Source organism: Oreochromis aureus, linkage group 5 (genome assembly GCF_013358895.1).
Source record: "Oreochromis aureus strain Israel breed Guangdong linkage group 5, ZZ_aureus, whole genome shotgun sequence".
Lineage (NCBI taxonomy): Eukaryota > Metazoa > Chordata > Actinopteri > Cichliformes > Cichlidae > Oreochromis > Oreochromis aureus.
Window position 1 is genome coordinate 7,343,610 of NC_052946.1, and position 59,296 is coordinate 7,402,905.

Sequence of the window (59,296 nt, forward strand, 5' to 3'; positions counted from 1 at the left end):
CAGTCCTTATTATCTCCTATCCTAAATGTTGGTTTTTCCAGCTACTTTTGATCCTCTGGAAATGGGGGTGCATAATTCCTGCTGTTGGCTGGGAACTGATTTTTATAGACCAGTCCCCATTCCGAATTGGAAAAAGAACCACACCTTTCCAACGCATCTAACATTTCAGGCGATGGCTTTCTCTGGGTGTTTCTTTGCTAATCTTAAAATGTAGTTTTGTCCCAGCATCATAAAAAACATGTCGGAAACCAGTCATGTCTTTAATATTTCTGGTATTAAATTTTGTTCTATTTGTACGAACATTTTACACATTTTTTAAAGACTGAAATTCAGCAAGCTTTTAAAATCTAAGGTTTGAAATTCATAAAAGGTGCAAGACTCAGATCTCTAGAAGCGTTTCCACCAGTGATATTAATTTATTTTTGTATTAATTTTACATTAATGAATTGTAAACCGGTTTGGTCCCAACCACACAGCAGATTTCATGCTGTCTGTATAGAAGTTTTACTTTGAAAGGTCTCCCCGGAACCCGCCCTTCTTCTGAAACGTGTCGCTTATTTGGCGACCACTGGGTCGTTGAGTGGCTGGACCCTTTCTGTGTCCGTGTCCGTGGGGAGAAAGGGGTTAAGCGGACATTTGGAAAGACCCTGTCGTGGCGTATAAAGCGCCCGTTACCCACACAGTCCGGCGGCCTGTGCTGGCACTACAGCGGCAGTGATGCAGCCTTCTCCGTCGTCTCTACAAAGGCACACAGAAACGCGTCGGTAACCGAGAGAGACACGGCAGACCCGCGGAGTCTGCCGCCCGGGGCCCCCTTGTCCTCCCTCACCGCTGCCTCTTCCTGACCCGGCATGCGAGGATGTCCAGGAAGATAAGGAGCGGCAAAGGTCGAGCAGCGAGCCGGATCGATGCTCCCACGGCCGGTGAAGTAGACTCGACAAAAAGCGTGTAGTTCGCCTGAACCCTGGCAGAATTGGGCTCGGCTTCTCGGTGGCTTCCAGAGGCTCTCAGGATGAGGAAACCCAGAGTGATCCGGATGGTTTTTGCCTTGTCCCTGGGATGTTTCGTCATGGTCATATTCTACTTTAACAGCAGCCTGAAGCCAGGTGAGCATAAATCCCATAAATACACAATATATCCCCGTCTGCTCTGTTTAAACTTGCTTCCACACCCTGCCATCGGAGCGCTCATTCTCCTGTATCCCCGCTCTGTCTGTCCGCTGCTAGGCTAAGAATAAAACTAAAGCTAAAACATTAAACATAAGAAATTAAGTGCCCCATGAATAGTTTACACAGAGGTCCCAACCTGACTCCTTTCAAGCAAAGCAAATATTTCATCTCTTTTATCAGTTCATCTCCATCCATCTGCAAATGACTCAAGTATTTAAATATGAGGGTTTTTTTATAAGTCTTTCTAAATTTAAAATCTCATGTGATGTATAGTCCTATAAAGGGTTGTGTGTTTGTGAGGATTTCTTGTGTGGAAACAAAAGTGTCTGATGTATGGGCTCTTGTTATTCACTAGTTTAAAGTGTGCAGTAGACCAGCTGGTCCTTTTCTGTTGGCATATGGGTTTGCCCATGCCTTCATAATAAAACCCATTCATAACCCGCTGTGTTAATGGGTTGTGGCATACTTGTAATCCAATACACATATCAGTGAAGTGCATGAAAGCAGGCTATTGAGACATTCTCAGCCCAGCTATAAAGGATTTTTTTGTGCGACTTGTTGGTCCTTGTCATTCCAATACTAAAGCGTGGCCTCCAGCCCATCGTCTTTTCACCCCGTTGTGCTCCATCCCGATGTCTTTATTTTCCCATGAAGCTCAGATCTAAATTGAGGAACAGGAGGAAAACTTCCATTAGCAGAGTGCTTAGCGCAGTGTTTCCTCAGCTACAGGGAGGAAGGCTGGGAGCAGACGCAGCTGGCTGGCAGTGGGGTTGTCCCTTCGGTGGGATCTGCTTCCCTCTGCCACATACAAAGGCCTCTTTCACACGTGCTCAGCTATTTTAGGGGCCTAAAAATTGTAGGTATAGCCCATATTGTGAGGTGGATTCACATTTAATGGAGATTCCAGGAAGTTTAGGTGTGTGACATGTCCATAAGTAACTTGTGAAAGACCCACTTCCATACTGTCAGTGACTGATATGCTTTTCTGTCAGTAGGATAACGTGTCAGTGCGGTAGGTGTGATTGTGTAAGATACAGTCACAAACCGTTACAGGTGTGTGGTTGAAATCAAAATCAAGGGTGTGGTTCTTCAGAAATGAAGTGATAGTGCTGCAAGATGGTCTCAACATGCAGTTGTAATAGATACTTAGGATAAAAGAATAAAGTAACAGTCTGTGCTGTTTAATGTATTTCAGTGATTTTTGCATTTACAGTAGGATAACTTGCACTTGCATTTCTTTTGATTTGATAGTCATACTCTAAAAATGGAACACTAAAAGCTTGAGGAATTCTTAATCATCCAGGTAGAAAATCCCAGAAAGTTTTTCTTAACCAAGTTTCTTCTTCAGCCTCACCTGCATTAACAATAAAGTTGAATAATAATTGAAACAAGCACCACAGCCAAACAAAGAGCCAGAAGATCAGTTTCATGGTCGTTATTATGCAAAGAGCCATGACCATTGGTCAGTGGCCATGTGTACTTCTCATCACAGCAATGTAAGATGGTGAAAAATGTACTCTTAGCCCCCCTCACAATGAACGTAAATAAAATGACCACCTCTAAACCGATGAGGGGGTTTCCTCATCATCTTACAAATCTGTGTTCATCTAAAAGCTGACTTCTACTGCTGATCATAACAGCTTAAAAATGCCTCCCCCACCAAAAAACTTGCAACATTAGACCTCCCCAAATGTATTATTATCATTATTATTGTTATTATTATTATTATTGTACCTTTTCTGTGGTACATCCCTGTATACAGAAAACGGTTGCCTTTGACAAAGCACTTGGCAACGGTGGGGATGAAAAATTCACTTTTAACAGGAAGAAGCTTCCAGGATTCATGCAAAAACTCAAAATCTTACCAAGAGTATTTGTCTTATTTCTAGTCAAAATTATCTCATTACACTTAAAATAAGACAGAATCAGCTAAAGGGCAACATTTCAGTAAGCTAAAGGAACTTGTTTCAAGACAGTAAATCTTAAAACTAGAAAAAACTAGACAATTTTCACTTGTTTCAGTGGCAGATTTTTTTTACTTAATACAAGATATTTTAGCTTGAAATAAGTGAAAAAATCTGCCAATGAAACAAGTAAAAATTTGACTTTTACATTTGTGACTTTTAGATAAAAAATTGGTTCATCTGTGTGCACGTTCTCATGTAGCTATACTGGACAAATTGCTTTTGCTTCATTGTAACTAATAAAAAAGGGAGACATGTCCTAGCAGGAAGAGCAGGGGTGTGTTTAATGAGAGCAATGATGGTTTGCTCGGTGATATAATGGCCGTTTATCAATGCCCAAGTACGCGAGTACGTACTCGCGTTCTCGGTGAGTACGTACTCGCCGAGAACGCGCGGGAGTATGCGTACCACCCGAGAACGCGAGCACGGACTCGCGATATGTACAATTGGAACACCTGCGTACGTGATGATGTCACAGGTCCGGAGTTTTTACTGCCGTCCCCTCCTAATTTAACTGTGAGTAACATGTTATGAAGCTTAACTGTAATCACAGCCAAACCGGTTTACTCAGGAACAAATAAAACACTGAAATAAACCAAACATTAACATTTAGAAGTGATCTAAGTGACTTATATATCATTTTTAACCTCAGTAGTGAAACCTTAATAAACCTTAATAAAAACAAGCAGGTGAGATGTTAGAACGCTTTTATTTCTATTCTAGTGGACACTCAATACTATAGACAGCTGCTGGAGTTTCTTTAACCTGAGTAGTGAGAAGTCCGCCAGCGGGGGTGAGGGGGTTGAAAACGATGTGCCGGGAGTCCGCTGTTGAGTTTTGGACGAAATGCATTCTGGGATATATAGCTGTCCCAAGTCCACACCGATGCATGGTCGATAAAACGGGCGGATCGAGAACACATCCGGGACTTTTTCGCGTTCTCGGCTTGATGCGTTTCGAATTGGAACAGTACTTGGTCTCCGACTGATGACGTATCACGAGTACACGAGAACGCAAGTACGCACAAGTACGCATATTGATAAACGCCCAATGACTTAAAAGCCATCGGCGGTGTTATTGGCCACACCTGTGCTTCGTGGAAAATTCAGTGTTGGTGTGGAAGAGCAGCACCCTAGAGCTGTCCCATCAAAAAGTGGCACTGCAAGTTTAATTTTTTATGTCCATGTTAAGTAAGCAGGTCTTAAAACAGCATCATACCCAAGTTGCTTGAAAAAGAAGGTAGCAATCTTGATCAGTCACCATCCATTTAAACTGGCTTTAATCAGTGGTCATCGTGGACCAAACTGACTCCTGGGTCTTAAATAAGCTTGATTTTTAAACTCACCGTTTCCTTGGTGGTTTGCCTGCTGCTAGAAAATCACAAGGTTGTGAGCATCGCTGTATAAAAGAAAGGGATGCGCTTGATTCGTTACAGGTCAAAATGAGAGATTTGTAGCCAGGATAAATGCACAAAAGCAACTGTTTCCTCACCAGCTACAAAAATCGGCACTGAATGATTGTCCAGTCCGATCGACAGTGCAAACCCCCCAAAATTAGAGATGCCTTCATTTACGTTTACTGTAAATTGCTATTGTGTATAAATTGCCTTTGTGAGTTCATTTAGATTTAATTGGTTTACAACCAGTGCTTTGATGAGACACATGGCATAAGTGCACACATTCCTAGATGATGCCTCTGTTTTTTTTTGGGGGGGGGTGGCTCCATGTATTCCGAACACACCTGGAATGCAGCTCACGCACCGACCATTAAACCTGCCTGTCTGCTCTAAGTGAATCTAAATTGGTTTCAGATATGCAGTTAGTTAGAGCTGCTTCACCTCCCCTATCTGGGGTAAAGGTCAGAGTGTTTTTAGGCGACGTGAAGCTGAAGGAGAACAGCCACATAACAAAGGAACATAGTGCCAAGTCAGAGTTAGCATAAAATTACAGCGCTTGGAATTGCAGTGCTAATCCAAATTTAGGATAATTGCATAGATGCAGAGTGGCTTTACTGTAACATCCTGGACAGAAATAGTTTTTCAGAACACGCGTTGCCTTTCATGCTGCAGAAACTTAACCCTTTGTGACGTCTTCGTATCCGGTCTTTGAAATTCACATCTGTTTTAGAAGAGCTGACTTTGTAAGATGGGCTTATCTGTCAGCGTGAGGTGTCTTTACTACAGTGGCCACTATGATTTCTCCCTTGGGCTTTCAGACGCATTGACTGAAGAGGAAGAAGTATATCATAGTCTGGAATGTGGTGTTGTATGTTACAGCACAGTGAGGGACTTCTCCCTTTGTTTTCCTGGGAGTAAAATCCAGGAACATCACACATACAGATGTGAGCCGACTGCTATGAGTGTAGCTAGTTGTAGCTGTTCAATCACAAACAGAGCCTGAGACTATTGTGTGGGCCTCGGGGCAGCTGTTGTTATTCATGTACTGGAGACTTACCCCCATCTCATACCTTCCTTGTCTAGGCTTGACTTGAGGCCAGAAAAGTCATAAAAATTAGCTTCCCAGAACTCTGTTGTGACGCTCTTTGGAACCTAATTTTCACACATGGTCACTTGTGGATTGGACATTATCCAATTAAAAGCAGACGCATCCACAAGGGAACAGTGTGTGACCTGATCTTCGTATGCTGCGGCGTGCAGTTGCCAGCTGAAATCGCTCATTCCTTCTGGCTGTTGTCAGATCTCCGTCCGTCTGCGGTGACATGATGACGGGTCGGGGTGGTCCTGCTGTTCCAGCCTGTTCTCCAGCCAGCTGCATATTCATGAAACGGCACCGCAGGAGCTGATAGCACAGAAAGTGTTCTGGACGCATTTTTTCAAAATTTCATTAGGATCATCTGCTTTCAGAGCCAGTATCCTCAAGTGATTTGATTTTTCTGGTTTGTCCTTTCGCAATTAAAATTACTGAATAAGTCTTCTGCTCTACTGTTTCAATCCAAGTGCTCTGTGGTAGCAAAATATTTAAACTCATCCCCACTTTGGTCCAGACTAAATTACACTGACAAATATTGTATGGGCTAGGGTTGTTCTGATTCAGTAATTTTAGTCACGCTCAGTTAAAAAGCCCACGCAGAGCCAGGCTTTTATTATTCCTCACTCAAAGAGCAAGCCAAGGCAACAAGAGACATGACAACGTGTACAGGTACACGTTTCTACATACAGTCTACATATACAGGTGCAATGATCTTTTCCTCTTTATCAAGCCTTTTCATAAGGCATATATGATATATAGTGATCATATAGTGTGTATATATAATGGAATCAATATTTTTAAATAAATAATTATTTTAAATATTATTAAAATAATAAGTGGGTATACAGAGGTCTGTCACTCCTGGATTTCTATTGCAAATTGATTAGAATGCATGTCCATGCATGTTAGGCTTATTTGCGGTTGTAAATTGGCTGGTGGGATGGTTAATGTTACTCCGAGGTAACTAAAGTTCGTAAGTGTATAGAATGAGGTGATGGTGTAGAGTGCTTGGAGTGATTAGGAAGACTAGAAGAGTGCAGAATAAATACCAGTCTATTTGATTCTGTTTACTAATGCATGTAGTGTTTGTCACAGTAAAGTTACTGACAGCCTTAATGTATGGTAGACATTCAGTGTCTCAGATGATGAGCCTTAATAACTTGAATCCCCCAGCAAACAGCTGACATTGTAGTGTCACATAAATCTGTGACACTAACAGCAGCGACTAGTGGTTAAAGTGTCGCCTCACAGCAGGAAGCTTCCTCGATTTTTTTATTTTTTATGTACGTGTAAAACAGAAAACTCTAACACCAGGCTGTTAAGGTCTATTAGTGAATTTAACCATCATTACTTTTGCATATGAAGAAAGTCGGTGGTGCCTAGACCCATGGGAGATTCAGTTTAAGTTAAATGGACCTCAGGGTTGTACCACACTGGTGAAACATGCAGTCAGGTCAGTATTTCCCTGTGTGATGGATATTTCTCTTTACAGCTAAATATTTGTCTATTGTCACTAGGGCTGGGCTATGTCATACCGTTCACAGTAATACCGGTGTAATTTTGGGCAACGATAGGAAAATGAAATATCGCAATAGAATGTGGGTAAAACGCGCATGCGCAGTGCCTATGTTTACATACGCACATGGCGGCGACGCAGAATGAGAAGAGCGAAAGTGGATCGTTAAATGAAACGGATGAACCAGAATTGGTTTGTAAACTTCAGTGGTGTGGAACTGGTTTAGCTTTCGTCCGTCAGATACACAACAAAGCACTATTTTTGGTAGCACATGCTAGTGGGCCGTCGTTATTACCGTGTTGTTTGGAAAATACGGCACACTTAAAATCAATCCTCTGATTTTTCTGAAAATCAACAGTGCCCCTTATAATCCCATGTGCCTTATGTATGAATTCTGGTTGTGTTTACTGACCTCAAAACGATTTTATGTGGTACACGGCGCTCGAAAATCTGTCAAATGTTTTAGTACAACTTTGCTAAGCTACGAAGCCGCACCGCTTGGTGGATTGTCGGAGCATTACGGCTATCGTAGGCAGAAGCCTCGCGGAGTGAATACGTACTGTGCTTCAACATAATATTACCTTATTGTGTGTGTATAACCAGGGCTGGACTGGGACAAAAAATCGGCCCGGGCATTTTGACTAGAGACCGGCCCACCAGGATAGAGATTGAAAATGTGACGTCATTCAGGGGTAAAACCGCAAAGGATTCTGGGAACTTGTGGCAAGAGGTACTAGCGCACGCAGGCTTTCAATTGAACTCAGTTACACAGCGATAAAAAGAAACCCAAAAAATGGCAAGAAGCTGTTGTATTATTAACTGCAATAGCCGGTCGCATGACAGCCACGGGAAGCCGACAGGTAAAGAGATCGTTTTTTTTTTTTTATCGGATTACGTCGTTGAGGAGAATTTTTTTAAGCCATGTTTCCGAAGTAAGAGCCGACGGATGGTCTGGATATACCAAATATAACGTCTCAGAACACTCCAGCTCACATGTTAGTCTGCTCCAAGCATTCCCACAAAGGTCAGTGTTTTGTAGTAGTTAATACGTCATTTTTCTTAACATAATTGGTGATATAGGTTACAAGCAAGTCTGGCGCTGAACAGAAATTGTCGTGCTATGCTCCTTTATTTATTGTGCATAAATAGTGAATTGTCCTGACACAATATTGTGTTTCGCTTCTGTTATTACCATGGTACATTGACAAAAACATATACTTTTATTCACAGGATAAACAGTTGTTTTGTATCACTAATTGTCCAGTGCGATTACAACATACAACATTATTGTCACTGCTACAGTTCTGTAATGCGTATCAGAAATTATTTCCACTACTAATTAATTATCGTTGAGCTCAAAGGTTATATTAATAAACGGTTAACGAATGTGTATTTATGACGACGATTTGTGAGACTGGTAAACTTACCTTTGTTTGTACGATGGTCTTTCGTTTCTACGGTGCATTTCAAGGTCCTGTACCCATCCGTCGGTAAACTGTACCTGGGCTTGTTGCAGTGACCTGAAGTTACTAAACTTCATGAGTGTATGCACTCACTCCAAGAACCGTATAATTATAAATCTGAGCGTGGTGAAAGTTGGGCAGCACGCTAACGTCTTTTGTCCACTCTGTGTGCATGTAAGGGTCTGACCCTTTCACTCCTTTGATTTTTTCCTGGTATCTTTTCTTTGCCTTTTCGTCGAGTCTGTCTTTGTACGGTCCGGCATTGTTCTCCTTAGTTTTGTACATTCCTTTTTGTGCGGCAAAGAAAAACCAAGAAGGTATTGGAACCAGAGAATGAACGCGTTTCTGGTGCTGCAAATGCTTGCATTTGATGCGGTACTTGTTTTGCCACGAGTTCCCGGAATGCAATGCGTGAAAGTCACGTGATCTGTCAATCGCTATAGGAAAAACCATAAAGCCTTTGCATGAAAACAACTGCTTTGATTTACACTGCCTTGTTGGTTTAAATGTATCAATCTAATAAACTTAAACCTACACCATCCTCCCTATTCTGGATTTTAAACAGTACATAGCGGAAACAAAAAGACTGCTTGGTCGAGTTAACCTCCTGAACTATCTACAACACATGGTAGAAACCTTAAATTAAGACCAAGAACACTAGAGGTGAGACATGATCATTAATTAATATTAAAATTAATAAATGGCAGATTTAGTGATATTTTCATAAACACCTCCTTTCCTTTTTTTGTTCTCCATTTTCTTTAGTTCGTCTAAGATTGCTAAACAAGGGGGAGGGTGCATCCGGCCTCCTCGGCTGTAATTGGTCCAGCCCAGAGTCGATCATGACCAATTGGCCAATCCAACACCTTTCATTATATATACCCTTCCTAAAAAAAAATAAATAAAAAAAAAAATCCATCGGCCCATAAAAACAAAAAATCGCCAGCGGCCCACCGGGCAAATGCCCGGTATGCCCGATGGCCAGTCCAGCTATGTGTATAACCTCTTTTTAAGTTTTGTGGATATTATACATGATTATGCTGAAGATATGTCGGCCAATTTCCACTGGAAATGCCTTTTGGTTAAACTGTCAGCAAGGAATTTGCACTGTTACATTTTTATATAACTTTAATGCACATAAAAAACAGCTGCTTGTTTAAGTGAAAATACATTGATGGTGTTTTTTGCACTAATAAAGTTGTGGAGTTGTAAAGTATTTTGTCTAATGTCAATTATATCGTCAGTTATATCGTTATCGCAAATTTTCAAATGTATATCGTGATAAATATTTTTGGTCATATCGCCCTGCTCTTATTGTCACTGTTTCCAACTGCTCAGATGCAGATGTGATGGATTTTAGTCAGCCAACTAATGAGTCGCCCCACAAATGCACATTAAACTCTTTTACGCTTCTGCACAGGATCATAGGGACTCCTGGATCTGCATACATTCTTCTAAGACTCAGCAAACAGACAGTGCATAGGCAGGAGCATGTGGGTGGTGTACTAACACCCTTTACACACACATTTGTGGCCTAAAAGGATCAGGCTTTCCCTTGTACAGCGTCAAAGCTACTCTTTGGCAAGTCAGGTCAAGGAAGGGGGGGGGGGGGCAGTTTTCCCAGTGGGACCTAAACACAGAGCTCATTTTATGGCTCGGACAGGAGGAACACACATCGGCCTTTCTATATTTTGCATTTCCCAAGCATTTGGTTCCGTGCGTACCGTAAGGAATGCTGTAGGCTTTGGGGTCCAGACAGGGTTAAACCAACAGGACGACGTCTTCCTTTGAGTCTGCCTTAGCTGGGGTTGGTGAGTTTCAGATGTCTTGTATCAGTGGAGGAGTTTAGGGCAGCTGAGACACTGTTTTGTTAGAGTGGTACACAGTTATAGCCAGCAGCTTTTTTTTCTTTTTTCCCTTCTAATGGCACATTTTTCCACCTATATCTATACTGTGCAGTGTGTCCTAGTGTCTGTGCCCAGTCCTCTGATATCCAGCTCTTCTGACATTTTAAGCAGTTTCTTGATATTTTCACCTGGCCCCCTTTTAAATACCTCATGACAAAACTTGGACTGTAAATTTCTTTGCTTGCTAATTGATGCCAAGTTAGCAGATGACAGATGAGACACAAACCTTTTCAGTGTGCCGTCTCACCCTGCTGCTGAAACTCTCAGTTTTCCAGGTGTTTGTCAGCTTCTAAATCATGTCAGCCGCTACCTCTCTGTTCCGTTTAAGTGCTTTCTTTGGGAGGGGTCGTAATGAAATGTGTTTAGAAAACAGGTTAGATAAATTGGTGCGCTGTGGCAGAATGATCTCCTCACCTCAGCAGCTCAAGGCAAAAGACAAAGCCTCCTTTTGGCAGCAGCATCCAGCTGCATGTGACTCTCTTGATTCCAGTAATAAGGCATCATCTGGCTTTTTGGCAGAGGTGAATCCACTAAATGAGAAGATTATTTATGTGTCAAAAGAATTGATGCTGATTACTGTGAAGCTTGTTCTTATGTATAAATCTCTCTGAGTGTTTGCTGTGATCAGTGATATTCTTGGTATTGCAACAGCTAAGTACTTTTCTAAGTGTTTTCCCAGTCTGTTTGCCTATGTCAAACCAGGAGCCAAGTTAATGTTGAGGGTGCTGCACACTCACAGCAACTTTTTATCTCAAGGTGATTGCAAAGGTCGGCTGGTAGGAAGACACCTTTCTGCAAACTGAGTCTGACTTTGACTAATGGCAATCACTCTGTAAGATTGTTGAAGGTTTGCTGGTTGGATTTTGGTTCTAATCCTCTAGAAAAAGAAGGTTGCTCAGGGCGATTCTAGTTGTTAATTTGAATTGTTGAATTTCTGTCTATATAGACTGCTGCAGATATCACTTATGATGAACCAAATTGCATGTAATGATATCAGACTGATAGCACAAGCTCTGTCTCATGGCAACATTTATGGCAGGTTTTACTAACATGGTTGGCATGCTTGACAATCTCATTTTGCAACAAAGTAACTGAAATTAAATAAGTTAATCTTATTGGATTAACACATATTGCATAGTATGGGCCAGTAATATTGGCCTGCTGGTAAACCGGTTGGCTGTTTGTACCTCGATGGTGTTCCTATGGTCAGAAAGTTTAGTGTGGAACTTTGTAAAACTCCACTTTTGATGGATGAAAGAGTGACCACCACACCATTTTCAGCTGGTAGAATCATGATGATTAGTCAGTACTGACAGCAGTACCAATGCTAGCTAACTGAATGTAGGAAGTTTGTATTTGTGTGTGTCAGGCACTGGCTTTATATGGGGTTGTAGTGGTTATTTGTGTTTGTGTGATAAATTATCACATGTGGTCAAAGTGTTGGCAAGGTGTAAATGATTGCAAAATGTGACCGCTAACGCAACAGTCATGTTCAACTGTTGAAATCCTGCTTATCAGTAAATCCACAAACTGTCAAGTTTGATATGGGCCAATGTTGTCCTGTCCAAATTCAGACAAACTGTGCTTCAAAGACTGAACCTTGAAGACCACGTGCAGATTTGTTGACATTGACCAAATTTGACTGAAAACAGAACTCACTTTAGTAAAATAAGTGCAGTTTTTTTGGAAAATGGCTGCTTCATTTAAGTTCCAGAGAGAGAGGGAGAGTGCAAAAGAACAAAATGCAATGCATCCTTTTTTTGGCTTTTCTAAATTGGTCCTGAATAACTTTAGCTGCAGCCAGACTGGGAATTTTGCCTCTAAACTGGGTGCATTCCAGTTAAGTGGGAAACACTGTAAACTGTTTTAATGGTTGCTATCTGGGTAGAAGCCTGTGCAAGCTAACACTGGGCAGCTTATATTTTTGTTGAACTAAACATTAACATTTAGTGCTATCTGTGGTAGGGCTGCACGATTATGGTCAAAGTGATCATTTTGATCACTTTTTAGTCAGTATTGGTGTTCATTCAGTTGGTTTGAGTGAATCTTTGCATTTCCGAAAAATAGATGATGGTGATCCACTTCGAGGCATGAGTGTGGCAGACATTTGAATTCTGTATGTCTGTCTTTGAACGTAGTCTTACTAGTCCAGGACACTTCAGAACGGCTGTGAGTGTCACATGCAGGCATGCAGTCAGAGGAGCTCTCGATTTGCTTTTGCTTTGCATTCTATTGGCTGAGCATATATTTTAAATATTATGTGATCGTGTTTATTTAACTGTGGGAAGCTAAAATCACGATCAAGATTAAAATTCCATTAACTGTGCAGCCTTAATGTGTGGTGAGAGTGTTGGCCAGTTGTAAATGATTGCAAAATGAGGCGGCTGATGCAACAGTCATGGTCTACTGTTGCAGTCCTCCTTATCAGTAACTGCACCTGGCATGCTTGATATAGACAACGCTACGCTGACCAGATTCATACATTATGTTAATAAGTACATGGGGATGGAGTGTGCCATATTGGAATGCAAATATATATGAAAGTGTCTGAAATAAGACGGGCACTGATCTATGATATTTATACAATACTGTTGCACAGCTTCAGCATTTCTCTAGTTACTCTCACCTGCTGTTAGAAGCTAGTAAAGACCTGTGATTTCACTTTTATGATCGACGTGTGTCTCTCGCAACTATTCTCAATAATTCTGTATATTACGCTCATTACTGCATGCTGGGCTGCCTGCAGTGAGCGTGTTTACAGCTCATAACCAGTTTGCCATGAGTGGCTCGACCACACCACAGGGAGGAGAGAGGTGCACACATGTGGTCACTTGAGTCTCACAGTAGTCTGTGCACAATAGTGTTGGGCCTATGCAGTTCATTTTCATCCATTACAGCATCATTGTCTCCAGTTAAAGCAGCTAATTGGTGACAAATCCTGAGTTCTTGTAAGTCTAATTGTCTCCAGATGACAAATGTTGCTGTTCATGCAAGTTTGGAGCGTAATGACTGCATAAAAGGCAGACTTGTACATAAGGCGTTAGTGCATACTGCCATTTGAATAATGGCACAGCACAGGAAGTCATTTGTTCAATGGGCAGTTAGTGCTGAGTTGCACTACTCAGTCTGGACTTGCAGCCACACAGCTGCTTGCAGATGTTTACTCCAGTGAAAAGCAGCCTGGCCTTGTCTCTGTGAGGAACCTGATGTCATTTCATTGTTGATGCGCTGTTAAGAGCATGTCTCTCACAGGAAGTTGTGTGTTTAAACTTGAGTTTAGCCATGAGCCAGTGGCTTCAAGACAAAAGAACCAAATCTCAAAGTGGATATTATCACATACAGTGTCCTTTGTTCAGCATGCCGTCACGGTGGATTTTAAATCAAGTGATTTTAAACTGATCACTTGATTTTGTTATTTTTTAATTTTTTTTTAATCAAATGATGAAGATGTTAATTGAAGGGACAGACTGTTTATTAATTCCGAACTTATAAATAGTCCCCCTTTTTCCATTTGTTGAAAGTGACTGGCATCCCTGCAGTCACTGACTGACTGTAGTCCAGAACCTGTGGACATGATCACATGCTTCCTTCTTTGAGGTCTGTGGGTCTCCGTGTTCACTTTTGGTCTCAGTAAGTGAAAAGCATGATTGGTTGGGCTGATGTTAGGTGACCGACTCTGTTCTTTGCCCTGAGAACGCTTTGGGTTATGATCCAGTTGCATTGTTATACACCGTCTGAACAGTTTAGGAGCATTTATCTGAACCTGAGCCTCTTTGGACCTCATAGTGGTCCAGTGAGCTGCTTCTGTGTAATACTTGAAACCAGTTTAAGTATGGCTTTTATCTGCTTAGTTTGCTGTCAGATAATGAGGGAACCTGGCTGTTGGACCGCTTTTAGAGAATTTCGAGCCTCTAAAACTGGGGGAGTTTGTGAAAATGGATGTAATCATTAAACTGTTAATGTGATATTTTTCTTAACATTGGGGTTATGGAGCAAGAAGAGTTGCGGTTTCAGGAATATGAGTCAAGTTTAATTTAAATGGCAGCAATACAGAAGAACATTTATGGAATTTTCTGGATGAGTTTCAGTGGATTATTGCATGTATCGCTTGAACCTCCTGAGGCAGCCTGGGGTGAACATTTGTTAGTGAAAATATGCAAATTCCATGCTTACTTGAATTCCTTGAATCGTCAAGCAAATACTGGGAAGTCCATGAAATGAAGCAAGATCTAACTTGTGTAGAAAGGGATCATTAATTGCAGGGATTAGTCTTCCTGGAATCGACACGTACACTAAAAGCAAAGTTGGTTCACCACTGGATTTTCCAGAAAAGGGCACCGATGTCACCATGAAACTACAACACTGTCACCAGGTGGTCGGAGTTCAGCGAGATACTGGAAACCTAACCCTCTTCAGCTGAACTGAATCAGCAACATGAGGACTTAATCTGTGAGCTTTGGTACATCAGCTTCAGATTGTCTGATCTTTGGACAGAGCCACGCTAGCTGTTTCTTTTCCCAGTCTTCTAACGAATTGCCTCCTGGCTAACTTCATAATTTAAAACACTAAAATGACTCATCTCATCCGAAGAAGGTGACAGATTGCAGTTTTATCTTCAAGCTAACACTTACTGGCTAAACACACCAGAATACATCTGCGTTTCATTTAGGGAGCGTGCGTTTTTCATAAAAGAACATCTGATGAAGCGGGGTTATCTGTGTTTATCTCTGAGGAAAAAAACAAATAACCTCCACACTACGCTGCAGATGGAGTGAAGATATGGCTTTAAAGTGACGACGTCCACAACATGCAGATCAGATGGAAGTGTCTCTCTCAGTAACTCAGTCTCTGTGAGTGTTGATGTGACACCTAACATCTGTGGCTGGAAAGTGGACGATGTGATGAGCTTGTTCTATAAATCAAATAAGCTGTGCTCCTGTGGGGATGTTCATAGTATCTTGGAGTCCTGCTGCTCCCTGTCGTGTCAGTGAATCATGGTTCAGCAGCGTGGTGCTCATCTCTGCTTTCACTGCAGGCAGGTTGGAGTGCAGAATATGTGATAGTAGATGTTGTTCTGAGAGCTCATTTTCATTTTTCTAACTATGATTAAACTGTTTGAGTTGGAGTGAAGCAACCACTGCCTCTCCTAACCAGGCCGCATGCCTTTGCGTCTTTTTTTTTTTCTTTCTCCCACGAAGGCCTGCAGCTTTTAGGAGGAACAGATTGACTACCTTTACCCAGATTAAATCTGAGGATCATGTGGTGAAACTCTATACTTGTCCAATATCTGGAAGAAAACAAGTAATGGCTCTAAGCCAAAGGACATAAATAAGGTCCTTTTATCCTTCCTTTCAAACTTTAGTCTGTCATAACATGGAGAATTATATGTTCTGCCCGGCCAAAACACTTATGTTCCATTTCTAAAGCACTCGAGGAAATAAAAGCAGCGATAACAAACCATTAAAGTTTACTTTATTGTTTCAGTGCAGCATTTTTTTTATGCTCAGTTTGTGTTAATGTTCTACAGTGCACTTTATTCACCTGTTTTATCTGTCTAATGATACACCACCCTGTATTATTATTTATGATAATGATAGTTAACACCAACAGTAGTAGTTAAATAGTAAATGAGCTGATTCTTGTATACTGCTTGGGTTCAGTATCTTGCTCAAGGATATTTGGCGTGCAGAATGGAGCAGCGAGGGATCGAACCACCAACCTCCCGACTAGTAGATGGCCTGCTCTACCTACAGCTGCCTTGAAACACTTTATATACTTTCACTGTTCTGATCATCACGTAAGGCTAATTATAATTTTGGCATTCCTCAATTCAGTGAATTATCGAATAAAATCATTGCGCTGCACCTCTTTATCCTCGGCCTTTGTTCCTCCCTAAAACCCTGCAGTAAGCTCACGCTCCTTCAGGCTGCAGCATGTTAAACTTCCATAAAAGCATGAAGTCAGCGACTGATCGGTAATCATGGGATGGACACCGTCCCCTTTCTAACTCGCCTCATGTTGACAGTTTGCAAATGTATCGTGCACATTTTCTTTCATGTAATAAAATGTGTCCACAAAAATCTGAACACCAGCCAAACTCTTACAGTCAGGGTCACCAGGACCACATTTGGGCATGATGACACACATTCACAAAAGCATTACATTAGTGATAATTAAGCGTTGACAGCTCCATACTTTGTGCTTTGTGTGAGATACCTGTCAGAGATGATAACTGATGTGCTTTTTCCTCAGCCTCAGAGGCGGTGGGTGAAGGCAGCAGCAGACAGAAGTCCAGGAGGAGTCCTCTACAGACGCTGTATGATGGCGATCAGGTCAGTCCAACGTCATGTACACTTTAAATATTTATTTGTAAGGATTTATTCCAGGATTACTCAGGGTTATTTTTACAAACTTGGCAAAGGTCATGATAAATAGTCATTTTGTGATTTTTATGATTCTTTGTGTTTCTGGCACGTTCTATGTTTGAATGAAAGAGAGCACATATAACCAGACAGGATAGGCCAAGTGTTTAATGATAAACAGCGTCTCATTTTTAATATTTAATAATAATCTTCTAGCTGTGGAAATTCAGTCCTCCTGCAGTTTGTTGGCATAAATAAAGCAGTGTCCAAAACTCTTGAGTCACAATTGTTTATACTTTGCTTGGGAAAAAGGAAGTAGGTGGAGTGATTTACTGAAACATGCAAACATACATGGAAATACAGTGGAAAGGTAAAAACAGACTTTGTACAGTTCTAACAAGCTTGAAAGTCCACATTTGGTGCGACCGCCTTTATTCTTCAGAACAGCCGGAACGCTAATGAATGCTTTCTTAGAACTGACCTAGACTTCAGAAATAGTTCTGCAGGCTTCTTGAAAGACACTCAAAAGCTCTTCTCTGGATGTTGGCTGCTTTTTGTTCTGTGCTCTGTCATGGTGATCCCACACTGATTCAATCATGTTGAGGTCAGGGCTTTGGGGAGGCCGATCCATGGCTGATAGAAGAAACCACTGGGGTTTTGAAGGACCTTGGAAAGAAAAGCGTCTGGACTTCTTTAAGCTTCCTTGAAGATGTTTCACCTCTCATCTGAGAAGTTTCTTCAGTTGTAAGAGCAAATGGTGGAGAGTCCCAGATTTTTAAGCCCTATGGGAGTGTTCCCAAGTGTGTCATGGACCACCCTATACACCACCACACCAACTAGGGAGAGTCAGAGAGACAATCAGAACAATATTGTCATCCCCTATGTACCAGATTTATCAGAGAAACTCAGGAGAGTCTTCTCCAAACACGATATCCCCGTGTACTTCAGACCCAGCCATGCAGTCAGACAAAAACTGGTTCAAAGTCTAAAGACAGAACTCCCAAACACAAACTTAACATTGTAGTGTATACTGTACAGTGTAGCGAGGAATGCTCAGACCTCTACATCGGAGAGACCAAACAGCCACTTCACAAGTGCATGGCACATCATAGAAGAGCCACCTCCACATGACAAGACTTGGCTGTCCATCTGCATCTAAAGGACAAAGGTCACTCTTTCCTGGATGCCAATGTTCAAAGTTTGGACAGAGAAGACAGATGGTTTGAAAGAGGAGTGTAAGAAGCCATCTATGTCCACTGTGAATGACCATCTTTGAACAGAGGCGGTGGCTTACGATACCAACTGTCTGCCATCTATAATCCAGTTTGAGATCACTTCCCAGACGCCATCACGCCCACTCACATCCTGGGCCTTTGACCGCAGGAAATCACATGATAGAGTGGGGCTAGGTTTCACTGTGGGTTCACCCGAAACCTTTTCTGATTGTGACCCAAACTCGTTTTCACACCTTGGCTCGTGAGATTAGGTAGAGGATCAATAGTGGGTCCATGAACCCCTCGGGGGGCACTCCCATAGGGCTTAAAATCTGGGACTCTCCACCAATTGCTCGTAGAACTGAAGAAACTTCTTGGATGAAACGTCTTCAAGGAAACTTAAAGAAGTCGAGACGCTTTTCTTTCCGAGCTCCTTAGACCACGATGACCTGGATGACTGAGAACCTTCACAGACACATGGGGTTTTTTTGTTTTGTTTTGTTTTTTTTATTTATTTATTTTGTTTTGTTTTTAAGGAAACACCACACCGTGCTAAGATATGCAAAGTTTTCAGCTAATGCTTATTAGGAAATCACCTTTTTGGTGCAAAAGTACAGTTTAATGATTGTCAGATTGTGAAGCTGGACCTTTTGTCCCTGCATTTTACTTTTGGGTATAAAGCCCCTTATTTTTGAACCTATAGAGTGCACGGGTATAGAAGATGATTAATACATAATGTAACAGATAAATGTTCAGCCATCAGCATCTTAATTCAGCAGTTCAGTCCACGTTTTGCTCCGGTCCTCGTAAATCTGCTTTAGCTGCATCTAAAGGAAAGTAATACCTGCTCTTTGTAACGAAATGTCTAAGAGACAAATCTCCCCGCAAATTTGTGAAGTCTTGATAGTTGTGATATTTTTCATCTCAAGGAGAAATACTTTGATGCATTCTCATCTGAGCGGTAAAAGAGGAGAAATAAAGGTCGGCCATTTTTGTGGAATTAAAGACACGACATTTATAGAGGAGGATTCATGACTTTGTACAGATACTGTCAGGCAGTTAAGAGTTTTATATTTAGAGCTGCGTCTGACTGCTTTTCATCCATGCACAGGTTACATAAAGCTAAAAGCAGTAACAGGAGATGCTCTTTATCAGGAAATACAAAAATATCACTTTTTTTTTTTTGTAATGAACCACTTTGTCCGTTAGCATGCTTACTGTCTGGAGCTTAGTATTACACAGAAACATGTCCATGTGCAGCCTTTCATTTCCATTCTAGTTATGAGTTGCTTATAACAGCTGTACACAACCACTGCCTCACTGGGTGTTGACGTATCTGAATACACACTTTCATCCCTGCTTTGTTTTGACACAAGCTCACTTGACATTAAACAGCGATGACTCAGCGTAACTTTTATCTATCAGTTTGTTCTCTGTAAACGTCTGCCATTATTGAGTTTAATTCAGTATTTGCTTTTTGAGGAGGCTTTCTCAGATAAACACCCGTGGGCGGGGCTCTGAATGACCACTTTCCTCTACGCAGACATAAAGATGTTTTCAGCGTTCACCCATGATCTGGGCTCTGCTATTAAAGCAAATCTTACAGCTGGTTCCAGTTAAATCTCCCTGTGAGGAGAAGGAAGGTGCACATGCCAGAAAACAAACTAGCTCCAGTGGAGTCCGGTCCACTCGCTTCCAATTGATGTGATATTTTCACTGTTCCATTTCCACTTAAACTGTTTAGCAGCAGCAGGATACTGGAGTGAGCTTGATTAATGTGAGGCAGATTTATTTCATTGTTTAATTCTGTAAACACAATGGGCGACTGATTCTGTCTCCATTTGTTGCTCTCTGCACATGTGCAGCAGGTAACTGGGTGAAAAACTACGTATAGTGGAATAGCTGACTACCTGACAACCTGGCGACAGGAAGACACTGAGCAATACGATTAAGAATTGAGTGTAACCATTGTTTATAACTTGTAAGAAAGTTGTAAGACTCTTTGCTGTCATTTTTTTTGGCGCAAAAATCCTCTTTTCAAACTGTCTTTAAGTTTTTGTGATGCGCTGCTTGTAACAAAGTGCCTAAAAATACCAAAGAACTAAGATTTAAATTGTAAGTCGTCTGTAGATGCAACATTGTTTGACTTGAGTAAGGTGCCTTTTTATACTTAAGTGATTCGTGCGAAGTGGGTTAACAAACCCAAAACGAGCAGCATTCCTCTAAAAATGGTCAGGTACAAAGACTTGACTAAAATTGAGTGAAAAAGCAGCCAGTGTCCACAAAAAAAAAATCTTTGAAAGACCTCCACAAAATCTGGATAATTAATGCTCGAGACCTCTTTTAAAAAAATGACAGGAAAGTCTGAGGCCGACTGATGGCCATTTTATAATTGCACCAACAGCTATCACCGTCTCACCAAGCTTCTGGCTGATTGATGGTCTTGCAGCCAAGTCCAGCCCTGCGTAGGTCTACAGTCTGGTCCCTGACATCCTTTGACAGTGCTGTGCTCTTGCTAATGATGGTGGCGAGGTTGGAAATGAAGAATGTGTCCTTTATATACATAATGATCTGAGATCAGGAGTATTTGTAATTGCTTGTGTGCCAGATAAGCCCGCAGCCAATCTATGAAAGCCAGTATTCTGGCTGGGTTATGGGGGATAACATTTCAGTTGATGAGACTAACGTAAAAATGAGAGACTGTTCATTTCTTTAAATGGAAAAAATTCAGCAGGGATTCAAATAATTATTTCCCCCAGTGTGAAAACACAGATATCTGAAAATCAGTTTTGATTAGTCCAGATGAAATTTCTACAAATAGATCAAAACACGATATCTTTAATGAATGTTTCCACACAGCAAATTGTCACTTCCACTAGCTACTACTCAGCTCCACTGATTAAATGTTAAAGTGTTCGACACACTTAAGAAGACTTTGGTGTTCTTTGAAGGTTTGAATGTCATGAAACATTCTAACAGCTGTTAATATCTTCAAACTATGAAATCATGCATCCCGCTCACATGAAAAGACTGAAACACTGTGTGTGCACTGTTGTGTACACACAGTGCACAAACCTCTGCTGAGAGGAAGGGTCTGTGTTGGCTCTGTAGTCGTTCAGGTGTCTGCCACTAAACACAGAGAGCCACACATAGGGTCAGGTGCAGAGTCAAACTGAGAGTCTCGGGGCTCCAACCACTGCAGTGGGATGCCAGGCTGAGTAAATGAAAGGAGTAAATAAGACATTTGTGCCACGCAGAGGCCAAGCTGAACTGGATGACCTGTGACTTGATTAAAGTTGGGGATGGGCCATAATTAAGACACCAGAGGAGATAAATCTGTGAGTGCATTTTCTCTCATTCAAAAGGCCCTTGGCTGTAAGCGGCGTCTGTATGTCATCATAAGGGTGGAGTGAGAAGAGCCTTTTTCACCCTCAGATGGCGCTGCACAAAATCTGCTAAATGTCCTTAAGCAACACTGAGTTGCTGAAGGTGAAAGTGGGGAAAAATTAGTGGGTGTGGCACTGGAAGGAAGCGAGCTTATTAAATCTGTTTGAAGCTACAAAGTTGGTCATATCTGAGCTGTCCTACCTGCATTGTTCAACATTCCTTACAAATTGGACCGTAGGGAACATTGGCAATACAGTGGAAGAGGCAATGTAGGTAGTGCTGCTGTATCATTGGAGTCCTCTCAGGAAGGCCAGATTCTCACATTCGTCACATTATAACTTAAACTGTCCCAACTTTAAATCACTTTTCCTTGGGTTTAATGCCATGCAAGTCCTGCACTGATACCTGAGGAGCTGTGGGACACGAACCATCAAAGAGCCTGTGGAGGTACATTTACATGCGCTCCTCCCGAAAACCAGCAGTGTAGCTATCCATAGGACAGATGATGAAAGTTGGCTTGAACAGGGGAAAAGAGCAACAGCAGAGTTTACCATGAAGAGGGAAAACTTTCTTCTAGTAACTTCTGTCATCATAACTTACAATCAGTGCCATAAAACTGACCTGAATTCCTCTTATAAATTGTAACTCAGGTTTTTTTTTTTTTTTATTACTAAATGTCAATTCTCTGTGATTCCTCTCATCCCTGTAGGTTGAGTCGGCGGTACAGGCGATCCATCAGGGCAGACGGGAGCTGCTGGAAGAAGCTTGTCGCTCCTATACCCGCAAACGTAGAGTCCTCATCCCCGAGGACCTGAAGCACATCATCGTGGACGACCAGCACGGCTTGCTCTACTGCTACGTGCCCAAAGTGGCCTGCACCAACTGGAAGCGGGTGCTCATGGTTCTAACGGGCGTTGCCGGGTCCAACACAGACCCTCTCGCGATCCCTGCCAACGAGGCCCACATCCCCGGAAACCTCCGCACACTTTCTGAGTACTCCACCTCCCAGATCAATCAGCGGCTGCGCTCATACCTGAAGTTCGTCTTCGTGCGCGAGCCCTTTGAGCGGCTGGTGTCTGCATATCGCAACAAATTCACACGGAGCTACAACACAGCCTTCCATAAACGATACGGCACAAAGATAGTGCAGCGGCACAGGCCGGACCCACAGCCGGAAGCTCTGGAGAGAGGAAATGACGTCTCCTTTGAGGAGTTTGTCTATTACCTCGTGGACCCAGCCACCCAGCGAGAAGAGCCCTTCAACGAGCACTGGGAGCGGGTGCACTCACTGTGCCACCCCTGCCTCATCCACTACGACGTGGTGGGGAAATACGAGACGCTGGAGCAGGACTCCCGCTATGTGCTGCAGCTGGCCGGGGTGGAGGACCAGGTCAGCTTCCCCGCCTCGTCCAAGAGCACCAGGACTACAGGAGACATGGCTGCCCAGTTCTTCCACAACATCAGCCCTTTTTATCAGAAGAAGCTGTATAATCTCTATCGCATGGACTTCCTGCTCTTCAATTACTCTGTACCGGCCTACCTCAAGTTTAGATGAGGCTGGATTTCGCTCACACACAGAAACTAAATTACAGAGCCTGGACACCTGCAGAAGAAGCTTCTCCATGCAAACACTGCAAGTTCTGTTTTAAGAGAAAGAAGAGCAATCCTTGTCAGAGCTCCAAAGAAAACTAATTTTATTCTTGAGACAGAACATTGCAATGGAGAACTCTTGAAGGAATCATGAGATCAACATTGTTGCCTAAAAAAAAAAAAAAAAAAAAAGGCAAATCCTATTGTACTGTAGTTATCGAGCAACTAGATGTTGCTCATTGCCTTTGAATGTGTGAAACAGGGTTGGGCGATATGCTGAAATCTTCCATCCGGGCCACCGTCAGTCCAACTACTGCGTTGCTATAATATCTGTTTGCAATCATCAAAGAGATATTTGAGGAAAAGAAGAATCAGCTTTTGGGGTTTATTATGGTTGTAACTGTCTGAGGTCTACGTCATCATATGTGATAACTCGAACTCTATATTTATGAGCGAGGCAAAACTGGCTTTTCTCTTGTCAGTCAGAATGATTTGTTTCTTTGTTCCCAGTTTTCCAAATCTTGGGAGAGAAATTTAATAAAAAAGAAACTTGTATACTCTGATTGCCTGGCGTTGGAGTTAAGGTTAGATTAAGGTCCAATAATGACAATTTAAACATCAGACTGTTAAACCGGACAAACCAAAGGATCTAAACTAGGCAGTAAGATGAAGTGCGTCCACGCGGTACAAACAGCAGGATAACCTGCTTGCTAATTGATTAGGGTGCCCAACTGCACATGTAGTTTTTGGTCTACTTCTTTAATTTGATTGAATAATATAGATGTTTTTATTCGGTGCCAATCAATTCAACAGCAGCCACTTAAAAATGGCAAAAGTGTTTAGTGTTTTGTGAAATGTTTTCCTATACATGTACAGTATGAATTGACGTTTGATTTAGTCTAATATGTCTCCATTTAAAAAAAGATTTCTGCTTGTAATTATGCAGAATCTCAACCTGAAGCTTTTGGCTTTTCTGTGCGAGTAGCATGTGATTACATGCAGGATGTGAAGAGCAGAAAAAGGGATCGCATTGCTGAAGTGCAAACTTAAAACTGCTGGCTTTTATTGGACAGTAATTTGAATCTAAATTTGAAAATGTTCGTCAGTGCTTAGAAGATCAAGCGTTGGCCAGGATATCTGCTGGCAGTGCTCAAAGCCTCAGAGGAATCATTGGATAGTAGAAAGCTCCCAGGTTGATGGCTTCCTGGTCCATTATGTTAACATAAGAAATATGCCCAGCCCTACCCACCAACCAAAAAAGAGCAAGAAAGTGCAAAAAACCCGGCTTTGGACTATATGCGATATAAGCGTTTATATTTTTCCGATCACTCAGTCCTAGCATGGAATATTTTTGGCTTCATCTTATTCTGGTTGTGGTCTGCTGTTTTTAAAAGTGTATTTGCACGACAAACGTTATTGTTGCAAGTTCCATAGCATAATGATTAAAGTATTAAAATCATGTTTAGACAGTGAATGTCTCTCAACATGTGTGCCTTTGCTTTTGGGCCTTTTTTTTTTTTTTTTTTTTTTTTTGGTCAGTTGTAAATGACAACTTTTGTAACTGTGACTTTGTTTACTTTTTCGTACTGTAGGAGGAGACTTTTGTGTAAACTATGACATTGTCTTTATTTATTGTGCCATTTCTGATTCCACAGAGTCAAACCAACCAAAATAGGTAAAGTTTCTCTCACGATTTTCAAATAAAATGCATCTCAGAAAGAACTTGTTAATTCCTTAATAGTGACAAGAATTCTCAACACAATAACGCAGAATACGGCCTGCACATTTTGCATGTCAATCTTTTATTGAAATGATAAACCATGACTGGATGTGACCTAGAAGTGTTTATAAAGGCAACGGTACTACGAAGTCCAGTCAAGCTCGATGTCAGTGGAAATAGGATTAATTACTGTTTCTGAGTGCTATTTCCAGACCACTAACAACAAGCTAAAAGTGCATATCAAACAATTGAGAAGGCCCCATACAGAAAAGTGCATACTAAATCATTTGTTCACAAAAATAGCACAAAAACAATCCGTGCCATCAATACCTGGAACACGGACACGGTTAAATACGACAGGCTATATTCAGTGGCATCGTGCTGCACAAAAAAAAAAATAAGAGATCCAGTAGAAATTTGGCAAGAACCAACTGAAGGCTCGTCACGGTTTAAAAGGCACAAATCTACAGAAAATAAGCACGATTAAAATCTAACATTCATCCAGACTGTGCAACGCCTAGTATACATTTACACTTAGTTATATATGTTGTTATTGCCTGAATACGATCATTTGCCTTGTAACATTTAGGAGCTGACAACAGGTGTACAGATGTGCCAACGGTTATTACGGTGGTTCTACATTACTCCCACTCGCTGCATCCACTTTGAATGGACTGTGGTTTTGATAATAACCACAGTGAGCTGGTGAATATGGAGACTAAAGTGCAAAAGAACTCCACCCTGTCCGCGTGTTTATTTTTTTCTTCCACCACCTGTTTCCTGTATTCTCTTTTTTTACATGTTGCTTATCTACAGTGGGAATATCTGTGCCTCAGTGCTGGGTGTGAAGAGCTATCGGCAGTGAAAAAAATCAAAATTGATATAAACTATAGTGCAAGAGTCTCAAGCCCCTCATTTCTTTATATTTTGCTAAAATGGTTGCAAAGTAATATGCAATGCAAAAACAGTGTCTGTACGATTGTAACAAGCTTCAAAGCAAGCATTTTTGTGATTTTGTTCAGTAGTCCTCACGATTAGTTCTCTAGGCTTCTTGAAGGACACTCAAAGCTCTTCTCTGGATCTTTCTGCCTTTCGTTCAGTTCTCTGCAGAGATCATCCCACACTGCTTCAATAATGTTGAGGTCCGGGCTCTGGGGAGGCCGACCCATGACTCAGTGCTGCACCGAGTTCTGGGGATCATTGCCATGCCGACAAATGAAGTTGCTGCCAATCAAATGCTTTGGTATTGCATAGTGGATCACGATCTCCAACACCACCGTTTCCTCACATTTTTTAACGACGCACTGCACACCATGGCAAGAGATGCCAGGTTTTCAGCTAATAGTTGTTCATATGTGTTAATTGGCTTAACAAAAAAAGTATTCCTCTGAAAGTGGTCAGGTACAAGCACTGAACTGAAAATGGGTGAAAACTCAGCCAATGTCCAAAGAAAAACTTTGAAAGACCTTCTGAAAACCTGGAGAACTATTGCTCAAGACCTTCTTTTGAAGGGGGGAGGGGAAGTAACGTATAATGAAGGGATGGGGAGACTCAAGATTATTGCACAGTACTGTATGTTGTGAATAAATTATAACCACACAATGAATGATTTACTTTTCACAAAATAAAATCTGTTGTGATTGTTATGTCTGCTTTTTTACAAAACAACAAGGGTTGCACAAACTTGGTGGGGAAAAATTCAGGAACTGTGTGGGACTATATCAAGACTTCCTTTATAATGTCCTAGGTAGGATGTTTTTAGGGAGACATTTTTACCCAAAATTGCATAAATAGCAAAACATATTTGGACCTTACAATGAATGTGACACAGCCTATGAAATTTATGCTAGCCTAACCAACACTATCAGATATTTTTGCTTTCCATCACAGTAACAGCCTGTTTTTGCTGCAGTTATGAAATGTTATGAAACTAAAATAATGAAAACTGTACTTTTTCATTACCAACAAAATGGAACAATAGCTATTAGCATGTTCGGGCAACAAGCTGAACCAAATTATTACCTGCTGTTTCTTTGTCACCTCAAGTAACCCAGATACTCGTTACTGTAGCATTCTTTTACATACAAACTGCTCTTTCTCTGTCGCTTCAAGCTGAAGGTGAAGCTCTGTACTTCACTAGAGGGAATACAAAAGTGTGTAAGATAACAGTAGGAAACAATGGCAAACAAAGCAGGGAATTAGTTTCATTTACAGGCTATTTACTAGCTATTGTTTCACTAATGTAACATCTCCCAGTTGTTTACTTTGGTAAATAATCATCAGGAGGTATTAGGGAAGTGCTCAGCTCATTAGCGCTCAGCTTCTTCCTTATTCATTCCTCAGTTGTTCTTTAGCAAATATTGCAGTCGTTTGGATGTCTCCTCACTCTGCTGTTTCTTGAGCATATTAAACAGTTATATTTTAATAAGCTAGCATTGTGTTCTTTCTTGCAAAATACTAGTCCTCCAAGCTGTCTTTATCACAGTGTTTGTAATAAACTGGTGACTACGTTTAAGCACTAATATACTTCAGCTTTGAATTTCTGGTGAATTATTTATGAGATAGACTGGAATATGCCATTACAGTTAAACTAGTGACCAATAATCCTACTAACAGGTGGACTAGAGACCAAAACAGCACACCAGACATTACCTGCTCCAGCTTTGGGCTGGCTGTAATTTACACAGATCTGACAGTGTGGCTGGTGTGTTTATTCTCCCCTACATGCTAATGTACCAGCTGTCTGTTACAGACCAGTCAGGCTCCGTCTGACCTCATCAGAAACTTCACAAAGACAATTCAATGGCAGCTGGACAAATACTGCCTACAGATTGCTTTGTATGTAACTGTAAGGCTTGACAGTCTGTCTGAACACAAATATCCCTTTTGTACCAGTGTGGTCCCAATGCAAGTCTCCAATCTAGAGCTAAAAAAGACTTTGATTGGTGCCAGAAGGCTGGTACAACCAAATTGCTGGGCCCAAAAATGAAACCACTGAATTGGTGGTTACAGGCGAGACTACCACAAGAAATTCACCACTGATTGGTAGATGCAGCCTAAAGACTGTGTTCGTGGAAAAGAGGTAACAGCTGTGCTGTTTCATGGTCAACAGAGCAGATCTTAAAGTTTAACGAATTATGAGGAGAGAATCAGAAATCTAATGAGTAAAACTGTGCCCTTGTACTAAATATGTTTTCCTTAGCTAAAATTCCATTCTTCTTTTCATGATAATGAGTGTAGAAGTCTCGAGATACAAATAACACCTTCTGTCGTCTCCTTCCTTCTTTTCAGTTCGTTTTGGCCTTTTGCACACAGGGAACAGTGCATTCAGGATGTGCAGGACTATGTTTCTGTATCAAACTCCAGTCTGAGTAGAGCTGATCATCACAATCAGCCTGAAGCTCAGAGCCAAGAAGCCGGTACCCAGCAGGTCACCGAGAGCTGTCAGGTAGGGGATGGAGAAGTTGTCTGGATCCAGGCCCCTGCGCCACAGCCAGCGCACCATCAGGCTGGTCACATAGAGCAAAATCCCCACCTGCATGGTGACAGCAGTCGCACGTGTTTCAAAGATGAAGACTTTGTTTCTTTTTAAAGTACACAGTTGTTTTGAAAATGAAACTTTCAAGAGGATCTCTGACCTGAAGCAGAGCTGCAAGCAGGAAGCACATGATGAACATTGGCGTCATGGCAGTGTGACCTCCCTGCAGGAGGTGGATGGTGTACAGGAAGAGGAGGTGACCTGGGACCACAAGGGTGACCAGGACTCTGGCTGATTTGGAGTTCACATCTGAATAAACATGGAAAGAAAGTCATAAGCGACTGTTCAATAGGTGCACATTAAAAGCCTAATCCCATCTGTCTCTGGCTGATAGTTAGTCGATTGACTTTTGAACCATACTAGGAACAGCTAAGATGCTGAAACAGAACCAAGCAAACATGGCTGAAACTCTGACATCATCTGGCTGGTCCAAACTGGTTACAGCATAATGGCAAAAACTGAACTGGCTTTCGAGGTTGTTTCCACGTACAGACGCAGACCAACTCTTACAAACAGAGGGAAATGATAATCAGATTATTGCAAGGAAGGAAATAAATGCATCTGTCTTTGTTGTTTTAGTGTTTTTAACAGTGACATTAGATCTACTCCTTACTAAAAGATCATTAACAGATATCTACCGAGCTTGCCCATGTACACAGACTAGTATTACATTTAAATTCAGTCTCATTTGCTACATTGTGAATTTACAGGTCGGATAGTTACAGCCACTGGCTGTCAGGATCATAGACCCTTTGATGCAACTTTTGGAATTCCATTAATTCAGTAGGACAAGAAAGAAGGCCGAGCACAAGAGGTAGTGAGTCTGAAGTACCACTGTATAGTGCTCCGGTATATTGTTTTCCTGCAATCAGTACCTCAAGCTCTCAACACTGGCACAACTTCAATTGGAACTATTTGTCAACCATGACTACACAAAACATGTACAGGGTGGGCCATTTATATGGATACACCGTAATAAAATGGGAATGGTTGGTGATATTAAAGTCCTGTTTGTGGCACATTAGTATATGTGAGGGGGCAAACTTCTCAAGATGGGTGGTGACCATGGTGGCCATTTAGAAGTCGGCCATCTTGGATACAACTTTTGTTTTTTCAATAGGAAGAGGGCCATGTGACACATCAAACTTATTGATAATGTCACAAGAAAAACAATGGTGTGCTTGGTTTCAACGTAACTTTATTCTTTCATGAGTTATTTACAAGTTTCTCTTTGTTCACAGCCATTGACATGTCGAAGAGGTTAACGCGTGAGGAGCGGATCGAAATTGTGTTGATATCTGGTGAACGCAGTAACCGGGTCATTGCAGCAGATTTCAATGTAAGACACCCTACGAGACCACCCATCTCCCATGCTACAGTTAGCAAACTGCTTGCTAAGTTTCGTGAAACTGGTTCAGTGTTGGATTTGCCAAAATGTGGACGCAAGAAAACTGTCACTAATGAAGAAACATCAGTGGCTGTCCTAGCTTCATTCAGCAAGAGCCCACAGCGTAGCACTCGCCGCATGTCACTGGAGAGTGGCATTAGTCGAACATCCCTTCAGCGGATATTAGCTACTCACAAATGGCACCCTTACAAACTCCAGCTACTGCAGCATCTCAACGAGGTGACCCAGATCGGCGAATTTGGAGAATGGGCAAAACAAAAATTGGAACAGGACCCTCAGTTCACGCAGAAGATTTTGTTCAGTGATGAGGCAAACTTTTATGTGAAGTTAACACACAAAACCACCGCTATTGGTCTGACACTAACCCACATTGGATGGATCCCTCCAAGACTGTTGGAACAACAAAAGTGATGGTTTGGTGTGGTGTATGGGGTACAACGATAGTGGGTCCATTCTTCATCAATGGAAACCTCAAGACCACTGGATATTTGAAATTGCTACATGATGATGTGTTTCTCTCTTTATGCACTGAAGCTGGCACGTTCCCTGAGTTTTTCCAGCAAGATGTTGCGCCACCACATTATGGGTGCCAGGTCCGAGCATTCCTAGATGAACAGTTTCCTGGAAAGTGGATTGGTCATCGTGGGCCAGTTGAATGGCCCCAAGGTCTCCCGATCTGACCCCTTAGACTTTTATCTTTGGGGTCATCTGAAGGCAATTGTCTATGGTGTGAAGATACGAGATGTGCAGCACCTGAAACTACGGATACTGGATGCCTGTGCTGGCATTTCTCCTGCGGTGTTGCTATCAGTGTGTGAAGAGTGGGAGAAGAGGGTTGCATTGACAATCCAACACAATGGGCAGCACATTGAACACATTTTATAAGTGGTCAGAAACTTGTAAATAACTCATGAAAGAATAAAGTTACGTTGAAACCAAGCACACCATTGTTTTTCTTGTGACATTACCAATAAGTTTGATGTGTCACATGGCCCTCTTCCTATTGAAAAAACAAAAGTTGTATCCAAGATGGCCGACTTCTAAATGGCCATCATGGTCACCACCCATCTTGAGAAGTTTGCCCCCTACCATATACTAATGTGCCACAAACAGGACTTTAATATCACCAACCATTCCCATGTTATTACGGTGTATCCATATAAATGCCCCACCCTGTACTTTCCTTCCAGATAGTGACAAGAAGTTGTTGTTTTTTTATTTTTTTTGCTTGATTTGTGACTTTAAAAGTCACCACACATAGACAAAAAACAGCTAAATTGGCAACACTCCAAGCTGTCAAAGATTGAATATCACTGAGAAGGACTCTAGACCTACAGCAGGCAGCAATAAAATTAAATGTACAAAAGAATCCAGTATAACAACTCCAGAATTGGAAAATAGACAGAATAAGCTCCTCCCACCAGTCAACAACTCATATTTTCATGTCTTGGTGACCATCGACCTGTTCATTTAGATCTGGGCGTTAAATAACACAATGCCAAAGGATTCAAACCCTGCTTTCAATTAACTCAATTCAGTTCAATTTCATTTATGTAGTGCCAAATCACAATTACCTCAAGGTGCTTTATATTGTAATTTGAAGACCCTACAATAATATAGTGAAAACCCAACAATCGGATAACCCCCTATTAGCAAACACTTGCTGACAGTGGGGGGGGAAAATCCCTTTTAACAGGAAGAAAGTTCGAGCCAAACCAGGCTCAAGGAGGGGCCGTGATTGGCCTTACATCACTGGCTAGATTTTCTAAAGCTTGAAAACAGAGTCCAGTGAGTGAGTGCAGGTCTAGTTCCCTCTCATACGTTCAACATTAAATATGCTGCCTTTCCAAAGTGGATACACTTCACATACTGAATTTATTCAGTATCTAACCTGAAGAGAAGAAGGTAGCACAGGGTCCAGGACACTTCTCGCTCATTTTGAACGGAAGAGCTCCGGGAACACTCCAGTAGTGGAGGTAAGTAGACATCCTGCTGGCCTGGATGGCCACCAGATTTCCCCCTACACCTGTGTGGATATGAACAAGTACTGAGCATAGCTGATCGTGTTTGACATTTTAATAAAAACAGCAAAAACAGGACAAAAAACACAACTGCATTCCAAGATTCCACTGAAAACACCAAAGAAAGGGTGGTGTTGCTGATGACAGGAAAGCACTGTTCATTCAAAATGACTTTGTAACCACTGCGATGCGTTTTATTTATGTGTTAATATGGCTGTATTACTGTGGTATTTGCAAACATGCATATATCATAGAGTGCATTACAGGCATCACTTGTTAAGCCACTGTTCCCTTTTCATCTAAGAGTCACACGAGAGGCTGAGCAGGCACTGGAGAGTTAACAGTTATCTTGGAAAAATAACTCACCATCCAACAACTAATTTTGCTAGGAATCTATTCAGCAGTTATTCCTACAGCAGGGTCTCCTGGGGGCTTTTTTCTCTGAATGTCTGGAAAAGGCATACTCATTGTTGTGCCATATTAGTCCCAGTGCTGCTCACCCCTCAGGCTGATGTCATTAAAAACAAAACCTCCAGGATTTGCTGAGCTTTAGAGCACATGGCTCATTTGAACAAAAAAAATGGAGGAGTGTTTCTGGTCAGCAAGGCTGCAGAGGAGAGCTCTGAATTGGAATGCAAATGCACTTCCTGTACTGGGATGGCAATACATGCAGGAGTGTTTGGTAGCACTGAGGTTGGCAGGGATGCTGCGGAAATGAGAGCCAGTGAATGCATAGTTGGCATTCTGATCAGGCTTGTGGTTTATGTAAAGACCATTGTTATTCCTCTCTACTTAGTATGCCGTTTTGTGGACAGCAGGCTGGCCACAAAGCAAAGATCTAGCCCACTTTGACAGGAAGGAGACTCCTCGAAATCAGCAGCATATTAATGTCTCATGATTGAGTAAGCCCTCAGATTTGAAGCCCTTTAAAAGCAAGGCTCAGCTTGCTTACCGCCTCGCTGTCAGGGTGTGGACACAGCAGGATTTATAAATAATGGGATTAACTGCTGGGCTCCTGCAGGCTTCAACAATTTCCACATGACATCAGTTGGCTTGATGTTTTTTTTTATTGATAGCAATTAAGCTAACTACGAACAATTCTTCAAAGCTGAGGGTGGATGAAAATACCATAAACCTACATTCCTGCTCTCCATTCTCCTTCAGAAAACATGCCAGCTTTATTTTTTTTAAACACGCATAGAAGATATGTCACTAATTGTTTCACCATAATAAAACAGATATCCCAAAGAATATCTGTATGTAATTAAATTCATAATTCCTACTTCATTTATTGAGGGCTCATAAAAAGGGAGGGTCCTACATGAGGGAGTACCAGCTGAGTCCCCTAAATTCCAGTTCTTGAAGAGGAAGTACTACGGAAAGCACAAGGAATTGTAAATTATTGCCTGCAAAGAGTTGTTGAGAGCCAGCTATAAAGTTACACTAAAGATGCTCCTCTGACTGAAACTTTATCTTTTATTTTTGTTACGTCCCCCCCCCAAAGGGGTCTAGGCAGGCAAGTGAGGGGACCAGTAACAGATGAGTCCAGAACAGAATGAAAGGAGAACAGACAGGTGTTTTTAGTAAATAAAATAGTCTTTATTATAGATAGTCTTAACATAAAGAGCCGGTAATGCCGTTTTACCAGTAACACTTGGAAAAAGGAAAAAAGGTTGCAACAACAAGGAACACAACCAAACAAAAACTCCACACCACGAGGAGGCACTTCCAGGGACCCACAAGCTCACCCTGTCACTAGCAGCAGCTAGCTTTACTGCTGTCGAGGCCCACAAGCCCACACTACTCACGTAAAGCAGCTATACTGCTTCCACAACTACACACTTCAGGCAGGATAACCACACACCAAGAACACAAAACAGAGACACCAGAGAACACCACCCTGCTCACAGCTCATCCCCAGCTTAAATAGCCTCAGAGGTGATTGCTGAATGGATTCAGGTGGCAAACGAGGCTAACCAAGAGCAGCTTGTGTCCTGGGGAGAGAGGAGAGTGAGAGAAACAGAGGGGGTAGGAGTGGCAAGAGAGGAGGCGGCGGAGAAAAACACCACGCCCACACAAGGGCAGTTTCAGGAGGCCCAGCTAGGGCCGTAACAATTTTTTAATATACTTTATCAACTTTAAAATATGTTTGAAATGTTACTACATCAGAAGAGCTTTTTTGAGTATGGGATAGAAAAGTTGGCCTACTACTTTGTTCCAGACTGATATTTGTCATATACACTAACTGTCCATGATTCCTTTGATTCATCCTCCAACAACAGAAGCAACTTGGCATGTGGCTTTGGCTGAAATGTCTCAACAATCATTAGATGGATAATGCGTCCCTAATGAGATTTGAAACATGATAAACGAGCACGTTGATGTTGCCACTGAACTGCTGCAGACGCGTTTATGAGTGTGGTTATTTTATTTAATGGAGCAAAATTTAGAATCAGGCTGAGTCAGTTACACTGTTTTACAAAATTAGGCAGCATGCAAAACACACAATAACATTACTGCTGTTGCATTTACCTCCCACAGTGGGGAAATAATTATTTGATCCCCTGCTGAATATAAAAGTTTGCTCACTTCCAAAGAAATGAACAGTTTTGCATTTTTATGGTGAAAGACAGAATATCAACCAAAAATCCAGGAAAAAATTACATAAAAGTTATAAAAAAAGGCTTGGGAGAAAGTGCTGTGGTCGAAATTGAGCTGGAACAGCATCCCCACAGTAAAGCACGGAACGGAGGTGGAAACATTATGTTTTGGGCTGTTTTTCGTCTAAATGTACAGGATGACTTTTCAGCACTGAGGAATGCAGGGGTCATGTATTGTAAAATATTAGATGAGAACCTCCTTCTCTCAGCTAGAACACTGGATGGGTCTTTCTGCACAACAATGGCCCATGAAAACACCAAGGCAACACAAAGAGTGGCTAAAGCAGAAACTCATTACGGTTAATGAGAAATCAGTCGTATAGAAGGGAACTGAAGCTTTGGGTTGCCAGTTTATAAAGCACCCTGTCACAAAAACAGTCGTCTCAATGCGCTGTACTTGCCAGTAAGGGCTTTTCCACCAAGTACTAAGTCATGTTTTGCTTGGGTATTAAATAATTATTTAACTCAATGAAATGTAAATCAATTCATAACTTTTATTTGTCTTTGTTTCTGGATTTTTGTTCAGTGTTCTGTCTCACTCCATTAAAATTAAAGCTTTCTCTCAAAATTTCAAAACTACCAGCGGATAATTTGCTTCTGCATTTAAAGTGTTAATAAATGCTGCATAAAAAGGTTTAAAATGTGCATTTCAAACCTTATTATCCCTCACTTATTAACTGTTTCCATGAATGCTCTACAGGGGAAATTAAGAAGAAACTGATAAATGTAATTTTTTTTCTGCACATATCTGCACTGGCTGGTTCTTCTTTTACTCACCATTGATGACTGGAGTAAATACTGCCATACCCTCAAAGTTTGGATTGCTCACAGTTTTATCCAAAATCAAGCCACCAATACTGGGGAAGAAGAAAACACACGATACATGTGAGTTGCACCTATTGCACTCCTACACTGAAAAGGAAGTGACACAGTGATCTGTGACAGGTCGCCTCACCTGCTGATGGACATGGCCAAAATGACTGGTTGCCAGCCTGACTTTAGGACCTCTCTGATTTGTGGAGAGCGACTAGCAATAATGACCCACACAGGGACGATCAACAGGAAGAAACCACACACCACAGAGGGCAGGTACCATATGTCTGCAGAGTAACATTGTAGAGAATAAATCTTTCAAAAATATTCCATAAACTCTTCATGTACTAAAAAAATGATTGTTTCTCTTTATCTTTGAGTCTTTTTTGAGGGGCGGCAGGGATTGGCGAAAGAGCAGACTGTCAGAATGTCTGGCATCTACTTCTGCTGTAAGCACAAAAACTAAAGAATAAAAGATGGGATCTGCTGCCCTCTCTTGGCTGAAATACACCCTAACACATTGCTAATAACTGGCTGTAATAACTTAGTTAACCTGCTTTAAAGACTGTTTTATATCACAAAAAATGCTCTGATTGTAGCTGCGATCTAGTTTCTTAATACGTACAGAATATTGAGACATTCTGTGTCGTGAAATGGTGCTTTTATAATGATATGATCTCTGACCTCTGTAAAGGAAGAAGAGACTGCTGACCCCAGCGAGCAAAGACAGAGTGATGAGGTCTCCGAGGCTGGCAGCGATGGGCGTGGCCACGTTATCTGGGTTGATGCCCACCTTCCTGGAGCCGATGATCACTGCCACCATCACTAACCCTGAAACCAAACACACAGGATACCAGAGATGAATTCCTCCATGTTGTGTTCTACATTGTTTCTTCCTCCAGAGCAACGAGATCCTTTGTCTGACCTAGAGACAGTGCGGCAATGAAAGCAGTGGTGACACTGCTGGCACACAGGACAGCAGCCTGGGTAACATCCACTCTCCCTTTGGTCAGACCTCCAAGACCTACTGCTGCAACTGCTGCCAGGAAACCAACCACTGTGGCCTGAACCTGAGGAAGAAGGACAGAGCAAAGACAAGGAAACAAAGCAATGAAAGAGCAAGTTAGATTTTAAAAGAGTTAGAGATTTGAGACATTTTATTCTTTTAACTAAAATGTCACCAAATGTGCCTTGTTAGAGTAACAAAAATGCTTAAAGATTCTGATTCTATTTCCATATTTTCCTTCTTCAAATCTATTAGAATAGCTCTGCATGACTCCCTGGTAAAAAAATAACCTTTCTTAACCTTATACAAGGCCTTTGGGCAGCCCTTCTGTTCTATCAGATGAGGAGATTTTCTAGCTCCTCTCCCTTTAAGCCAACTCTCATCTGATTGGGTGCCCGCAGATATTTAACATAACATAACGTTTTCATAATACAGTTATATGTTTAGAGTTGAAATGCTCCTGTTAAGGATCCCCCCTCTGTCATACTATATCAAATATAACTTAGATTAAAAGAAAAAAACTGAGAATTACCCTGACCTACCCTGATCATTTTTAACACATATAAGGGAGAAAATAAGGAACCGCATCCTATGAACAGGGGTGCACATAAGTCGTCCGCAGGTGCGCATTTGCTGTCAAAATAAAAGACGCCCACCAGATAAGAAGTTGCAACGCACGTTTGTGTACATATAAAAGGCACTGTTTTTGTCCGCTAGAGTGGGATTTTCACGGCATATTCTGCACCACATCTCTGTGCGTTCATCATTTGTCTGAAGCCAGCTCACCTCCTGCAACCACTTTTCCGAGAATACGCACTTCTTTTGCGGTTCAGACTCCTTCTGACATTTCTTTGGAGGTGGAGGAACACCAAAGTAATTGCTTGAAGGAGCTTGCTTCTTCGACATCTTTAAGAGTTCTAAACAAATGTCTGTCCTCCTCCAGAAAACTTATGTATGCAAACGCGCGTTGCAACTTCTTATCTGGTGCGCGTCTTTTATTTTGACAGCAAATGCGCACCTGCGGACCACTTATGTGCAGCCCTGCCTATAACATTTTCTCCATAACAGTTAAAAGATAGATTAAATTGTATTCCGTATGTTATTAGGCATGTTTATAAATCCTAGTATTAAACTCTGTGGTAGCCATAAATATATCTGTGTCAGGACCACTTTATGCCTGCTTTTTCCATCTGCAATAACTCATATTGTACAGTATGGGGACCCCCTGTTCCTTTCACAGGCACTTGTGAAAGGCTGAGTGTAAGGTGAGGAAGAGGGGCAATACCATGCCAACCTCACAGAACAGTGGAGGCATCACTGACATGACATTAAGTGAGAAATACAGTGAACAGTGTGAATTGGAGGAGCTGTGGGGAAGGGAAGTGGGTTGCAAAGCAGCTTGCAGAAACAGGAGTGCCTGTCTAGAGGCTGAACCAGCTGAAATTGTGCACCCTGTGTGAAATTTGCCACCAGGTTGCATAGAGGGGCATCAGCTGAACCACTGACTTTACATCTCACAGTATCCTTCCATGAAATATATGAAATGCTAAATACTTTGAAGAATGCTGGTTAAATATCTTCACTGACGCTCACACAGTGTACACAGCAGAGTGTATTTTCATTAGCAGACACTGAATTAAGCCAGTTTTGGGATTTTGTGCTTCAATATCTAATCTGATCTCCCATTTTTTAAATCATCCCCGACTGTTATCAGGTGTGGTTAATTGGCTGAGCTACATTAGTGTCTTGAAAGGGAGGACGATCTTATCACCCCAGCGAAGCTTTCTGAGTTAAAGCGGATTGTCACGAAGCCAGCAGCGAACCGGCGGAGTGATGGAGTGTGTTATTAATAGGATGAAGAATGCGTTGTGCTGCAGTGTCACCTGAATGAGAGCCAGATTACAGAACACCATCCTCCACTGCTGCTGGGCCTCATCCATCTGCCCCGTGTTGGCCTGTGGGCACAAACAGGTTTATGTAATCATATTTCTCCATCGCACAGTCTCGAGTGTGAATGTGTAAAATCAATTCTCACTGGCAGACAAGATTATTTATTAGTACAGTCTAAATCCTGGAAAGATTTGATAAAGAAAATGACATGTATTGATTATCAGTTCTTGTTCAATGATGCTGTATCAATGTCAGTTTATCATGTAAGGTTCCGTGAATCGCTACCTTATCGTGGTGGAGGGGTTTGTGTGTCACAGGGATCCCAGGGGCTATGTTGTCTGGGGGCTTTTGCCCCCTGGTAGGGTCTCCCATGGCAAATTGGTCCTGGGTGAGGGACCAGACAAAGAGCGATTCAGAAGACCCGTATGAAAAGAACATCGAGGGAACAGTTTACCCTGCCCGGGATAGGGTTACGGGGCCCCGCCCTGGAGCCAGGCCCGGGAGGGTGCCCGAGGGGCGTCTGGTGGCGGGCCTTAGTCCATGGGGCCCGGCCGGGCACAGCCCGAAGAGGAGACATGGGCCCATCCTCCCGCAGGCCCACCACCCGCAGGAGGCGCCATAGGGGTCGGGTGCAATGTGTGTCGGGCGGCGGCCAGGAGCGGAGGCCCTGGCGGACCGATCCCGGCTGCCAAGACTGGCAATAGGGACATGGAATGTCACCTCTCTGGTGGGGAAGGAGCCTGAGTTAGTGCGTGAGGTTGAGAAGTACCGGCTAGATATAGTCGGGCTCACCTCACGCATGGCTTGGGCTCTGGAACTAGTCTCCTGGAGAGGGGCTGGACTCTGTCTCAGTCTGGAGTTGCCCCTGGTGAGAGGCGGCGGGCTGGGGTGGGTATTCTAATATCCCCCGGCTTGCTGCCGATGCGTTGGGGTTTTTCCCGGTGGATGAGAGGGTTTGTTCCCTGCGCCTCAGGGTCAGGAACGGGTCCTGACTGTCATCTGCGCTTATGCGCCGAGTGGCAGTTCAGAGTACCCAGCCTTCTTAGAGTCCCTGGGGGGTGCTGGAAGGTGCCCCACCTGGAGACTCTGTTGTCCTACTGGGAGACTTCAATGCTCACGTGGGTAACGACAGCGAGACCTGGAGGGGCGTGATTGGGAGGAACGGCCTCCCTGATCTGAACCCGAGTGGTGTTTTGTTATTGGACTTCTGTGCAAATCACAGTTTGGCCATAACGACACCTGTGTTCAAACATAAGAGTGTCCATAAGTGCACGTGGCACCAGGATGCTCTAGGCCGCAGGTCGATGATCGATTTTGTAATCGTATCACCAGACCTGCGACCATATGTTCTGGACACTCGGGTAAAGAGAGGGGCTGAGCTGTCAACTGATCACCACCTGGTGGTGAGTTGGATCAGGTGGCGGGGAGGACGCTGGACAGACCCGGTGCACCTAAACGCGTGAGTGAGGGTGTGCTGGGAACGTCTAGCAGAGGCCCCAGTCCGCGAGATCTTCAACGCACACCTCCGGCAGAGCTTCAACAACATTCCGAGGGAGACTGGGGACATTGAGTCCGAATGGACCATGTTCAGCGTCTCCATTGCCGGCTGCTGCATTGAGCTGCGGCCGCAAGGTGGTTGGTGCCTGCCGTGGTGGTAATCCCCGAACCAAATGGTGGACACCAGAGGTGAAGGGAGCCACCAGGCTGAAGAAGGAGTCCCATCGGGCTTGGTTAGCCTGTGGGACTCCAGAGGCAGCTGACAGGTATCGACAGGCCAAGCGGAATGCGGCTCAGGCAGTGGCTGAAGCAAAAACTCGGGTGTGGGAGGAGTTCGGAGGCCATGGAAAAAGACTTTCGGACTGCCTCGAAGAGATTCTGGCAAACCGTCAGGCGTCTCAGGAGGGGAAAGCGGCGGTGCTCTACCTGCACTGTGTATAGTGCTGGCGGTGCGCTGCTGGCGTCGACTGAGAAAATTGTCAGACGGTGGAAGGAATACTGAGGACCTCCTTAATCCCACTGACACGTCTTCCGAGGAGGAAGCAGAGTCTGGGGATGAGGGAATGACCCGCCAATTTCTGGGGTCGAGGTCACTGAGGCAGTTAAACAACTCCTCGGTGGCAGAGCCCCTGGTGTTGATGAGGTCCGCCCGAGTTCCTGAAGGCTCTGGACGTTGTAGGGCTGTCCTGGTTGACACGCCTCTGCAATGTTGCGTGGAGATCAGGGCAGTACCCTGGACTGGCAGACCGGGTGGTGGTCCCCATCTTTAAGAAGGGAGACCGGAGGGTGTGTTCCAACTATAGGGGATCACACTCCTCAGCCTCCCGGGAAAGTCTATGCCAGGGTGCTGGAAAGGAGAGTTCGTCCGTTAGTCGAACCTCGGATACAGGAGGAACAATGCGGTTTTCGTCCTGGTCGCGGAACACTGGACCAGCTCTTTATCCTCTCGAGGATACTTGAGGGTGCATGGGAGTTTGCCCAACCAGTCTACATGTGTTTTGTGGACTTGGAGAAGGCATTCGACCGTGTCCCTCGGGGTGTCCTGTGGGAGGTGTTGCGGGGGAGTATGGGGTGTCTGGCCCACTGTTACGGGCCATTCGATCCCTATACAACCGTTGCAAGAGTTTGGTTCGCATTGCCGGCAATAAGTCGGACTTGTTTCCGGTGGGTGATGGGCTCCGCCAGGGCTGCCCTTTGTCACCGATTCTGTTCATAATTTTTATGGACAGGATTTCTAGGCGCAGCCAAGTGGCGGAGGGCTTTCACTTGGTGGCCTCAGAATCTCATCTCTGCTTTTGCGGATGATGTGGTTCTGATGGCTTCATCGGTGGGGGCCTCCAGCTCGCACTGGAACGGTTCGCAGCCGAGTGTGAAGCAGCGGGAATGAGGATCAGCACCTCCAAATCTGAGGCCATGGTTCTCAGCCGGAAAAGGGTGGAGTGCCCACTCCGGGTCGGGGATGAGTTCCTGCCCCAAGTGGAGGAGTTCAAGTATCTTGGGGTCTTGTTCGCGAGTGATGGGAGAAGGGAGCCGGAGATCGACAGACGGATTGGTGCTGCGGCTGCAGTGATGCGGACGCTGCACCGGTCCGTCGTGGTGAAGAGGGAGCTGAGTGTAAAAGCGAAGCTCTCAATTTACCGGTCGATCTCGTCCCGACCCTCACCTATGGCCACGAGCTGTGGGTAGTGACCGAAAAAACGAGATCGCGGGTACAAGCGGCAGAAATGAGCTTCCTCCGAAGGGTGGCTGGCCTCTCCCTTAGAGATAGGGTGAGAAGTTCGGCCATCCGGGAGGGGCTCAGAGTAGAGCCGCTGCTCCTCCACATCGAAAGGAGCCAGTTGAGGTGGTTCGGGCATCTGACAAGGATGCCCCTGGGCGCCTCCTGGGTGAGGTGTTCGGGCATGTCCCACCGGGAGGAGGCCAGGGCAGACCCAGGACGCGCTGGAGAGATTATATCTCTCGGCTGGCCTGGGAACGCATTGGTGTTCCCCGGATGAGCTGGAGGAGGTGGCTGGGGAGAGGGAGGTCTGGGCTTCTCTGCTTAGGCTGCTGCCCCCGCGACCCGACTTCGGATAAAGCGGATGAGGATGGATGGATGGATGGATGGTTTTACAGGTATATTTGTGTTAAAAGACTAGGTGTGTGAGTGTGTTTCCACCCACTGCTGTTGACAGTCTGGATGCCAGTGTCATTTCCAGATTCCCCTTCAGACCCACGAGGGCTGGCACCAAGATAAACACCTCGGAGATCTCCTTGAACACCTCCCAGTGCTAAAAAAAACAAAACAAAAAAACTGTACAGTAAAGCTACTGTTTGCTAAAACACAGTTGGCCCCTTATTTTTTAAAAGGCATCTTACACTGGTCACCATCTCTTTCCTTTCAGCACTTATTAACTGTTTATAGGTGAAAAACAAGACAAGTGATCTCCTGGAGCTTTGTTGAAAGGACATGCCGGTTATATCTGATCAAACCACTCATACACACTCCAGATTTGTGGTCTAATAAATACTAGTACTGCAGTCTCAGAGTGAGCTGGGTGAGTGGTCACTGTGTTCTTATCTAATCACATTCTTTGTGGTCAGATAAGCACGAGTGCTTTCATATGAAGAAAGCAGCAACATCAATAACTTCCTGGGGTTGATGGATTATTTTTGGCAGTGGGAGAGCTGATTACCTCAGAGTAAGACTCCTGCATTTTCATAAATGTGGACACGCTCAAACCAAGTTTAACTTCTAGCTTAATGTTAATGTTTACAACATTAGTCCAAAGGATTTTCTCCAAGCTAATTGACACCATTTTAAAAAAGTTTTGGTATGGTGATTAGCTACAACAGACTGCCAGAACATTGACAGTACTCTGCAGCATTTTGCATCATACAGTTACACTATCAACATGCTGGTAAAACAGTCGAACTTGTCTGTGTTTGTATATTACTCCAGATTTTGGATTTATGGGTTTAGGCTGAGTATGAATATTTAGGAATGGGTATATGATTTATGTAATAGTAAATTTAGAACAGCATGCATCCAACTGCAGCAGCACCAGACTTCACGGTCTCTTCAGTCTTTCAGTAGCAGCTGCAACTCAGAGACTAAACTGGATATAAAGACTCCTCATTTATTTAAACAGAACAATGGTTCAGTCTATTTAAAAGTTTACTTCATTTTAAAAGTGTAAAAGTATGTAATATGCTTCAAATGTTAGGTTTTTGTATCTTTCATATCTTTCATTTAGGCTAAAAGAAAAAAAAAAGCTAGCAAGTAAAGTGTTGCCTGTAAGACGGCCATCGCTGTAACAAGTGACCAAGTAACATCATTCATTAGTTTTGGACTCTGGATTTGAATATTGTGGCCTCAACTTTAACATTTTGGCTGCCACTTTACTTCTGTCTTGTGGAGCAAAAAATAACCATAGTTGTGTGAGAGGGTGGAGCACAAATTACCAGCTAAGGTAAGGTAGTGTGGTTAGCAAGCTGCGTCCATAAAGTATATGGCAGTGCACAGATACAGATGTTAGCTAATTAGTGCTAAGTAACAGGCTAAGAGTTGAATTTGACAATTTTTACAAATTTTGGTGTTTGACTTTCTTTTGGAGCTTGCCTTAAAGTGGCCTTTTGACAAACTGCAGATTTTTTTCATTTCTCAGTGCTACTTGAGCCACTGGCAGATTTAGCAGCGATTCACAGCGATGTGTTGACCAGAGACTATGGAAAGTCAATGACATTCAGCTACTAAGTTGCTATGGGTGAAAAACTGCTGGTGACTCAAGTAGGTAGACTTCTCTCAACTTCTATAAGCAACTACCAATGACAACACAGGACACTGGTAACTGACATATAACAGAGTTCAGCATTGGAGTATACCTAGCCTGAAATGTCCACTAGCAATCAACCATCAGCTTCCTTTGTGGACACAGCTTTAGGTGTACAGATATCTCTGCTAATACATAAAACTGAATCCTTAATGGAAGACGGCTGACCTTCATATTTTCAGCCTACCACTAAAATTTGTTTCTATTATTTCTGTACATCTTGGTTTGATTGCAAAGCGGGAATGACATAATCACCTCTTTCATCCTCACTACTGACCATTACTCCCATCAAGGTTACATTAAACACTGTCACTATAAAACCTGTTTTACAATCATACCTAATTAGAAATTAGTGTATACAGTTTAACACAATGAAAATAATTAGTTTCCATACTTGCACAACATCCATGACTATTCCTGCTGCCACCATGCCCAGACCAGACACCAGGTAAGGCAGCAGGATTTGGGCTGCAATGATCCATGAGTTCTCTGGGAGGAAGCTGTGGGCTGAGCGGGTTAGTTTGCACTTGAAGCCCCTTAGCTTCTTCCCCTGGAAATGAAACTCCAGAGCCAGATGGGTCACCACCATGGCTGATCCCTGTTAACCCATCCCTGCCTCGAGCTGAGGTGTTTCTAGCAAGGAATGTCCACAAACTCAGCTTTCGAGCTGAGTCAGTGAAGGCTGAATGTAACGATCCACTTAGAGTAAGAAGTTACAACCAGGACAGAGAAGATTTCCTTTTTCCAGATTGTTAAGTTCTTGTCACAAAAGTCCAGGCTTGCCGTTAAGTCAAAGGTGATGAAAAACAATGCTTAAAGAAGAAGTAAACAGTGCTTTGCCCTTCACCTGTCACTCCAGGACTGGCAGGGCAGCAACACAAAGTGCTTTTGCAAATGGTGGACTAGCCAGAGGAATGGAACCTTTCATCTACTTGAATGGACCACTCACACACACACCCACACACACACACACAGGTCCACTTGACAGCAGGTCTGCCAGGCCTCTACTGACACTGTGCTACTGACAGACCATCACACACACCCACACACAGACACACACACTCTCCAGCCACACACATGCCCCCTGTCTTTCTCTCCTCACGCCTCACTCTTCAGCAGCCGGGCGGCTGAGGCGGAGCGCTGGAATCCCGGCCTCTCGCGGGGCCTGAAGAAGGTCCAGGTCCTGTGAGACAAGGACATCCAGAAGGCCAGCAGCTTCTTCTCAGCCCTCCTGTGCTGCCACTCCTTCTCCCTCTCTATCTCCTCGCTGCCATGCTGTTGCTCTGTGTGAGCCTCACTGCTTTGGAGCACCTTCTTCATTTTAATCTGTGGGATGCCGCGGTGTCTGTCTAGGCTGCGCTGATGGACGGTCTGACGTCTGAGGCTTGTCTGAGGAGGCAGGGTGATTGTCGTTGTTCCTCTGGTAAGGCTTCCCTCGTCTTCCAGATGGATCGATGAGTCGTGACGTTTTCTGTGATGGTGGCAGTCACAGAAAAAGTGCGCACGTGTGTGTGTGCATGCGTGATGATCAGAAAGATGTCTGAGTGGAAGCAGAAGTGACCAGGCTGTATCAGGACTCTTCTCTCCTCCTGGTCTGTTTTCAGATCAGTTCAGAGGAGACTGCAGATGTGCTCTCCCCCTCTTTGATAGCTCCTCCTTCTCCTCACACTCTGAGTGGGTGACGCACTCAGAGCAGCAGGTGCTGTACCTGTCACAAACACGTGGTGCTGCTGCTGCCTGCAGAGGACGCAGTGTATCCTCTTTGACTGGAGGAAGCACACACGCTGCCACTAACTGATATTTACAGTCTGTCAGAGATCATTACGTCACACCTTCTTATTCTTATTTGCTCTTCTGTGTTACACAAAGTAATCATTAGCGACGTATGGCACAGAGATAATAATCTGCTGTTTCTTCATGTGGATAAACTGCTGCTTTAGGTGGAACAGAAAGATGGAAATTAGACAAGTTCTGCGACTTTGTGTTTAAAAAGAGCATTTTTTCCTCCCCTCTGTTCAAACTACAGTAAACATGTTAGAATAATGTAAAACAGGAGAGCAGATGAAGCAGACTGCTTAGTAAACGACATCGTCTCAGACAGACGCACATGAGGACAGTGACTCAGCTGAAAAGTGTCCTTGAGACATGACTTGGAGAAGGCGCTCCACTCTCTACAGCTCCCCCTTCTGACTTCTTCCTGTAATTTGAACAGTGAAGCAACAGCTGCTAAACACTGAGCTGTAACTAAAATAATCTTCTTGAGCATTGCTTTTTGGCATCTCAGATCACCTCACATCTCTCTGTTTCACTAACGCACCCGCAATACACCAAAAGGCTTTTCTAGATCCCGGAGCTCATATTACATTTCAAATAAATCTCAAAAGGCCCCGTTGCCAAACACAGAGGCAGCCTCAGTCCACATTTCAGTGTCAGTGATGATTCACTGCACCTCTTCTTCTCAAAGTTTGGTAGTAAATTTTATGTAATAAAAAGGAAACAGGTCCTGCTTTCAGTAGGAAAACAGTATCTGTCCCATAAAAGTGATTGTTAGAAATACTGAGGACTCTGGCTGGATGCTAGATTCACTTTTAAAACCAACGTGGAACATCTATCAAAAAATTAAAGACATGTATCTCACCCACTCGTCATACAATCCACTATGGTAATACTGCGTATATGCATGCCTTTACATCCACCCAGAAGCATGCTGATTATGTGTATCACAGTGCACTGAGTGCATTGAGTGCTTTAGTGTGCTTTACCACAGGTGTTTCTTTCCAATCATTGTATCTTGTATGAATAAGGGAGATGGTTCTCTTTAGTGAAGACAAGAGACAGTATTGTATGACATTCATTCACAAGGCTGTAATTGTTATCTCTGCTCTCTGATTACATATAAAGATATCACAGTGTGTAGTCACAGCACATTGTAACATTAGCAGCAGGGCTGAGTCATAGCATATCGTCCCTGATAACACTAGTATAAATTGCTAGGCAATATAAAAATCATATTGCAATGCCGTTGCTATAGCAACACCATACTTACATACATTTTGATCTTTTTGCTAAAAGGTTAGCAAAAAATAAGTAAATAAAATAACTAGCATGAATTCTGACTTGTAATAAATATAACATTTCTGTAACAAACTTAGAACATTTATTTAAGGTAGAATTCATTATAGGTTTTTATTTATTATTGAAAGCTTCAGGTTTCTACAGTACGAAGGAGTATCAGGACCACATTAAGAAAAAAAATCAATCATTTTGAGAAAAAGGACAAAATGTTGAGAAAAAAGTTGAAATGTAGAGATTATAGTTGTTGCCTGAAAATCAAACTGCCACAGTTGCTATACCTCTGAGTCAGTGAAATCATACTTCAGAGTCAGCTTTAGTAACGAGGAAGGAAATTATTTCCCTTTTAGCACATAAACATATTGTGGTGATCAGTATAAGTACAGTGAAATGATTTAGCAGAAAGAAAAACACACAAACTCAGAAGAGAAATGACTGGCAATGGACAGATGCATTGATGGTTACACCCTCGTGCAGTAAAGAGGATGTATGTTGTATCACAAACTCATCTAAACAAGGTATTTTGTAGCGGGTACAGCAAACGTGGCAGTTTGTCTTGAAACAACAACGGTAATCTCCACATGCTGACTTTTCTCAAAATAGATTTTCCACTTTAATCTCGAAAGTTTGACTTTATTCTCAAACTGATCAACAATATTTTTCTTCTTAATGTGGCCCTAATACTCTGTTGTACTACAGATTTACAATATATCAGGAACATCTGAAAGTTGTTTAAGAGGCCTAACCCCGCCTTACAGTTTTTTTTATCCATATACACAACTGCAAAGTCTGCCAGTGTTTCTCCTTCCGTTTTTATTTACAGTCTAGTCTTGTTTCAGTTGTCCCATAGTCACTTGTTGGCATGTTCATGGATAATTGCACCTTGCTTTCAAACTTTATTTACTTCCCATAGGTCAAGGTCACTTCATAGTTGGTCATGGTGACCTCCAAATCTATCATCAGCTCACAGCTCAGTTACTTCACCTGAGATAAGCTTGGACACGTCACAGTGTAGTTCAGATTGCTTACCAAGTTTTTGTCAGAATTTTTTAAAACTTAATTTTAAAGACAGGTGTGATGATACTTAATAACCTTGTTGTGATCATGTCATTCAAAGATTTGGGAAAACCCACAAGAGCAATAAGCCCAACTGTTTTATTCTAACTTCAGTCATATAAACCTAAGAAACTTGCTAAAACTGACCAATCATTTTGGTGCAGATCACACCTGCTAGTTCAGATTTGCAGTGTCTGCAGTGAAGTGAGGAACATAAACAATACTTTCTACTGACTTTTTGGGTGAGGAGAATGAATTCAATGCTTTATCAGACTGTACTAGACCTGCAGCTACCCTGTACAGAACAACACTGTCATAGTTATTTGATTCAGCAGCTGGTGTGTCACTGACCTGCACACAGTCTAGCAGCATACCAGCCGTCACCATGCCCAGCCCTGCCAGCAGGTACGAAGGCAGCACCTGAAGGCAGATCACCCTTGATGACTCTCTGCAGAAAATGTGAAGCTTTGGCTCCTCCATCTTTTCAGGACAGGACAGCTCTACAGCTTCTGAGATTGATGTTTGTTCTCCAAAGCTGCCAACTGTTGCCAACTAGAAGAGCCCAAAGCTGTTTGAACTTCAATCGGTCAATCTGTCCTCCAGCATGCTCACATTTCTCTTTGATAAATGTAGGTATCTGTGCTAACGTGTGTTCAGTTGTATATTTTTGATGTCTCTGGCAAGCTTAACACTGCTCCTGTGGTCTAGTAACTAACTTTATCATCCCACTGACTGGAAATGCTCCTAAATATACAGGAAGAAAAGACACATGAAACTGAAAATAAGTCTACTCTGATGTCATCTGGAGGTCTAGCAGGCTCTTGTCCATCAATCTCTGCATTCCTCCTCCTCTTTTCATCTCTGGTCCTCTCACTTTCTTTCTTTAACATTCACACTTTCTACATCAACTCACTTTTTTTCCTTCTTGTCACCTGTCACCTTTAGGAACTTTGTACTAGCAGAAAAACACATGATTTGTTCCAGTTTCTTTGGTTTAATCTATGAAAAAAATGCCATTGACAACATATTTTTACAGTTATAAAATAGTATTTTTTAAACAACAAATTGTTTACCAAAGAACTACTAACCAAAACATATAAGAGTCAACATGCTTTGCAGTATGTATGCATGCAATTTTGGACAAACTGGACAAGTGGAGGACTAAAAGAACATGTGACAGGCCTAACAAACTATCTACAGCAGAAGAACAGTAGGAAGTCATACGAAACTGGAAAAAAATTTCAGCAAAGACCTGAGACAGTACATGCGTGATGCATCTCACAGTTCACCTGATCCATCTAATTTTTGCTCAGTTCTCATCAGAAATGATCTGTAGGGTCTCAAGTAGTCATACGTAAGGATGGGAAATGGGGAGAAAAGACTGAGCAATGCCTAATTACACAAGAACTGGACTGAAAATTGGTGCCAGCCAGTCTGATGGAGTGATTACTCCAAATATGAAAGTTCTGGTTGGAGTTATTGTCAAAATTGAGAAAATTGTACCATGATATCTGGAAACTGGGATTTCATTTTTCAGCATAACAAGGATCCCAAACAAATGGTCAAAGAAAAAGCATACGTGGATAGACAAACACAGATTGGACCACTAAAAGTTATGCATTGGCCTCCCCAGAGCCAAGAACTATTGTGGGATCATCTTGACAAAGAAAGGAACAAAAGGCAGTCAACATCCAAAGAAGAGCTTTGAATGTTCTTCCAGAAGCCTGGAGAACTATTCCTGAAGACTACTTAAAGAAAGCACAAAAAGAGAAGTTCAGACTGTATTGAACAATAAAATTAAGGATTGTCATTTGCCTAGCTAAATGTAATAAAAAGAGGGGTGGTAAAAGCTATTTTCACAGTACCGTAATACAACTTTTAACTACTAGCTCTAATGCCATCATCATCTCTCCTTTTAAGTCTGCCAATGGCACTGCCCATCTTCATACATAAATATATGTAATATGTTGGAGTTCAATGTATCAATGACTAGCTGGTGCTGCTTAATTCATTACCATGCTATGTCTGATATAGGCCTATTTCCCCACATAACAAAAAACAAACAACCTAATAAATAAGTATAGTCTGCAGCCCCCGTGACCCCTACCAGGTTTGCAGGGGGGCTGCAGCCTATCTCAGCTATCACGGGGTGAAAGGTGGGGTACACCCTGGACAGGTTGCCAGTCTATCGCAGCAAGGTTACCCAAAACTGAAAAATAGGCCTTTTTCAAGGAAAACAAAAATGGATTACCAATTTAAACCTGTTCTGCAGCAATGAAGGTTGATCAAGTCTTGAAAGCTGGTGCTACTTATTCCTACAGGTGTTCCAACTTTTCTGGATTACTTACTCTGTCTGCATAAAAGCAATGTTGGAACACACTGTGGTATCATACCCTTGAGAGCATCAGTGGAAAGCTATTGTACTGCAGAAAGTAGTGTGTTGATACAAAAATGGCAAGAAAAAGGCAATTAACAAAGGAAGAGACACAGACCATCATAACACTTAAAAATGTAGGTTTTTCCTACAGAGAAATTGCAAAGAAATTCAAGGTGTCAGTGAGTACAGTTCCTTCACCATCAAACGGCACTCAGAAACTGGGGCAAACTCTGACAGGAAGAGGTCTGGCAGACCCAAAGCCACAACTGAATCAGAGGACAAGTTTCTGAGAGTTAGCAGCTTGCGTGATAGGCGGCTCACAGGACAACAGCTTCAAGCACAGCTTAATAGTGGTCGTAGTAGCAAGTCTCAGTTTCAGCTGTGAAGAGAAGACTTCGAGCTGCAGGTTTGACAGGACGAGTTGGAGCAAGAAGGCCATTGTTAAGATGTCAGAATAAGACTTGGCTTCCCTGGGCCATGAAACACTGCCATTGGACTACTGAAGACTGGAAGAAGGTGTTATGGAATTTGAAATCTTCAGTTCATCACACAGGATCTTTGTAAGGCGTCGAGTAGGTGAAAGGATGGTTCCACAGTGTGTGGCATCAGTGTGATGGTCTGGGGTTGTTTTGCTGGATCCAGGGTCGGTGACTTGTACAGAGCGAGAAGCAGCATGAACCACAGCATTCTGCAGCGCCATGCAGTACCCTCTGGTATGGGTTTAGTTGGTCGGGGGTTCATCCTACAGCAAGATAATGACCCAAAACACGAGTCTAAGCTATGACAGAACTACCTCAGGAAAAAAGAACAAGATGCTAAGCTTGAAAACATGGAGTGGCCAGCATAGGCTCCAGACTTCAACCACATCAAGCTGGTTTGGGATGAACTGGACAGAAGAATGAAAGCAAAGCAACCTACAAGTGCCACATTTATGGGAACTTCTGCAACAGATATGGGAAAAACTTTCTGAAGAATATTTGACTTCTATTGTAGAAAGAATGCCACGGGTGTGTTCAGCTGTTATATCTGCCAAAGCTGGAGTCAAAAGTTTAGAATACATTTTGAACCATAATTTCTTTTTTTAATTCCAATTACTTATTTGTACTATGCTTTCATTTCAGAGTGAAATGAGACATTGAACTGCATAATTTTCAACAACAAACTAGAAAAATTGGGGTGTTCTAAAACTTCTGACTGGTAGTGTAGATAAAAAAAAGGCATCATTTGAAACCCTTTCTCAGACAATACACAAAATAAACTGGAAATATTCAACATTTTTTTGCATCTTATTATTTCAAGCCTAGTATCACCATACACCAATCCAGTGGGAACAATTAGAAATCCCCCTTTTCATAGTGTTTTGCTGCTGCAGTATGTTTCACCATTTTTAAGCTTGTAAATAATTACTGTTTCAGGACAGCAACTATAAAGAAACAAAACAGGCATCTTCAGAGAACAGAGACACCATCCTTCCCTGTCTGCTATAAATATACACTCTACACATCCCGTCCTCAGTTAGGGTTTCATGTTATATGTCAAGTGCTGAGATCAAAGGGTGTGAGCTACAAATTGGAGGTTATCGTCCAGATCTGGCTGTCAGAGGAGTCCCTTAGGCTGTTTATGGAATTATCTTTGCTAATTATGAGCTGTTGGTGGCTTGCTATATCTTTATTAATACAAACCTCTCTAGAGTCTAGATAGAGAGATATAAAGAGGGTTTTTTATTTTCATTTTGGCTAAAGATGTTGAGTCAGCCTTCCCGTGGAATCTCTCTGGCATTTGCTGGCAGAGGTGGTCTCCTCTTCTCTGTCATGTGGTTGCAGCTGGGTTCATAGCAAGTCCCACATAGTGAACTAGGTCACATGCAAGAGACCTGCTCAACAACAAACACTGCTGTAAAGGTTTGATCCTGCTTGAACCAGTTTAGCACGGAGCAATTTTAGATTTTAAGCATTTGAAAGATCATTTTGTCAAATGTGTTTTGTGTAGAATTGGTGAATGCTTGTAGACTGTATGAGCAGTTTGTGAATTAAATGTTTGGATTATGCATTGGTTGTTTGTTTCTCAAGGTGTTTCAGTTGTCACAAAAATGGATGGGGCTTCTTGTGAGAAGTCTTGGAACCAGCTTCAGTTCGTGGGTGGCTCCAACAATGTATCCTCAACCAGAACCATCCGGCTACGGGACATTTATGATCCCAAACCTCAACCTCCCAAAGCCCCCGTCCAGATCCGCCCTCCAAGTCCAAGACCTCCACCCATGAAGGAGCCCAGTTTAAGGCAAAGTCTTTCCAGCGATCCCTCAACCAAGACCATCATAAGGAGACGGGCTCAGTCTCTTCCATTGTCTGCAGAGCGCAAGAAGGAACTTAGGAGTGTACAGGTACGCTTTGTGGACTCACTGGGTCTTCAGTTAGAGGAAGTTAAGGTTTTCAAAGTTCAAGAGTGTCCCATTATACCCCAACATGTTCTATTCAGGCTGCTGATGAGCTCTGAATTGGCTTTTGGGAAGTCCCTGGAGCTGTCACTGCCTTACTTTAAACCCTGTTTTCCAGAAAATATGGGTGCTCAGCCGGACTTCCTGACACGGCTGCACACACAGCGCGTATGTCTTGAGCAGGTCCTATGTTCAGAGCAGGGGATAACAGGCACCATACAAGTATTTAATGTAGCCTATGAGAAAGAAGTCACAGTACACTACTCTTTCACCAACTGGAGAACACACACAAATACAGCAGCATCCTGGCTATCGAGTGTATACCGTGAGGGGTGTGACTCTCCAGTACTGGACGTCTTCAGGTTTCGTCTTCCTGTCCCACCATTCGCTTTGCAGCCAGGGGCTAGCTTGGAATTTGCAATCTGCTACCACGTAAAAGGATCTGATTACTGGGACAACAACAACGGCAATAATTACAAACTCTCATGCCACAGCTACAAGGTGACCGTGCCAAGGGAGTGTGAAGATAGCATGCTACATTTCACCTGAGCAACCACATGGACGCCTGCAAACAGATGCAGAGAGGATGACACTCTCTGCTGTGCAGCCAAACTTTACCTACTATATTGCATTATGTGGTGGACTGACCCTAAATAAGCACAATTTCTAGGAATTTGCACTCTCAACCAGCTACTTTTAAATACCGCTAACATGCAAATTCTTCAGTTTATACCATCTACAAAGGAGCTAACATTAAAACAACCTGCCTCCAGTTATATAATTCCACCTTGTGCCGGGCAGTATCCAGGCAGAACACTGCATCTTAATAAGACAATGTTGTTTTTCACTTCATCTGTAATTAATTTTAATGCTTTCAATGTTCAGTTACCGTTCAGAATGTAAGTCAAACAGCATGTCCTCCACCTCTGATGCACAAGTAACATTTTCTTGTGTGAACCAGTGATTTAGTAATTTTGTGCCAAATGTGCTAGAAAGTGGTGTCTCAATGGGCTGCTGTGAAATCTGAAAGAAGGTGCTGTGGGATTTTTAGAGTTTAAAAAATGCATTAGGAAAATGACTAGCTACCTGCTCTTAACAGAGATAATGTTATTCAGTGAACTGCAAACATGTGGTCACTCTTACTACATATTTATAGGTCACCCTTAAAGCAGATTGATTTTCAGCATTTTACTTCCTCAAAGACACGGATGACAGACTCCAAATGGGAAGTAGATGACTGAAATATTCAGCTTTTTAGCTTAAAACTGTAAGCAAATTTCATTTCTGTTTTAAAACTCCATGCAAACCCAGGCACCAAGATTGCAGCTGTGTTTTTATTTGTGTCCTTGATAAAGTTTTGAGCTATTGGGGTATTAAAAGGTACTTAAAGTAAATTCCTGTTTTTAAAAATAGTTTAAAATGTTCTACAATTACTTTAATCAGATTGACAGAATAACAGGAAACAGCACCTATGTCCCAAACATGTGAAAGGTGTTGAAGAGACACCAACTAAAGCTGAACTAGTGCCATGCTGAACTTTAGTGTAGTTTCTAGCTGTGCTGAAAGATGGTGCAGTATGCTATATTTATACAGGCAAAAATCTAAAAGAGATTATTTTTCCATGCTGGCCTGGGAAGAGATCTCTTGATGAAACTCGGTAGGGTTTGAGAGAGATATCAAAACTTTGAGACGACACACCTGCTGCTAAAATGCTCCCTGACGTCTACAGCTCTTCAGAGGTTTACAAATGAAACCTTAAAACCAGACAGTGGAATAAGATGAACATGAATATCATGGTGCCATTGAATTGATCCGATCAGCTGTCTTGTGTGTGTTTTGGTGAATTTGGTTTTGTAATATGAATAAAACAGTGTCAATCGGCATAAATACACATTGTTTGTGAGCTTATATTATCAAGTATTAAAAAAATAAAGTGTACAGCCTGGGCCGAGACAACCCTGATGACCTCACCTTGTAACAAATCAACAACACCTGGTGAGTAAAATCTGTGCCGCTGCATTTGAAGTCAGGAAAAGATCTGCATGCTCCTACGGGGCTTTTATTTAGACTAAACCACCGCCACCTCTGCACAGACTCACAAAATATTTTGCTCACTCTGCACCTTAACAAGTCTGGTGACCCATTTTCGTGACTGACAGTCTGAGTCGTCGCATCTTAACGCAGAAACTAAACAAGGTGATAAAAACCTATTCTCTGTGCTGATTTCACACAGACGGAGTGGATGCCATGAGCTACTGGCTACACATAAGCAGCTTGTGCACTTTCTGCCTGACCCCATTCCTCTGGAGATCATTTTGTTTTAGGGAGGGCCTTAGATCCCAAACAGTGCTGACCTTTGACCAAGAAGTTTCCATAAATATGAGAGCACAGATTCCAGAGCACTTTCTGGCAGGCGGTGCTGTTTAGCTCACAGGAGGATATTTTTCCACCTGCATTAGTCGCCACAGCTGTGTGGCATGCTTTACACATGACAGCAGCTATGAGATGTGACCACCCAAGACCTCACAGAGCATATCAGGCAGGCATTTAAATACACCTGAGTATTTCCTTCTCCTGTTTCTTCACATTAATCTGATTAATGGATTTACTTTCTAGATCATGCACTCTGGTTCTGCTGAAACAAGTGGAAAACATAATCCATACAGTACATATTTATGTATATCTTAAATGAGACCTAATATGAATTTCTTTATTTTCCATCATATGCATACTGTATAATGTTACAGCGGTTCATATTTAAAAAGAATTCAAAACAGAGCAAGGTAACGTTTAAATTTTCAGTATAAAAAAGCAGGCTGCAGATTTTTGCAACAATCGTCATTTCTCATTTTCTTCTATGTGATTTTTGAAATGTCTGAAAGTGCAAAAAATGCCAACTACTCCTCATTTACTCACACCAGGGAATGCTGATATTTTCGTGGGGCACTAGATGGCGCAATTGCTCCAACTGTATGTTGATTTGAAATGCAGTTACTAAGTTTCACATTTTTGTTTAGGGTATGTGATGGAAAATTTCAGATAAAAGCCGCCATGAAAAAAAAACACTCAGAACCCACTCAGTTACAGAAGTGAAATGTTCCATTTCAAATGTTTAAAAGTAGCAACAAAAACAACATCAAACAATAAAAGGAGTTATAGCTTTAGTTACATGTTTATATGTTGCCACTGGATCATTGCTATATAAATACATACACATAATACTCCAGGTGAAGCAAATGTAAGCTAGCTTACACGTTTCTTTGGGAGGGGGACTTAAGATGTTCTTCTACTATTCTTGCAATACAAATTATAAACTGTGGTGCCTCCACTTTATAATGCTGTGAAAAAATATAAAATGATGATTTCATTTATTAAGGGATGAAGCCATCCAAGCCTACCTGAGCAGGGTAGGAAACATGAACAGGTAGAAACGGAGGCTGTAGCCTGACTTCTGATCAGTTTAGAACCTGTTGAAGTTCAGGCTCAGGCTGCTGGGCTTGTTTCACTGAGCATTAACATCACCCTGGGTTCTTGGCTAGCTTAGTGTTAGCATGCTGTCTGTGCATATGCTTGCAAAGAGCCAAACTTGTGTTAGCAGCATAATGTAGGTGTTTCTGTCCTGGATGTAGTTTGTGCTTTACCATCGCATTCTCGTCCTTTTGTCGAATAAAAATAAAAGTAATGTTCATGTCCACGCTGCAGACTGTGCCACTATTTTCCTCCAGAAACACCTACATTATGCTGCTAACACAAGTTTGGCTCTTTGCAAGCATCTGCACAGACAGCATGCTAACACTAAGCTATTATTTGCTTGAACTGAAGCAAATAACTCCAAGGAATCGAACTACTTGAAACTGGTTCGCTACAAGAACCAGTTCTCGATTTCCATTCCTATCAACCTCTCATCCAGGACATCACAAGAGAACCTAGAACAACATCTAAAGAACTGCAAGCCACAGTTGCCTTAGTTAAAGTCAGTGTTCATGACTCAACAATAAGAAACAGACTGAGACTTGATGATCACCGAGACTTTTGGGAGAATATTCTGACAAAAGACAAGAGTTGAAATTCATGAAAAGTTTAAGTCCCATTACATCGGGCATAAAAAGATCATCATACCAACAGCCAGACAGGGCTTTGGCAGAGTGATGGTGGGGGACTGCTTTGCTCGTTCAGGACTTGGATGACTTTCAGTTGATGGAACCACGTACTCGGCTTTCTACTTAGAAAATCCATCAGTTCATGACCTTATGTGCACCTGGGTTATGCAGCAGGACAATGAGCTGAAACACACCAGCAAGTCTATCTGTGAATGGCTAAAAATAAAAAAAGGAAAAGGTTTTGGAGTTATTGAGTCAAAGTTCTGACTTAAACGTGATTGAAATGCTATGGTGTGATCGTAAACAGTCCATTCATGGTTCAAAACCCGCTAATGTGGCTGAATTGAAACAATTCTGCAAAGAAAAGTTGGCCTAAATCCCTTCATAGTGATGTGCAACAAACTTCAAAGACTTCATTGCAGTTCTTGCTGCCAAGGGTGGCACAACCAGGCATTAGCTTTGCAGGGCAATTCTTTTTTTCACAAAGGGCAGGTAGGCTTGGATAGCTTTTCTCCCTTAAAAAATAAAATCACCCTTTAAAAACTCATGTTACCTTGTCCAATATTAGAGTTTATTTGATGATCTGAAGTGTGACAAATATGCAAAACATACTAAGAAATCTGAAAGGGGGACAAATGCTTTTTCACAGCACTCCATGTCAGTGGTCCCCAACCTTTTTTTGCACCACGGACCAGTTTATGTCCTACAATATTTTCACAGACCCTTTAAAATAAAACCAGTAATGGTACCAAAAAAAAGAAGATTTATTCATAACACACGAGAAAAGACCCAGGGAAACTGAGTTAATGATAAAAACAATAAAAAAAATAACAATAAATACTGATAAAAAACCTGAACACCATAAATTTCACACCTGAGCCTCAACGCTTGCAGCCCGGTACCAAACGACTCACAGACCGATACCGGTCCGTGGCTCGGGGGTTGGGGACCGCTGCTCTATGTTACCACTTTTTCATCGCTTTCCCCTTTCTCATTTATAGTCTATTAGCTGAATCCAGAGCATAGCTTCATCCTGTCTTCATCCATTTATGCCCTCACCCCCAACCGGTCAGGGCAGATGGCCACCCCTCCCCAAGCCTGGTTCTGCTGGAGGTTTCTTCCTGTTAAAAGGGAGTTTTTCCTTCCCACTGTCACCAAAGGGCTTGCTCATAGGGGGTCATATGATTGTTGGATTTTTCTCTGTTTTCTTTGTATTACTGTAGTGGCTTTACCTTACAATATAAAGCGCCTTGAGGTGACAGTTTATTTAGCGCTATATAAATAACACTGAATTGAACTGAACTGAATTGAATTGACTAGCTGTTGTGTCAGTGTGGCGTTGTTGTTGTTGAGACACACTTGAATGCAGCCTTCCAGGGCTCTGGTTTTATTTTTGGGCCGTCATCTTGCGCTTGTTGCCGGTAGTTATATAAGAAGGCACCATATTAGGAGCCTACATGATGATCGGCGCTGACGTTCCCTTTGTAGACTGGCTATGACTGAAATGTAAAAATTAATGGATTAGTTAGGATTCAAATAATTACTGTAACATCAAAAAGCCAGGAAGAAATGTGTTTTCTGAGATAAAGGAGTTGTGTGACTTGTAATAGCAGTTTATTTTTTTGTGATTGATTTCCTCAGATGAAGTTCTGTCTGTAGAAGTAACTGCGTGGTTGAAAATAGCTGCTTCCAGGTAAGCGAGACCTCCAACACATGACAAAATTTGCCTGTTTCAGGAGCAGATAGTCGTCACGCTTACCCTTGGCTACAAGCTCCAGAGCATATGCTCACCATGTGTGTTTGCCGCTGGACTTCTGAGGGACACTCCGGAAGTCAGGATATCCCCACATGCCTACGAGAGCATCCCTTACTCCTCCCACGCACCTCCACAGGTTTGGACCGGACTGCACCACCATTAGTGTTTCATTACTACACACAGCGAGAGGTCCTGGAGTATAGTGCACCTGCCATCTGCTCCTCCCAGGACAAGCCCGTGACTCATAACGTGCATTATTATGTCAGAGAGGCAAAAGACACGGATCACGGTGTGTATGCAAAGTGTGCCCGTAGCCCCGCTCGTACTTTGAAGCCTCAGCGGAAACAATAAAGAAAAAACAAGAAAGGGAAAAACATTTTCTAAGTAACAGTGACAGTGTTTTTGATGCCGTCATCTTGGCTTTTTGGAACCGGAAGTGTACCAAAAAAGCTACAGCTTAAGTTAGCAAACTTTATTCACTCACCTAAACTGCAGCAGAAACTTTGAGCTGGCGGACTGAACTCAATAGTTCATAGGCTCCAGCGAGCACACCTGTCAGTCAAACTAGCCACGCCCCTAACGTTAACATTAAAGTTAGAAATTCATTACGTTTAAAAATTGAGGGTATATCCAAAATAAAGTAAATACAGGGCCAGTGCTGTAAATACCGGTACCAATACTTTTACATTGTAAAGGCAGATTAATGGGAGAGCAGTGTGTCACGACTCACGACTTATGAGATGAATCATCGTCAATTTGCAAATTCTTCACACATTTAAATAATTACTAAATCGCAACAAGCACACCTTTCAGCTCATCATTTATTCTGAAACTGGGTTTTTTTTTTTTTAGACCTGGGTTGTAAACATGCCCCGTCTCGGTCAGCTTCTGTTGTTTAAATGTACTATAGGCTATTGATAAAATTGACATGGCAGTCAACACAAGAAGATTCAGACATTTTTCACAGTGCCTGTTTGTTGTGTGTCTTTTCACCCTCTCCCCGAAAATAATTTAACACAGTTCAGTGGTCTACATATTGACCTTAGATGATAGTAAAAGTATTGATCCTTTCACA

General features: G+C 42.4%; 3 protein-coding genes across 4 annotated transcripts; 2 read left to right on the forward strand and 1 right to left on the reverse strand.

Moving 5' to 3' along the window:
* The first annotated feature begins 469 nt into the window (after positions 1 to 469).
* On the forward strand, positions 470 to 26,411 carry LOC116327050 (carbohydrate sulfotransferase 11-like). 2 transcript variants are annotated; one of them, XM_031748519.2, is made up of 3 exons: positions 470 to 1,106; positions 16,761 to 16,840; positions 22,181 to 26,411. In XM_031748519.2, exons 1-3 carry the CDS (start codon positions 1,013 to 1,015, stop codon positions 23,024 to 23,026), a joined length of 1,020 nt encoding a protein of 339 aa, XP_031604379.1. In that variant the 5' UTR covers positions 470 to 1,012; the 3' UTR covers positions 23,027 to 26,411. The 2 variants fall into 2 exon arrangements, with proteins under 2 accessions (XP_031604379.1, XP_039468429.1); XM_039612495.1 differs by lacking the exon at positions 470 to 1,106 and adding an exon at positions 8,122 to 8,162.
* LOC116327036 (solute carrier family 41 member 1-like) lies at positions 24,847 to 45,010 on the reverse strand. The gene is made up of 10 exons (XM_039612494.1): positions 43,821 to 45,010; positions 41,777 to 41,884; positions 38,111 to 38,182; positions 36,147 to 36,291; positions 35,906 to 36,052; positions 35,364 to 35,508; positions 35,186 to 35,265; positions 31,619 to 31,753; positions 28,420 to 28,568; positions 24,847 to 28,316 (listed from the first exon to the last, which is right to left on the reverse strand). Exons 1-10 carry the CDS (start codon positions 44,013 to 44,015, stop codon positions 28,137 to 28,139), a joined length of 1,356 nt encoding a protein of 451 aa, XP_039468428.1. The 5' UTR covers positions 44,016 to 45,010; the 3' UTR covers positions 24,847 to 28,136.
* Positions 45,011 to 51,812: 6,802 nt separating this feature from the next.
* On the forward strand, positions 51,813 to 54,242 carry ppp1r3db (protein phosphatase 1, regulatory subunit 3Db). The gene is made up of 2 exons (XM_031748521.2): positions 51,813 to 51,832; positions 52,001 to 54,242. Exon 2 carries the CDS (start codon positions 52,021 to 52,023, stop codon positions 52,912 to 52,914), a length of 894 nt encoding a protein of 297 aa, XP_031604381.1. The 5' UTR covers positions 51,813 to 51,832; positions 52,001 to 52,020; the 3' UTR covers positions 52,915 to 54,242.
* The last annotated feature ends 5,054 nt before the right edge of the window (positions 54,243 to 59,296 follow it).

What these genes read in the sequence shown, in the direction of transcription:
- ppp1r3db (XM_031748521.2), top strand. Translation starts at nt 52,021, where the DNA reads ATGGATGGGGCTTCTTGTGAGAAGTCTTGGAACCAGCTTCAGTTCGTG.
- LOC116327050 (XM_031748519.2), top strand. Translation starts at nt 1,013, where the DNA reads ATGAGGAAACCCAGAGTGATCCGGATGGTTTTTGCCTTGTCCCTGGGA. An exon ending in TAACAGCAGCCTGAAGCCAG is followed by an intron (nt 1,107 to 16,760) that starts GTGAGCATAAAT and finishes CTTTTTCCTCAG; the next exon opens with CCTCAGAGGCGGTGGGTGAA. An exon ending in CGCTGTATGATGGCGATCAG is followed by an intron (nt 16,841 to 22,180) that starts GTCAGTCCAACG and finishes TCATCCCTGTAG; the next exon opens with GTTGAGTCGGCGGTACAGGC.
- LOC116327036 (XM_039612494.1), bottom strand. Translation starts at nt 44,015, where the DNA reads ATGGTGGTGACCCATCTGGCTCTGGAGTTTCATTTCCAGGGGAAGAAG. An exon ending in CATCCAGACTGTCAACAGCA is followed by an intron (nt 38,183 to 41,776) that starts GTGGGTGGAAAC and finishes TTGTGCCCACAG; the next exon opens with GCCAACACGGGGCAGATGGA. An exon ending in TGCTACCTTCTTCTCTTCAG is followed by an intron (nt 28,569 to 31,618) that starts GTTAGATACTGA and finishes ATGTTTATTCAG; the next exon opens with ATGTGAACTCCAAATCAGCC.